This window comes from Helianthus annuus, chromosome 11, assembly GCF_002127325.2.
Source record: "Helianthus annuus cultivar XRQ/B chromosome 11, HanXRQr2.0-SUNRISE, whole genome shotgun sequence".
NCBI classification, from domain to species: domain Eukaryota; kingdom Viridiplantae; phylum Streptophyta; class Magnoliopsida; order Asterales; family Asteraceae; genus Helianthus; species Helianthus annuus.
In genome coordinates, this window is record NC_035443.2 from 181,641,424 (window position 1) to 181,713,512 (window position 72,089).

The 72,089-nt window shown below is 36.0% G+C and overlaps 2 protein-coding genes and 1 long non-coding RNA gene across 3 annotated transcripts; 2 read left to right on the forward strand and 1 right to left on the reverse strand.

Moving 5' to 3' along the window:
* Positions 1–21,056: 21,056 nt before the first annotated feature.
* Positions 21,057–23,600, reverse strand: LOC110891356. The gene is made up of 2 exons (XM_022139053.2): positions 23,363–23,600; positions 21,057–23,044 (listed from the first exon to the last, which is right to left on the reverse strand). The coding sequence occupies exon 2, from the start codon at positions 23,040–23,042 to the stop codon at positions 21,321–21,323; it is 1,722 nt and encodes a 573-aa protein (XP_021994745.1). The 5' UTR covers positions 23,043–23,044; positions 23,363–23,600; the 3' UTR covers positions 21,057–21,320.
* Positions 23,601–38,872: 15,272 nt separating this feature from the next.
* Positions 38,873–40,471, forward strand: LOC110891357 (UPF0481 protein At3g47200). The gene has a single exon (XM_022139054.2). The coding sequence runs from the start codon at positions 38,881–38,883 to the stop codon at positions 40,315–40,317; it is 1,437 nt and encodes a 478-aa protein (XP_021994746.1). The 5' UTR covers positions 38,873–38,880; the 3' UTR covers positions 40,318–40,471.
* Positions 40,472–41,418: 947 nt separating this feature from the next.
* Positions 41,419–42,393, forward strand: LOC110887438. Its single transcript, XR_002563306.2, has 3 exons — positions 41,419–41,785; positions 42,013–42,184; positions 42,258–42,393. It is a non-coding gene; the product is annotated as an uncharacterized LOC110887438 (long non-coding RNA).
* The last annotated feature ends 29,696 nt before the right edge of the window (positions 42,394–72,089 follow it).

A 72,089-nucleotide genomic window follows, 5' to 3' on the forward strand; every position in this document is an offset into this window, starting at 1 on the left:
AGTAAACTCAAAAACCCACCATTTTCAAAACCCACCATCTTCAACTATTTCTTCAATTTCTATCTCAACTAGAATTACGACCCGCCGCAATGCGGCGAGGATTCTTTAGTTATAACTAAGTCGATTTAGGACGCGCACGTTATGTTGAACCTGTCAAACGGGAAAAAATAGACGATGTAAAAACGTTCATCCACACACGCACGTTGCGTCGTGTTAACTCGCAAAATTAGAACGAAAGGTAAAAACGTTAAACCAAAGACGCACGTTGCGATGTGTTAAGTCACAAAATTTAGAACGAAGCATAAAGCGAAAAAATTGCTGAAAATGAAAACTATAAAGGACCAAAGTTGAAAGTATAAAAAGTGGTGAGGATAGATTGCAAAAGATAAAAAGTTTTGTGTTAAAAGTAAAAAAACAAATAGTTTTGGGTTAAAAGTAATTTATGAAATACTTTTTGGTGAAAAGTAAAAAAAACTTTTTTTTTTTGTAAAAACCCCCAAAGCCAAGGTTACAACAAACATATGCATAGCCATTTTTTCTTTGAAAAACCCCAAAAGCCAAGATTACAACATATAAGTAAAGAAAATCAAAATGGTTAAATTGCAAAAGATGAAAACTTTTGAATTAGAAGTGAAAAATCAAATTAATCAAAGGGGTTAAATTGTATAAGATGGAAACTTTTGAATTAGAAGTGAAAGTCGGCTTAGGCGGAAAGTACTCGGGGAATAATTGACCTGAGAGAACAGTACTCGTGCCTCCGCAGTCTACCTTGTAGCGAGTACTCGATGAGTATTCGGAGCCTAGGCGGGACTTTTACAACCATTCCAAACATTAAAACTTTAAATTTAAAATTGTCAAAGATTAAAATTTTAGGGTTAAAAAGGAAACAAAGATTAAAACTTTAAACTTAAATTGTCAAAGATTAAAACTTTAGGGTTAAAAAGGAAAAATCTACTTTTTTTTTGGAAAACTCCCTAAGCTAAATGTACAAGAGCCTTATGCACAATGAAGTTGCTTATTTATATGTAAATAATAATCACTACATTATAGTGCGATTTTCATCACCAATCAATGATTCAGAACCCGATCAACGTGTTCTTCAGCTTTTTTTTGAAGAAAACCCAGTTTAATTTCATAAAAAAAATATCGTTTTTCCGGTGATTTTGGAGATAATCACTCGATTCGTTCGATTCGAGCGTTGATAAGTGTTTCTATCATTCAAATTTCGTCAATTGATGAAGAAATCGGCTTCGATCCATGTAAGAAATTCTTTAATTTCATTTTCACGATCTGGGTTTTTGATTTATTCATTGCGTTTTACGATCTTTGCGGGGGTCCGGGGGCGGCAGCCCCCGGTAGCGGGGTCCTAGGGGCGGCAGCCCCTGGCGGGGTCCAAGGGGCAGAGCCCCTGGCTGGGGTTGATTTTCCAGAAAAATTAATTTTCCAGAAATTGGCTCATTTCGAAGACAGTAAATCGTAGACAATTCAGACAGTTCACAGTGACAGACAGTTTTATGTGTCCATTGCGTTTTAGAAAATAAGATAGTTTTATGAGGTTTCTGGCTATTGCGTTTTAGAAAAACACATTTTTTAAGTGTTTTTAGTCATTGCGTTTTAGGTAAAACACATTTTTTAGGTGTTTTCAGTCCATTGCGTTTTAGAATGAGTCATTTTTAAGTGTTTTCTGGCCATTGCGTTTTACATATAAGACATTTCTTTGTGTTTTTGGTGCATTGCGTTTTAGGTAAAACACTTTTTTATGTGTTTTCTGGCCATTGCGTTTTACAAATAAGACATTTCTGTGTGTTTTCTGGCCATGCGTTTTACAAATAAGTCATTTCTTTGTGTTTTTGGTGCATTGCGTTTTAGGTAAAACACATTTTTATGTGTTTTCTGGCCATTGCGTTTTACAAATAAGACATTTCTGTGTGTTTTCTTGCCATTGCGTTTTACAAATAAGTCATTTCTTTGTGTTTTTGGTGCATTGCGTTTTAGAAAAATGTCATTTTTTAGGTTTTTTTTTTCATTGCGTTTTACGTAACTGGTGGTTTTTCTATTGCGTTTTACGCAACAAGGTTTTAAATTTTTTTTAAATATAGCAATAGTATACTCGTTTTAAAGATTAAAAACGCTCGTTTTTTTGGTGCAATTTTTATAAAAAAATAATGTCGTATGAAAGAGTTATTAACGTTTAAAAAATGGGGGGGAATTGGAGGAGAGAGAAACTATTGGCTTGGATTGACTAGAATGCCCTTGAACAAACTCACGCGCCTCTTTTCTTCTTTTCAATTTCCATGATTTAATCTTAGCTATTGATTAACTTAATGGATGGTCAAGATCACTTCCTATCCTTCCTAGCCAAATAAACTTCCTATTGTATCTCCACCCTTACTTCAAATACCATAACTATTTTACTAAAAAAACTACATATTAGCGAATAGGGATGATAATGACACAAACGCGATGGTAATGCCGAAGTATCTGGGACGAATATTCGAGTATATGACCAGGTATAAAACTAAAATAGAAAATTGCAGATTTATGATCCAATTACCCAAAACGTCTAAACCATGCACCATAAAATTTCATTTTTTACTTTTAGTTTCCCCTTCGACATTCTTCTAGTAATGATTCATTTTATTAGCTTCGCTATATTTTTTTTATGACAAACTAACACCTATACATGCACCTTACATGATTTTATTAGGGTGGACGGTGCACCCGAGGGTACCCCTGTCCAGGTAGACGTCGTTGTACGGTAACACTGTCGTTGGCGCCTCGGGTTTCTTTTGCGAGTAGTGAAATCGGGTGATAGTCACCAATGAGAGAGAGACGTGTTTGTGTGTGGAGAGGATAGAGACATTGTGTAGTCGGATGGCGGTGTTTACAGTTTCCGATGGGTACCTTCAAGACTACAGATGTGGCACCGGATTGTGGTGTTTCAGCCGTGAACGCCACCCCTCCCCCATACACACACATTTCTTCATTATGCTGGCTAAACGTGTCATTTGATATATGTATTTAACGATTCTATTTATATTTTGCATGCTATGAATTGTGAGTTTATTACTTTTTTTGCTAGGATTTATATTATCATAAAATTAAATATTTTAAATTCTCAAATATTTTTTAATGATAGTGATGTTTATTTAATTTATCACAAAGAGTGAATTACAAGTTTTGTCCTTCATCTTTATACCAAATTTCAGGCGGTGTAATTTGTTTTTAAAATTGATGTGTTTTGTACTTTATATTTTAAAATCTTGCACGGTTTGTTCTTTGAGCCTAACCCAACTAACTTTTTATATTAAATTTGGTCATGTGACTTGTATATTAAGACATTTTTGTCATTTCAATTTCCAGGAACTATTGTTTAAAAAACTTAACTCCCCTACCATTTCTCTCTCTCTCTCTCTCTCTCTCTTTCTAAACTCTATCCCTCTCTCAAACATTTTCTATCTCCGTTTCATCTTCCTCTCTTCTACCAACCACACAACATTTCCCAGACGTCACCCGACAAGCGGCGAAACCAAAATCAAAATCACCCAACCCAATCTAAAACCGACGATATCAAAATCACCGTGCACTTTTCGATTGCAAACCAAATGTAACCCTAAAACTGGTGGATCGAACGTAGGCGGCGGAAACTCCCAAACGAACCGGAATTCAAGACTTCAATCACCATCTTCAAGCCTTGTTTACACTGTTTAACATCATTACTTGTGTAATAAATAAAACCGATATGTAAAGAAAGATTACATAATTACCGTCATTATAAAATCCAGTCGGGTTACTTGAATCACGATGGTAAAATCCAATTTCTCAACAATTATCGGTGACTTGTATCTGTAACGAGAGCCTATTTAATTCAAAACAAATTCATAACTATAACGAAAACCTGTTACAGACGGCAGACAAAGGATTTTTTTCTAATAGGGTCCATTTTTTTCGGTGTTCAAAATTATCGTAACAAAACGTTAAAATTTTCGAGTCGGTCCTCCTTCAGGTTGGGTAAGAGTGAGGTTTCAATTAGATTTAAAAAAAGGAAAACGGACTATAGAAGGATTGAACACATGACCTCTTGTTGGTAAAGAGAGCGATTTATGTCACGACCCCCGACCCCATCCTGGACGGAATCGGGAGCCGCGAGCAGCCCAGTGGTACCGGTGGTTAATTTTTGAAAACATTGCAGCGGAATTTTCATCAGGACCGTGAGTTAGGAAAAAATATCAGAGTTTCGAAACACCGGGTTTTATTTAAATAGATGGAATAAATTCCATTTTTACAAAGGTAGCTTTTAATAAAAATAATATTTCTTAATTTGATTTAATTAATAAAATAAGCCACTTCTTGAAGTCTTTCAGTGCCGGATCCAATTTTTACTCCAGTCTACTGTAATTTCCTGAAACGTGTTTTAAAAAGGTTTTGTCAGCGGAAAATACTGAGTGAATCATTCACTTTAACTAAAAAGACACGTTGTTATAATTTACAGTATTAAGGGAGATTACAATGTTTTTATCAACCAATTATCAAGAATAGGTATTTGTCACTCGACCGTATCTGTGACTGTGGTCAAACCACTATTAGGTCCCGTCGCCCCAATTAGTATGCCTATCACTTAAAGTGATCAAAATAGTAATGTGCACAATATCCCACATACCGGCTGTAATTTGGTGATTACATAAACTTAATCCCTGTATTTATAACTTTTGGAAAATAATTTGGAGTATTGTAAAACAGTTGATAAAAAGAGAATGACTCACATTATAAGCATGCAATATTGAATTAACAAGCTTCATGATTCAGATTCTTCTGAGAATTAGCATCTACTTTGATTGTAAGTGTATGGGGTATTGTTTAGTCTACTGATAAGCCTGATAACCTAATTTAAGCGATAACGCACCCGAAACTAGGTAAATAACTAATACAGCATTTACGATAAATTCACGAGACTAAAACCCTCACGACGAATGACAAAGTGCAATCACTTAAACATCCATCGGATTCACAACGAATGACAGAGTATTCCCCGAGTTCGGGTGGTACTCAAACATCCTGTCGGAATCACGACTAATGACAAAGGATAACACTTAAACATCCTGTCGGATAGTTTCAGACGATCGGATATTGAATCGTAGCAGCGATCGAGTTAATACCCTATATCGTAGCAGCGCTTCGTGCTAGTGTGTGTTATGTAGTAAACGGATAATAACTCAACGTAGGAAACGAATTTGAACGTCGAACGAATGCCAGAAATCAAGTCCCAGGCCCCTCTATTTATAGCCTGATTTGGAACCGCCCGCGTGTCGCGACAGGATCCCCGGGATCTGTCGCGTGTCGCGTGGGAATCCAAAGTAGGCTAGGCCTGCTTCGTCACCTACTTAGGCCTGCTGAGTCGACGGAACGATAATTTTCAATTTAGACAGCGAGATATAAGGATAATCGTCAAGTAGGGAATATCCCCCTGAGTTTTTAGGGGCCCTGATCCTGATTCCGATTGTTATGAAAATTTTAGGGTTTGTGCAGAATTACTTGGGTGTCTCAACTAGAGTTTCTATTGGGTAAATAAAATAATAGATACGACTTTTGATGAGATTTGTTTACAAAAAAGAATAATAAATAATAATTTTGGGTAAATCACAAAAAGAGAATAAAATGGTGAGAAAAGAGAATGAACCCACTTTGTAACTTTTAGGGTTCAACTAGAAAGTTTCCTGGTATAAATTTTGGGTATAACTTTTAATATAATGTACTCGTGTTAAGTATAGTACCCCTAATTCAACCTTGTCCCGAAATCCCGCGATAGAATCCCAACGAACTTAGTCGGGCAAAGCCCTGACCTGCGTTATGGGACTCAGATCAATCGAAAAAGGTAGCGGTGATCGAGAGTTAAAACACTTAAAATGGGACATGGCTTTATTATTATTATAGGGTAATAATAAAATATATATTTTGAGAGAGAGTAGTGAGAGACTAAAGGAAGGAAAGTGATGAGAAATGTTTGGAGAGTACCTACTTCTATTTATGCTATACTTCCATTTAATTATAGCTTATAGATCATGAATTTCTTCCTTGGACACGTAACATCCTGATTTTGTTAGATTTCATTTTGGATGTACACGTGCTCCATTTCCTATATTTATATTTAATAAAGGAACAAAGGTTGGGACACTTGTCCCCTCCACATTCTTTTGAGACACATGTCAACCCCTCCTTTCATTTGCTAACGTGTTCGTCATTCACAGTATCCACGCCTCCTTATTCTTGAACCGGGTTTTCTTTTGTTCCATGTATTTTCCTAACCCTAATCACTTCCCCAAAATTTCAGCCGTTTCTCTCATTTGTTCTCATCGATTGTAAAAGATGCTTCTCCTACATCAAAGATCAACTTTTTTTCTACTCTTCAGTCTTCACCAACATCGCAATCTAATAGCTATTTGGAGGTTCGATTTCTGTTGGTTAACTTCAATTTATTTGGGGTAAAATCATTGCAAGCTTGTGTTTCACATTTAAGATATATTCTCTAGGGTTTTCACACAATCGAAAAGCTGACCTGATGTCGCAGACCACCTCTTGATCCTGTTCTTTATGTAAGATTTCTTTCATCTCAGATCTATTAATCTCATTACAAAGGATGATCATTTTGGTGTTGTTGAAGAACTTAATCGCATCAGTTATGATGAATTTCATATGATTTGCTTTATTGATGATGAATTTTGTGGTGTTTTTGAACTTTGAAACGTTTCAGTCAAGGTAAAATCATTGCAAGCTTGTGTTTCACATTTAAGATATATTCTCTAGGGTTTTCACACAATCGAAAAGCTGACCTGATGTCGCAGACCACCTCTTGATCCTGTTCTTTATGTAAGATTTCTTTCATCTCAGATCTATTAATCTCATTACAAAGGATGATCATTTTGGTGTTGTTGAAGAACTTAATCGCATCAGTTATGATGAATTTCATATGATTTGCTTTATTGATGATGAATTTTGTGGTGTTTTTGAACTTTGAAACGTTTCAGTCAATTATCATGCCAGAAGAAGAAGGAGGAGAAGGCAAGTATACTTGCTATTTCATTATTATACTTATAATTTCTTTTATCTGATTCAACAGCTTCAATTATCATGCATCTGAGAGTTGATATAACCTCAAAACAATGCTTAGTTTGTCATGAGGCTTAGTTTGAATCTCTAATTATGCTTTTTGAATCAGCATTTAGAGACTGATCAAAGCTAATGGATGTTATTGTTTTATAAAATGCGCTGTTTTGTTAGAAAGAGCAGCGTTTAATCTAAAACAACTACTTTTAAATATCAAACTAATAATAATTGATGTGGTTGAAAGTGATTGATTGATATAAAACAAGGGTTTATGTTTCAGTCATAAACAACCTTTCTTTTGGTCCCTAATAGATCGATAGCTAAGCGATGTTATTATTATTCTAACTTATTATTTATTTTGATTTGATTGTTCAGTCCGCACATCATCGTTTCCCCTCAGCAGGCGGATGCTTTTAGGGCCATTTAAATTTGGTTATTATTCTCCAAGGACCACACCTAATCGTATACCTTATCGTTTGTATATGCTGGTTAAGGAAGTAGTTGATATCATGAAAATGCACAATGATCCGAAAGATTTGGCAAAGGTTGAGCGCAAAATTTATTTTTTCTGTAACTACTTCCACTCTCATCTGCCATATTACGGTTGGAAATAGTATGTATATATGTCTTTTCTTTTTCTTTCTAAGAAAATCTTCCCTTATCATTAAGTTTTTATAATATAATTCACACACACACACACACACACACATATATATATATATATATATATTTTTTTTTCTTTTTGCAGCAGCCGGGATGACGCCAACACTGTTGTTACCAGATATAGCCTCAAGCATGGGCCCAAATACAATATGGCTGGTTACATCCCTTTCTTTCTCAAAGACCTGAAGGTTTGGGAGTATGAGTTCGATTGGAATACCAATCTTGCGCGACAAGATATGATCGAGGTTATGAGTATTATTCACTCACGGAAGACGCCTACATTTTGGAAATTTAGTGCGGCGACGATAGCATTCTATTGTAAAATATGTTCCTGCTTTGGTATTGACTACCGTCGTTTAGAAGGCGCTTCTAATGATGATGTGTGTTTGATGAAATCGATCAGCATGGAGGACGAGGATGCTATTAAAACCAACCCAGCTGGTTCGCTTTAGTTTTTTATAAACGTACTTTTATCGGTGTGGCTCATATATTTTCTCAAAACTGGCCGAACCGGACCATGTAAACCCCTATTCTCTAGCCGATGCAATGTTCATATAGTTTACTGAGAGTAGCTCATCTAACAGGATGCTATTAAAACTTCTCTCTTGCTCAGGGCTATTGACCGTGAGATTGGAGGGATTGCAATCTGCGGAAAAAGAGGAACGACCAAAACTGTTATGGCATGCGGGTTACATGCAATTCTGCCTCCTATTGAGGTAGTTGTTAGATCGTTTTCAAATGCTGATCCAGCCTGTCCTAAAGAGTAAGGTTACCAAATCTTGACAATGTTTAAATATATCACCGTATATTTCATTTTATAATCAGTTGATACTATACATTCACAAAATCCTTTAGCAATCTTTATGTCTAACCAAAACTTTGTATTATTTATAATTTTTGAAGGTGTGAAGACGGGCTTGCTGAAAAAGTGGAATGACTCTTCTGGTAACATCAAGACTCAAGTAGTCAGATCACCATTTGTGCAGATTCCACTTGGTGTTACAGAAGATCGATTGATTGGATCTATTGACGTTGAAGAATCTATCAAAACCGGAACCACCGTATTCCAGCCATGTCTTTTGGCTGAAGCGCATAGAGGAGTTCTTTATGTTGATGAAATCAACTTACTGGATGAGGGCATAAGTAACTTGCTTCTTAATGTGTTGACTCACGGTGTTAATATTATTGAACAAGAAGGAATCAGCTTTCACCACCCGTGCAAACCGTTGTTAATTGCTACTTATAATCCAGAAGAGGGTGTTGTGCGTGAACGTTTACTGGACCGTATCGCCGTTAATTTGATGTAGACTTCTTATGCGAGCTTACATAAAAAATTACATAACTAAAACTTGTGTTCATAAAATAGAAAATGGAAAATGGAACTGACGTTATTATTTTAAATTGTTATTTTGATTTTTTTTAAATCATACATCATTATTATTATTTATTAATATGTTTTAAATTTAACTTTTATATTTATTAATATGTTTTAAATTTAACTTTTTTAAATCCGTGTGTCACACGGGATATAAGCTAGTGAATGTATATATATAGTTTTTCTATTTTAATATTATTATATTTCGTTCTCGTTGTTTCAGACACATATTAAAACCTATATAAAGAAGTAACTTTTTCATGCATATAGAGTTGTAACATGTGCTTTGGGGATTTTTCAAAAAAAAAAAACTTGATTTTTTAGTTTTAACCCAAAGGTTTTACCTTTTGCAATTTTAACCCTATAAAATTTGTTTTTTTAACTTTAACTCAAAACTTTTCATTATTTGCAATTTAACTTCACAACTTTTGTCAATTATACTTCTCGTCTTTGGTTTAACGTTTTTACGTTTCGTTGCGTATAGTTCTAAATTTTTCGAGTTCATAGGACGCAACGTACGAGTGTGGTTCAACTTTTTATGCTTTGTTTCAAATTTTGAAAGTTAACATGGCGCAACGTGCATATGTGGTTCAACGTTTTTACCTCTATTTTTTCATGTTTGACAGGTTCGTCGCAACACGCAGATCCTAGGTCGACTCAGTGTTGGTGGTCGATCACGGTTGTGTGACATTAATACTATTTGAAGCCGTTTTACGCCCCGCCGCAAAGCGGGTTGTGCTTTGGGGGTTTTCTAAAGAAAAAATGGTTATGCATATGGTTGTCGTAACCTTGGCTTTAGAGGTTTTTCAAAAAAAATTGATTTTTTTTTTACTTTTCACCCAAAAGTATTTCATAAATTACTTTTAACCCAAAACTATTTGTTTTTTTTTTTTTTGCTTTTAACCCAAAACTTTTTATCTTTTGCAATCTATCCTCATAACTTTTTTTACTTTCAACTTTGATCCTTTATAGTTTTCATTTTCCGCAAATTTTCCGCTTTATGCTTGGTTCTAAATTTTGTGACTTAACACATCGCAACGTGCTTCTTTGGTTTAACTTTTTTTACGTTTCGTTCTAAATTTTGCGAGTTAACACGACGCAACGTGCGTGTATGGGTGAATGTTTTTACATCGTTTTTTTTTTCGTTTGACAGGTTTAACATAACGTGCGGGTCTTAAGTCAACTTAGTTATAATTAAAGAATCCCCGCCGCATTGCGGCGGGTCTCAATTCTAGTTCATATAAAATTTCCATTTCAATTTAATGGAATTTCTAAGTCTTTTCATTTAAAGCCACGTACATACTTATGAATTCATGAGTGTTGAATTTGAGGACACCTATTTATTCTCATCTATGTAGAGATGCACTTTATTATTTATATTTTATTTTATTTCATATGTAATTCTTAAGTTTTGATTTTTATTATATTATTATAAATTTAACTACTTCATTCTTTTGACGTGTATAACTTATAAAATATGATATTTATATTTATATTTATTTATATAATAACAAATCTTGAAAGCTCTTAGGAACAGTAATCAATCCTGGACGTTCTTTTTGGATCCAACGGGGTCAACTCTTTTCTTTTACTCGCCTGTCTACTCTCTCATTAGAGAGAGAAAATGGAGGTTCTGTGTTTGTTTCTCTCTCTAAAATCCCCATCGCCTCCTCCCTCTCTCTAGAACCACCGTCGTTTCCGATGGTGTCTACCGGCTGACTGATTTTGGTTTGGTTGTTTACCGAAGAGACGGGGCATGTCCGGCGTCTGCTTCGCCGTTGATGCCGGTTCTTCTCGACTGCTTCGCTGTTGACGCCGGTTCTTCCCGATGGTTCAAACGTCGTAGTTGACGGTTGTTTGAGATGATGTTCATTATCTTTATTTCTGGTTTGACCCTTTGAACAGTACTTTGGGAATTTTTGGTATTTTTCGTTGGCTCTGTAGGTATTTTGGGTGTGTGATGTTTTGCCGTTTGTTCTCGGCAGTTCAAACGCCGTTGGCGACGGCCGTTTGAGATGGTGTGCACTATCTGTTTCTGGTTTGATTTGTTTTTTTAACCCTTTAGGGTTTGGTTGATTGGTGGTGGCGTTAGTTGTTGGTGGCCTCTGACTACCTTCACCTTTACTTTGTTCATGCCATTTAACTGTAGGTTATTACAGTTACTTCTAAATCTACTCGGTTTTCTTTGCTGGCTGTGATGAGTTCAAATTCTTTTCGAAAAAAATGATGAAGATGGCGTGGCAAGGACGGTGGATGGTGGGTTTTGGACCTGCAACCCGCCTTGCAGCCATGTTTTGTCGGGAAGTTTGAGCCACAGAGTAACCACAACCTTATCCTTTGTTATTATATAAAATCGCATCATTTGATCCATCAATCTTTTTTGTCCTTTTAATACAAATTTTTATCTGGATTTGCTGTTCTTGATTAGGGTTTGTGTTTTCTTTGATGGGTTGCATGTAAAGGATTGATCTTGATTGTTTTCATTTGGGTTTTATTTTGTTTTGTAAGTGAATTGGGAGTTTTTTTGGATTTGATGAAAAGGGGTTTTGCTAATTTTGTGTAAAGATTATTAATTAATATATAACAAAGAACGTAGCTTCTTAGTTACAGTAGTACATCTGAACCGTTCATCTTTTGATCTACGGTATGCTTCACAAAGAAGCCCTAATGTTAATTACAGAAATGCCATTTCCTTGCTTTCGTTTTCATTTTCCACCACACACGAGAAAGCCACGGGCAAAGGAAGAAGCTGACCTCCAGTGACCAGGCCTCTGTCGGCAACGACAGTGGAAGACGGCCGTGATATGGTCATTGACAATGGCGTGTGATGCTAATGGCTCCAGGCGGCCATCGGCGACGACACTGGAAGACGGCGTCAAGATAGTCGTTTACGACAGAGTGTTACGCTAATGGCTCCAGCGGGAGTAAAACTCTCAGTTCTTTCGGATTTTATATGTTCGTTAATGGGGATTTATTGTGGCTACGGTGATTAATTTCTATGTTCCTTAATGGGGGTTGGTTGTGGCTGTGGCTTTAATCTTCAAAATTGAACTATAGAAATTGAATTCATCATGTCAAACATCATAGTAAGTTCTTTCTTCTATGATTAATTTTCCGAGAGGTCGTAATTACTTGGAGGCGTTGCAAGCGATGTTTAATTTTTGTTTGCTTTTGATGGAACCATTGTGCAAGTGACCGTATTCGTTCACGTGCAAATGATACCTGTTTCTGAATGTTCAGAATTTATGTTTTTGCTTGATATTTCATTCTTTATTTGTGTTTTTGTTGGATATTTTGTTTTCAATTCGGGTTTTCTGCAAGTCGTAGAAGTTTTAGTTGTCATAGAAATTGATTACGCATGAATGTTATTTGTTTTCTAGCAATTTCATTTATAACAACACTAATAATAACCTTAGTTAGCGGGCGTCTTCTTCGAACAGCCTTACTACATATGAGTTTTGATTACCTTTTACAATAAGATTTGTCGATAGTTTTAAACTGATGGCTTTCGACTATGAAATTCGTTTGGCAATGTATATATGTGCTATTATGTCTGCATTTCTAACAGTATGAAACATGTTTTGTAGATTTTGTTGCTGCTATAAGGTCGCTTGCTTCACTTAGGGTTGCTTCTGTTGATCATTTCGTTGGCCATTTGAGGTATGTAAATATGTAATTGGCTGGGCTAAAGTTTTTGCTTTGAATCAGTCATAATTGATTCAACAAAGAAGTCCTTTTTGCAACAAAGTTGTATTTCAATAGATTAATTTATAATAACCTACACTGAAATGGCTTATAGTTATAAATATAATAGCCCATATATGGAAACGTTAAGCTTTATTATTCCTCAATGTTCTTAAAGTAACAAGCTACACTAGCTAATAACTAGAATTTGTTGCAAAGTTAACTTCTGTAAATCCACAATCAGTCACTTTTAATTGTGTGTGAAACTGTGAATTCGTTATTTGTTTCTATCATGCTTAAATAATATATAGTGTTAATGTTAATTTTGTAGGATGTTGAGAACAGTTGGAGCACCTTACTGTAGAAAGAACACCCGGAGTATAAATTCACATTTTTGTTTTATGATTTTTCTCGGTTTTAGTCCTTTAGGCTTCTATGTTTTATTTGTTTTATTTTTGGCTCTGAAGTTTTGTCTTTTTTAACTTAAAGATTTCTCGCTATAAATTTGATGTTTTCTGCTTTTTACGGTAGCTAAAGGTATAAGTTTGCGTTTTTTTTTGTCTGCACAAATTTGGGTTTTTGATTTACGATTTTTCTGGTTTGATCATTGTTTGCTTACCACTTAGCACAATTTTACGACCTATGCCCCGTAACACAGGGGTTAAAAACTAGCCTACATACATAGACATTTGCATTTAGCTTGCATTATGTTATTTCTACTACACATTAAATTTCATTGTTTTCTAATACTTATTAATAACTAGGTATATCACGACTTTGTTTTTCAGGTTTTCTCTTTCAGTTGTCATTACGTTACGAACCGAAGCGTTGCCGACCGAATGTCCGCCGCGAAGCGCGGGGGATTCTACTAGTTTTACAAAATAACGAATATGCCTTTAGCACAAGAATATTTTTGTCTATATTTTGAACCAAGTTTCATTAAAAATAGAGTAGGTTCAAAATACAATGTATTTTTATAATTTGATTATTATACGGTCCCTAGGCCCGTCTAGGTACTTTATATTTCTAACATTCAACTTACCCGTAATTTACCCGTCTAATAATATAAGTTTTTATATACTTTTACTTTATTTAGAAAGGTCACCTATATACAGGCCAATTAAATAATATTTCAACCAACTATATAAAATAGTGTTTAAAACTATTTGGGTTGAATATTTATATTAAAAATAAACTAGTTACTAGCTACTAGTGGTTAATAAATTTAACCAAACCTATAATTCTTATATAGAAATAGGAATGTTACATCCTCCCCACCTTGTTTTAAATCTCGTCCTCGAGATTTGGATTACGATATTTCTTTTAGACCTATGTCATATTTTAGTTAATAAAAGTAACATTAAGGTAGATGACACAGAATTAAAATATCAAATTTTGTGATTATGAGTTGTACAATAAGTAGGATTTAATGGTTCAACTGAATTAGTTCAAGAAATCGATGACAAATGAATGAAATGAAATGATATAATTTCTAAGGTGATTAGGTTCAAACCAAAAGATATATATTCAATAGATATCTAAATTGAATGTGAAGGACTTTTAGAATTAATAAAAATTCTTTGTCAAAAGAGAGCTTACTTTGATTGGAAATTGAGGAAGACTTAGAATTGAAAGGTTCCAAATGAAATAAAAGCATGAAAAAATGATTTGTCAAACATTTATGATATGAGAAAATTAAAGTGTTGAGATGAGTGAATTGCACAAATACACCAAAAGAGAATAGAGTTAGTGTATTATTGTTTAGAGTTCCAAGTTGTTTTGGCATGACCAACCATTATAGTATTTTTGTAAAGTAAATGTAATACATATTATTTGTTATGCATATTTTTACTATATGTAAATGGGTACTACTTTTAAAAAAATATTATTTTAGTATTTTACTATACTATATAAAATAACTTATATTTATTATGTAATACACATTACAAAATACTGTAATGAAGTTATTACATTACAAAATATTTTAGTATTATGATTTTGTAAAAGAACCACTATTATTTATAATGTTAAATGAAAGTTTGTAAATAAAAGTGTAAAAATATTTATTGTACAAAAGTATTTGTAAAATATTTTGTAAATATATAGCACTTAATGTGTCGATTCTATGTGATTACTTATTTTTATTTTGAAATCATATAACGTTGTGAAATGTATTTACAAATGTTGTAAATAGGTAAAAACGTGGACTATTCTTTATATATTACAATGTTCTCCTAACCCAACGTAGTCGCTGACTACTATATTATTCTTTTATGGTTATTTTCTTGCTAGAGTGTTATAGTACATAGTTACCACAAAATATGTGATACATAATTATTTATATAATTTTATTCGTTGCTCTAATTCTTGTATTGTTTTATGAAAATATGTTTTCTCTTTACAGTACAAAGTATATGTATATATATTTGTATATAATTAAAATTTACTAAATAAGTATGATGACTTACTTTATATACATTAAATAGTTATTATCATCGTTGGATATGGGTTAGTGCTGCCTTGTTTAAGCATAGGTGGTCAGTCCATGCTTAACTAAGGCTAGGTTATTCAATACATGCCCCTGACAATAACCCTAGTATTTTAAAATAATACTAACATTATTACTTATTAATATTTTATTACTAATAATAAAACTAATATTAATTACCAATAATAAATAACTGAATATAAATTTAAATGAGAGTATACCTCAAATATATGTAAAAATATAATTTCTTTTACCTTAATGGTTTTAACAAGAATTTTAAGTATAGGAATACTATATTGTAAATAAGATAATTACTTATGTAAGTTTCCATATATAATCAATAAAATTTACATTTTTAAACTTATATAATGTTTTTCGGTCAATGATGATAAAGCAATAATTATTATGAAAGGCTCGATTAATGCTGTAAGAACTATTAAGAGATACACGGAAATAGGACATGAAATTGTGGATCATTATCTTAGCACATAATTGTGTTAAGATTGCTTTTATAAAATAAATCAATAAAGCGGATTCAATATAAATAAATAAATAATTAAATAATTAAATCCGAGATTAGCGCAAGCTTCAGATTTTGTGAAGTCGAAGGCCAAGAAAGCATGTTATAGTTCAAGAGAATCGAAGTGCTTGTTGGGATTATTTCGAATATGATAGCTGCAATCCATCATATGGGATCTTGAATTGAATACATACCGCAAGCAAGTTAACTGGGTTTGAATAAAACGAGTTTTAATAAGGAAGTTCGAACATGATCACAACTGAAACCATGTATACCCTTTAAAAGAAAATCGAGTTTTTCAAGAAATTTATTGATTCGATATTAAAGAGTCATTGCTTTGTAAAAACGTGGTTTACAATGCAAAGATCAAGTATAGCGAAACGAGATTTGAACTTTTGAGAAAAATACAAATTGGAATGAAGCCCTCCTATGGTTTTTCATAACCCAAATGAACCACATGCGCAACAAACAATGCATGTGTAACGTGTGGATTTACCAAGAAATGGATTAATATTTGCTACTATGAAAGAAATCCTCATGGTATGATGACCATTTAGGGGAAGTGGAAACGCGAAAGTTAACTTATTTTATAGGCAGAAGTCGGAATTGCAACGAAAGAAATATAAGAACTTCTTATCTGGAATTTCGTGTGATAACTGTTGTTAAGCGACATTACCAGGAAATGTCGAATAAAATGAAATAGGGGATTTGCAAAGGTATATGACTTCTTTTGTAGTGCTAATAATTATGACTCTGATTAGACTGTGCACCGATGGTTGTGAAATATTGTTCCAACGTACCTCAGCAAGATTTTGATTGTTTGTAAGATCATGTGGCATAGTGCCGCTTTTTTATTAGTACTTTTTCTATTGACAAGATTAGTATTGGTGTCATCGTGCCTAACTATATTTTTCAAAGGTCTTGCCTTGAAAGTCGCGTGTGACATACTTTAACGTCTATGGACGTATAATTTTAAGTTTCATGTGTATTCTTGTGCACTAGCTGATGTGTGGTAAAATATACATATTTTCCCCGTGTAAATTGTATAATATTTGTATAGTTTTTATTTGTTTTTATAGTTTTTAGCATTATATTATATTATTTTGTGTTGGGTCAGGTCCTGGTGCAAATGAAGCGAAAAAGAGTACTAAGTAAATAACCAGCCAGTTGGGCAGAGTGGGACGCCAATGACTGAATTAAAGTTGCCACATAAAGTTTGGACTACTAAAATACACATCACACACGGAAAAAAAAGGCTACTGTCAATATATAGGGGGGCGACACAGAGATCAAAAGAAAGAATAGTTATTTGAAGCCAAGGATAGGCATATTATTAAAAGAGATCCATCATCATCAGGCGACAATTTGAAAGAAATCCTAATGAGCCATGAAACATCTTCAGCCCAATATGTTACGTGAATTTTGACTTTGGGCCATGTGAATCATTAATTAAACATTGATGAATATATTTAACCCTCATGATCCCTAGTCCACAATATAAATATAAAAATATTACTTGGACAAATGAGGGAGAGTGGACGGCAGAAGATATACTTCGAAGGGGGGCTCAAATTCACAGACGCAAATTAGAGGAGAAAAGGAGGCTGCCATTGTGGGAGACCACGTCTTTTTAGCTAGATTTGAGTCAAAAAAATCAAAAAAAAAAAAAAATGAAAAAATCGAAAAAAAAGTGAGATCATAGCGAGTACCCTCCCTATGTTTGGGCGTTCGTGGAATCATGTCAAATATTTGCTCAGATAACGACAACAGCACAGGACCAAGGAGATCCGAGGTTTCCCGAAATGTTCACCATTCTTGAGCGAATGATCGAGACACTGAGCCAAATGATTAAGGAAAGCATGAACCAGCATGTGGATCTAAGGTGTCAACACTGTGGTGGACCACACTGGTATGAAGATTGTCCTGTTTACGTGAATCAAAAGATTTATCAAAGTACAATACCGTCTACATGGGATGATTACTATGATAATGATATTGGCTATGAGAGCTATGGGGGAGAAGAAGAACTAGTAGATATAAAAGGGGTTGAAGAGGAGCTTCCCAATAATCTAGAGTTGTCTGATATAGGACTGGAGACGACAACGGACGATTCAGTCCCACCTCCGGTTAAACAGGACGTGACGCCTAATTGGTATTCCACGCCATGGTATTGCGGTCCTGAACCCATTGATGATGACTTTTGGAGAGACGATGATGAGAGAGAAGAAGCTAAAGAAGAGCCACTTGCCAAGATGGATGATGAGGAAATTGAAGAACATATACCATCTTGGGAGGAAGAGTTTGGTGATGAGTTGGTTGGTTTACCAACACTTGTAGATGAAAAATTTGACCCGGTTGGTGATCTTGCATATCTAGAGACATTACTTGAAGAGAAGCCAACCATGGAGATCAAACAAATACCAAACGTAGAAGAAGAGAAAGTGGCTGAAGAGTTGGATAGCCGGCCCGTAGAGAAGTTAGCAGTTGGATTGCCACACACACCAACAAGAACACGGGAAAAGGCGCAAAGAAATTGCTTGGATCAACACATTGTGAGGGTCAGAAGATGGTATGAAAAGAAGCAAAAGGAGAAACTGAAGTGCAGAGACAACCATCTTCCTCGTTACATGCATCGTATTAGATTTGATCCATGTTAATTTAAATTTTCGTGGGTTAACCCGTTTGAACGTCTTAAAATATTTTCTAGTTTCATCGTTGGTTTTTTAATAAATAACGATGAACAATTAAAATTTAACGGGTTAGACCGAGGTTGGATAAAAGAGAAACCTCCTGATTAAATTCAAGTGTGGGGAGGTTTCATAGAGTTTGTATAGAGTCGTAGTTTTTGTATATTAAGTCTAAGTTAGTATCGTTTGAGTCGTTTTATTTATGTGTCGAGTCGATATTATGCTTGGGTTTGCTTTGTTTTATTTGTGCAGGTTTGGAGGATACCGCCTGACGTGATGTCGTGGTCACGCAAATTTAATCCCAAAAACAACTATGTAAATAGTGGTAAGCGGGTATCGAACACAGGGAGTTTGTGGAAAATGTGTTATTTGAAAGTTGTCTAAGTTAACTAAAATTAAACTAATTGCAAGAAAAATAAAATTCACGAGTTGTTTTGATTTGATTGGTTTTAAAAACTAAAATTAATTAACTAATTTGCGAAATGAAACTTGAAGTTGTAAACAATTGAGAAATAAACAACTATCTTGTGTATCCGGTTTGCTTCAACTTTTGTGTTAATCATTTAACTAGAAAGAACTACATAGACATAGTTCATGCATAAACAATTGCAGTGATGAAAGGGGACGAAGTACTCAGATTCCAAGAACGTGAGGTTATCACCCGATGATCAATCAACCCTTACCCAAACCTAACTATACCCATGATATCCCGATTGCCAACGGCACCAAGAACGTATGGTTTCTAATTAGTTTAAAATAAGAATCAACCTGTTACTAACAATCGATTACACACCATAACAATCAATTTAAATGAAAAGAGATTGATATTCTAGAAATGCAAATAAGAACACAAAAGTCTAAACAAACCTTCACCACAAGATAGTCATTAAAGTACCTAGCCACTCATGGCTTTAACACACATCATGACAAAATAGAAATAAAACCAAAGTTCACAAGTTCCACCAACAAAGACAAGAATATAATGCAAAGATTGTTTCCCAATGATTCTAGTGAAAAGATTATGCAAAAAAAGATGTTTTTCCAAGCCTTCAAGACTCTAATTTATGCTCCCAAGTCGTGTTCCATTCAGGTGTAACCGAAGACCCATGATGAGGACCCTTAAAGCTCCATAAAACGGCCATTTAATGCAGGAGTTACCCATTTAGAACAATCGGCGCCGTAAGCTACGGCGCCTGCCGTAGCTTACGCCACCCAGCGAACCATTCACCCTCCATCAACACCGTAAGGTACGGCAGGAGGCCGTAGCTTTCGGTGAGCATTGAACCTTTACGCCGCTTTGCTCCTGTCTTACGGCGGACATTTCTTGTAGGTTATAGGGGCCGTAAGCTACGGCCTGGTGGCGTAGCTTACGGCTCTGAGTGATCTTTTGCTTCCGATTTCTTCATTTTCCTTTGTTTTCACACATTTTGATCACGCCAGCCTCTAACATCCTTCAAGCCCTCTAAAAGCTGCATCTTGTACACTTTAACACCTGCACCACCATTAACTTGTGATTACCTAATTCACGCAAATAACCGGATAAAATGTAGAATGTGCGTTAAGTTAAAGCCTTTTAAGGGTTGTCCTACGGACCACCCGTCACATCCCCACACTTACCCGTTGCTTGTCCCAAGCAACCACTTCAAAAACTGTTTTTAACCATAAGCGACCAATCATGCAAACCAAACCAAAGTGCCATCCTTTTACTAGCTTTTTATCAATCCACAAGACACACCCCTCTCAAACTCTCGGTGACAAGAAAAATTAGCAACTTATGCTAAACCACTCAATGCGTATATGTGTGTGTGCGACAATAAGCTTGTATGAAAATCAAGTTGCCTCCTAACCAATGTCTAGCATGCTTTTGAATCAAGGAAACTTACGGGTTGTAATGGGGCTAGGTGCAAGGGTAGGAAAAGGAATATATATGTAGTAGCGAAGGATTTAACCCGGTCTTTTATTACACAATGAAATAAACGAACAACTATCAAACTTAACTACTATATACAAGACAACTAAGCATCACCTTTTTTCATATTTTCATTGCTTTTTCTCTTTTTTTTTTTTTTTTTTTTTTTTTTTAGAACACAACTAAATCACAAACTACTAAACAACCACTAATATTATAAGACCGGGTCAAATCGGGTAAATTTTTAGGTAACTAACTAGGGGGTAACAAATGATAGGCTTTTAGGCACAAAATGGGCAACTAAATGTCCAAACCCCCGCCCCTCTCGCAACCATGCTCATATATATAATTAATGAGGTCCAACCCCCCAAATCCCACACTCGCACTCATCTAGACGAGGCATCCTAGAAGTCCCCTATCATCTTCAAAAGCATGTTGACTCTAGGATTTAACAAGTATTCACACACAAGTTCTATTAACACACAACACACAACGCTACTCAAACAAGAAAATATCACTAACAATCATGCGTGGCTCAATTCTCACCAAGAAAAGATTTGAAATGGGTGTCGGTGTGTCAAATGGAACAATATCAAGTTTTCAAATGCTTGGATTTGCAAAATTTTTGAATTTCTCAAAAATTTCCCCCATCCCCACACTTGGGATACATTGTCCCAATGTATGGTTTTGAGGGAAAGATCGCTTTCAACAAAAACATCCCCAATTGCTTATATTCTCAAACCCTTTTTTTTTTTTTTTTTTTATTGACACCACCAACGCTCACAACCCACAAACATATTAACACAAACACCACCCAACCTCCCAACCGCAACATAAACATAAACACATAAACATATATACAAAAATGTACAAAGGAACGAAATACGACCTGGCTAGTAATACTTCGGCTGTGGAGGCCCAAAGATGGATGTCATCACATCCGTCCATTCACCAAAACCAAATGCTCCACCGCCACTACTACTTCCTTGATCACTACTTGGATTTGCTTGTTGGTAACTCATAGCATGCGGATCCACCCATTGAGAGTGGTGCAATGGTGGGGTGGGGTATGACACACTACCATCATATGGTGGAAGTGTGGTGTAGTCCACAACGGGTGGATCTCCCACAACCGGTTGCCCCGCATGCCATTGATCGTGCATGCTCCTTTGTCGATCATCCAAGTAACGGTTATTCATCTCTTCTTCATGGGCATATCTATGAGCGCGGTTCAATTGCTCATTCCTATCATAGCTTCTTTTGATAGCCCTTTCCGCACTAGCACCCAAAAAAGTTTGATGATCAAATAACACTTGGTTTGGTTCACTCCAATTGCCGAATGTGGGTGGCCGCCTTTGTTGAATGATTTGACCCATATCCCCCGAGTGGGCCCAATACGGGTCGTAAGCTTGTTGTGCATAGTCAAATGCACTTCCCACATAGCCAGATTGTACGCCGGCTCCTTGAACCCCCGCTTGACCAACACCTCTAACTTGAGCATCTACCGTGAATGTGTCTTCGCGGTAATCATCATCCCCGCTCACTTCATCATCCGTTGACTCGGGCTCCTCTTCCTCCCCCGGTCGTAACGGTCTCGCGTCTACTTTTAACGCTCTCCACCTTCTACCATCCGTTTTCAACTTATGAAACCTATCCGATTCGGTGTACGTCCAATCCGACCCAAGATTCTTAAGGTCGAATGGTCTAAACCTCTTGTAAGAACCTCTTTCATCTCCTTTGATTGCCCCATACTTCTTGAGTAATGCCGTAATCAACCGGCAATGGGGTATAATCTTCCTTTCCCCGCTAATCTTGCTCAACCAGATGTTGTTTAGTACCAAAAATCGGAAAGGAACCTTTGGTGACCCATTCATCAACATATACAAAACTGGTACTTCTTGAAACCGCACCTCCATCTTGTCACCCCGCCTAGGCATGACATTGTACATGCACAACGTCAATAACAACTTTGCTTCCATCCTTAAATTTCTTCTATATAATTTCCCATGTGTTGTGCCCGGAAGAAAGAGGTAATCAAGCATGGCTTGCCATTGTTCATGTTTCGCGGGCTCATGATAAAGATCCCTAAGACTCGGGTAGATATATTCATTGGCCGGCCCATCATCAAACTTTGCCACCCGGCGCAAAGAATCATATGACATTTCCACTTTTACACCATTACACTTCCCAACTAATCGCATCTTGTTCAGAGCCTTGAATGGGGGACATTCGAGTGATGCCACCCACTCTTGAATTTGCTTGTCATACATTTTCTTCGTCTCACCATCATAGCATTTTGTGGCCGCTCCCCAACCCAACGCATTAAACTTGGCGATGATCCCAAACGGGGCAAAATCCGCCTCCCGGATTTCTTTTTCACAAATAAATGCTTCTCCCCTTTGTTTTAACTTGTTCATTTGATCGTGAAAAAGTTCCTCTCTCCATTCCGCGGGTTGGTCTAACAATGAACCGGTTGTCCAATCCGGCTTTGGCCCCCTTGGCGGTGCATCCTCCTCCGAATCCGGGTCACCAATCCGAGCCAATTTCCTCCTTTTCTGTTGTGCCGCATCCCCTTGGGAAGAACTTGCAATTCCCTTTCCTTTCCTAGATGCCATACCTACACACATTCACAACCAAACAAACAATTCAAGTTAGTTATCTTTATCCCAACATCCCCACACTTGCTTCATGTTATAGGTATAAATGTGCAAAAACCCAAAAATTTTTATTTTTTCAAACAAAATTTTGGCATGATGTCCCCAAAATCAGAATTTTTCCAACAAAGTTTCATAAAACATCAACACATTTATACCAACAACAATCAATGGTTCACAAAGTTCTATCATCTATCTCATACAAGCAAGTGTGTAAGTAAAAACATGATGAAAACTTACAAACCTCAATGTACTTCAAAGAATGAACAAAAATTGCATACCTTGGTGTTGTAGAAGATGAGAATCACTAAAGCTTGAAGTTCACACAAAAACCCACAAAAAGACCCAAATTTTCGGCACCTAGGGTTTGAAATTCGACCCAGAAAACTAAGGAATCTTCAATATTCAATACTAAATCTGAATTCCTTGTGAAATTCCACCCAAAATAGACCCAAGAATCACCGAAATCGGACTTGTTTTGAGAAAGTTATGAAAATGTAAAGGTTTGTGGTTATGGAGTTAGGGTTCTTGATAGAGAGAAGTAGGAGAAGGAAAGAAGATGTGGTTGGGGATTAATGGGAGAAGTGTATGGTTGGGGTTTTCTATTAGATAATTGTTTTATTATTATTATTAATAAATTTTCGGAATTTTTTTTTTTTTTTTTTATATACATAAACGACGACAAACAAGACCCACAAAACTGCTCGGCGCCGTAAGCTACGGCTCTGTGCCGTAGCTTACGGTGACATCTGGGTAAATATGTTTCGCCGTAAGACAGGGGACACTTGGCGTATGGCTCTAATTATTGAATGGCCGCCGTAAGCTACGCCCCCCCACCGTAGCTTACGGCGGGTACTGGGCATAGGGGGGCCAACGCAAGCTTGCAAAAATTTTTTTTTTTTTTTTTTATGAGTTTTTATAATTTTTAAGAAAAACATAAATTTTACCCTACCCCCCGTTAAAAACCCGTGTTGTCCTCAACACTATGTTCGGGAAATTCGTGAAAATTTCCCCACACTTGTTTCGAACACCGGTTTGAACGAGACTTATTTGAAATAAAATAAACTATCCTAATATTTACAAATACCAAACCTGGGCCTCTTTCACGTTTCCTCATCATCCACTGGGCGTAAAATGTAACCCACTTTATCTAGCTCAAGGTTGTTGATATCATTCCCTTCCAAGTACGGTTTGAGGCGATGCCCGTTAACCGTTTGTTGCTTGTTTGTTCGTTCGTCTTGAATATCAACATCTCCGAACCTTCCCACTCTTCGGACAACGTAAGGACCCATCCACTTGCTTTTCAGTTTCCCCGCAAACAATTTCAACCTTGAATTATACAACCACACTTTCTGACCCACTTCAAAGTTCTTTTTCTTTATCTTCGCATCATGAACTTTTTTAAGTTTGTCTTTGTACGCGGATGCACATTCATAGGCTTGATCTCTTATTTCCTCTATTTCATTTAATTGAAGCTTTCTCGCCCGACCCGCTTCATCATAGTTTGCGTTCACTGTTTTAATTGCCCAATACGCCCGGTGTGCCAACTCCATAGGCAAGTGACATCCTTTCCCATAAACCATCCGATAAGGAGTGGTATCAAGTGGAGTTTTGTAAGCCGTTCGATAGGCCCACAACGCATCGTCAAGCTTGCTTGACCAATCCTTCCGATCCGTTCTCACCGTCTTCATTAAAATCTCTTTAATTTGCCGGTTAGAAACTTCGACTTGACCACTCGTTTGCGGGTGGTATGGTGTAGCAACGCGGTGGTTCACATTGTATCTCTTGAGTAACTTCCCAAAATTGAAATTCTTGAAATGCGACCCGCCATCACTTATTATCACCCTAGGCACACCAAAACGAGCAAAAATATTAGATTGCACAAACTTACATACAACGGAGTGATCATTGGTCCTTGTGGCAATAGCTTCAATCCATTTCGACACGTAATCGACCGCCACCAAAATGTATAAGAACCCATTTGAGTTTGGGAAAGGACCCATGAAGTCAATTCCCCAAACATCAAATACTTCTACTACCAAAATCGGGTTTAACGGCATTTCATCACGTTTCGAAATACTTCCCATTCTTTGACAATTGATGCAATTCCGAGCATACTCACAAGAATCCTTGAAAATCGTGGGCCAATAAAACCCACTAGATAACACCCGATAACCCGTCTTGTTCCCACTAAAATGCCCACCACACGCCGATGAATGAGCATGAATCAAAATCTCTAGAACTTCCGTTTCGGGAACACATCTTCGTATCACTTGATCGGCTCCGATTTTGAACAAGTCGGGTTCGTCCCATATGTATTGCTTCACTTGACTAAGAAATTGTTGTCGTCTCTTCCTAGTCCAATGATTTGGCATTGCACCCTTAGCCAAATAATTAACGTAATGGGCATACCAAGGTGCAACATAAGTAGAGACGGCCAACAAGTGCTCATCGGGAAACCGTTCATTGATTTCACTTGGGTCATCAACACCTTCCAACGGGATTCGGGACAAATGATCCGCAACAACATTTTCACATCCCTTTTTGTCCCGAATCTCAAGATCGAATTCTTATAGTAAAAGCACCCAACGAATCAACCGGGGCTTTGCATCCTTCTTTTCCATCAAATATCGGACCGCGCTATGATCCGAATACACTATCACCTTGCTCCCCCAAATGTAAGATCTAAACTTGTCCAAGGCATACACCACCGCTAATAATTCTTTCTCGGTTGTGGTGTAGTTAAGTTGCGCCTCGGACAATGTTTTGCTTGCATAGTATATCACCACCGGCTTTTTATCTACCCTTTGCCCCAAAACCGCTCCAATAGTTGTATCACTAGCATCACACATAATCTCGAACGGCTTTGACCAATCCGGTGGTTGCAAAATGGGAGCCTTCACCAACTGTTCCTTCAACACATGAAACGCTTGCAAACATTCATCAGTAAAATCAAAGGGAACATCTTTTAATAATAAGTTACATAAAGGTTTTGTGATCACACTAAAGCCTTTAATAAACCTTCGGTAAAACCCCGCATGTCCCAAAAAAGATCTCACCCCCTTTACATTCTTTGGTGGGGGTAAAGATGAAATTACCCGAATCTTTGCTTTGTCTACCTCCATCCCCCGGTCCGAAATGACATGCCCCAAAACAATACCCTCTTGAACCATAAAATGGCTCTTTTCCCAACTTAGTACCAAGTTTGTCTCAACACACCTTTTTAAAACTTTTTCTAATTCATTAAGACAAGAGTCAAAACTTGGACCAAAAATGGAAAAATCGTCCATAAACACTTCAAGAGACTCCCCGACCATGTCCGAAAATATACTCATCATACATCTTTGGAACGTGGCGGGGGCGTTACATAATCCAAATGGCATTCGCCGAAAAGCAAATGTACCATATGGACATGTAAACGTGGTTTTGTGTTGGTCGTCCGGGTGAATAGCAATTTGGTTATATCCCGAATACCCATCCAAAAAGCAATAATATTTTTGACCGGAAAGTTTTTCAATTATTTGGTCAATGAAGGGTAACGGGAAATGGTCTTTTGAGGTAGCCGCGTTTAATTTGCGATAATCAATACACACTCGCCACCCGGTTACCGGGCGGGTGGCGATTTGCTCACCTTGTTCATCTTTCACTACTTGGATGCCGGATTTTTTAGGCACTACCTGTGTCGGACTTACCCATGCACTATCCGAAATGGGGTAAATGATCCCCGCATCCAACCACTTGATGACTTCTTTCTTCACCACCTCTCTCAAATTCGGATTTAACCTTCTTTGTGTTTCACGGGTCGGCTTTGCATCCTCGCTTGTAATAATCTTGTGCATCACAATGGATGGACTAATACCCTTTAAATCGGCTATCGTCCACCCAATCGCCGCCTTATGAGCCTTCAACACCCGCATCAATTCTTCCTCTTGAGCTACCTCCAAGTTGGAAGCAATGATTACCGGTAAGGTATCATTCTCCCCCAAGAATGCGTACTTTAGGTGCTTTGGTAGCTCCTTCAACTCTACACTTGGTGGACTTTCCAAAGAAGGCTTGGTGCCCGAATCGATTTCCACCGGTAATGTATCCGTTTGGTAAGTCCATGGTGGACTTCCTTCCTTCACCGCGAGAGCTTCTTGCTCCTTCTCTTCAACCTCTAACTCGCATGTATGAACCTGCAAAGACATATCACAAACACAAGAACCCAAAATTTCTTCTTCGAACACCTTCGGGTCATAGCCATCTATAAAATCTGCCAAGAAACACTCATCACCATACACATTAGTACCGTTAGTAAAAACATTCAACCTCATTTTTCTATTACCGAATGTCATGTCAACTGTGCCATAACGACAATCAATAATAGCATGTGCGGTGTTCAAAAATGGCCGACCCAAAATAACATTTTGTTGTTGAATTGGATCCGCGGATGAGTAATCTAGCACAAGGAAATCAACGGGATAATAGAATTCATCAACTTTAACTATAACATCCCGTACGATACCCCGGGGAAGTTTATGAGACAAGTCGGCTAATACAACCGTTGTCTCAACCCGCTTCAATGGACCAAAATCGAATTGGTCATATAACCCCCCCGGTAGGATACTTACTCCGTTGCTAGCCCCTTATATTTCGGCAAACTATGTAACGAATTGGTTCTTACTTCAAAAGTTCTCCCTTGGTTGTTGTGAGGAATAACCACCGGTGAAGGATTGTGCGTTATCACCGGTCTAAAATGTGCTTCAATTCCCCTTGCATTTTCCCTAAGATGCCTCCTTGGCACACCAAATCGACCTCTTGGACGAACTTGACCCATTGGCCTTTGCATGGGCCCTTGTGGTACGATTGGTTGTTGAATTGGCCTTTGAATTTGCGGTTGCACCTGTTGTGGTCGAACTTGTTGCAAAGGAACCGGGCGTTGCATTTGCGGCCCTTGTGGCCTTGGCCTAATATGTTGAGGTATGAGTTGTTGTTGAACCCCACCAACATTTGGAATCACTTGTACTTGGCCTTGCGTATAACCGTACTCCCCTTGCTCTCCATCACCCCCATAACCGTATCCTTCTTCATCAAAACCTTCAAATTCCTCATAACCTTCATCATACCCATCTCCTTGAATCCCCGATGATTGCCCAAATGGAATAGTCGAGTATTGGAAACCCGATTGATTTGGTGGTCGATACGGTGTAGCATGGACAATAGACGAAATTGGTGCCATAGTATGGCTCGAATATGATGGACCCGCACCCGGGAAAAAATGGGATAATGGTGGTATAGTAGTGGAAGGGTTAAAGGTGACGGTTGGCTCTTCTTGGGTAGTAATGGGCTGTGTGGTGTTGGTTGGTGTGACATGTTGAGGTATGGTGGGTTCGGTAGTATTTGGTGGAATGGTAGTGTTAGGTGAAGGTTGAGTGGATGTTGGTATGAATGATGAGGTAAATTCACCCGTAGTGGGTAGTGGTGGTGGTGGATCCATGTATCGAATTGGTGTAACTGGTGTTGTTGGTGAACTATTGATTGTATTTTCCCTTAGCAAAATTCTGTTTGCTCGCAAAGTTCGCTCGATTTCCGGATCAAACGCCAATGGTGATAGCTTGTGAGAGCTCCTAGTACGCATGCACCTGTAAATACCTGCACACTAACACACCTCGCGTAAACCAGAAAATAACAAACTTAAAGCAAAAACAAAAATAACACACGTTGCGCACTACTCCCCGGCAACGGCGCCAAAATTTGACGTGATGTCGTGGTCACGCAAATTTAATCCCAAAAACAACTATGTAAATAGTGGTAAGCGGGTATCGAACACAGGGAGTTTGTGGAAAATGTGTTATTTGAAAGTTGTCTAAGTTAACTAAAATTAAACTAATTGCAAGAAAAATAAAATTCACGAGTTGTTTTGATTTGATTGGTTTTAAAAACTAAAATTAATTAACTAATTTGCGAAATGAAACTTGAAGTTGTAAACAATTGAGAAATAAACAACTATCTTGTGTATCCGGTTTGCTTCAACTTTTGTGTTAATCATTTAACTAGAAAGAACTACATAGACATAGTTCATGCATAAACAATTGCAGTGATGAAAGGGGACGAAGTACTCAGATTCCAAGAACGTGAGGTTATCACCCGATGATCAATCAACCCTTACCCAAACCTAACTATACCCATGATATCCCGATTGCCAACGGCACCAAGAACGTATGGTTTCTAATTAGTTTAAAATAAGAATCAACCTGTTACTAACAATCGATTACACACCATAACAATCAATTTAAATGAAAAGAGATTGATATTCTAGAAATGCAAATAAGAACACAAAAGTCTAAACAAACCTTCACCACAAGATAGTCATTAAAGTACCTAGCCACTCATGGCTTTAACACACATCATGACAAAATAGAAATAAAACCAAAGTTCACAAGTTCCACCAACAAAGACAAGAATATAATGCAAAGATTGTTTCCCAATGATTCTAGTGAAAAGATTATGCAAAAAAAGATGTTTTTCCAAGCCTTCAAGACTCTAATTTATGCTCCCAAGTCGTGTTCCATTCAGGTGTAACCGAAGACCCATGATGAGGACCCTTAAAGCTCCATAAAACGGCCATTTAATGCAGGAGTTACCCATTTAGAACAATCGGCGCCGTAAGCTACGGCGCCTGCCGTAGCTTACGCCACCCAGCGAACCATTCACCCTCCATCAACACCGTAAGGTACGGCAGGAGGCCGTAGCTTTCGGTGAGCATTGAACCTTTACGCCGCTTTGCTCCTGTCTTACGGCGGACATTTCTTGTAGGTTATAGGGGCCGTAAGCTACGGCCTGGTGGCGTAGCTTACGGCTCTGAGTGATCTTTTGCTTCCGATTTCTTCATTTTCCTTTGTTTTCACACATTTTGATCACGCCAGCCTCTAACATCCTTCAAGCCCTCTAAAAGCTGCATCTTGTACACTTTAACACCTGCACCACCATTAACTTGTGATTACCTAATTCACGCAAATAACCGGATAAAATGTAGAATGTGCGTTAAGTTAAAGCCTTTTAAGGGTTGTCCTACGGACCACCCGTCACCGCCCGTACTCAATCTCCATTTTCGAGCTTATACTATATTGTAAAGGGCAGCCCTGGTATATTGGTTGTAGATACGATCGCGAAGGAAATGCTATACGATCGTGTACGAGTTCAGATTGAAGACGCGCGCAACTGGCACTGATTTTTATCCTAACCAGCTAAGTCCTTTCCGATTCGTTGTATTTTTGTATATTATATTAGGATTTTATTTCGTATTTTTTTTTGGTGGTCTTTCATCCTACATTGAGGACAATGTAAATTTTAAGTGTGGGGATGGGAGACCACGTCTTTTTAGCTAGATTTGAGTAAAAAAAAAATCAAAAAAAAAATAAAATGAAAAAATCGAAAAAAAGTGAGATTGTTGCGAGTCCCGATCCTTTAGCGCATAGAAAACAAAAACCTTTTCAAAACGTCGGTCAAAAGCGTGGATAGTAGGTTTAATTGTCGAATTTACGAGTCGAGAGCGCATGTTTCTTTAAGTTGCGGGATAGTAGGTTGACTGAATCGGTTTTTGGGAGTAAAAGGTTTTGGGATGCCTAGGATAGTGGATGGAGCCGGAGAGTTAATTGGTTGTGCATTGTCAATATCGGTAGCCCTTATTTACCACATGATAGTGAGATTTGAGCCTTTATATGTTTCATATATATATGATCACTATTTTCGTTTCATGTGTGTTTACCGACTTTGTTGCATTACTTTAGAACTTGTGCGTTTTGATACAGTTTGAGACCTTCGGTTAGGATTTGGCATGGATATGATAGAGGCATTAGGATCACCTTGTTTATGTAGCCTTTGTGTTTGACCTGCTTCACCACTACCCTTAGATACACCACTTTGAGCCTAGCCATTCGTTTGTTAGCCGTTTGTGATGTGATAACCGGATCGTATTGTGTATTATTATCTTTATCTCGAAAATGAAAAAAAAAAGAAAAAAAAATATGAAAAAAGAGGAAAAAGAAAAAGATGAAAAAAAAATAGAATAAAGTTGTAGGTCAAAATGACCAATATGTTAGTATTTGTTTCGTGCTTATCCGGTTTATCGTGTGATTATGTGTTTAGCCACTTATTTCAAAAAAAAAAAAAAAAAAAAAAAAAAAACCTACCTTTAGCCCTTACCTACCCATTAAAGCCCTCTTGATCCGTGTTGAATTCTAACAGTTAGGTGGAGATCTGATTGGCGTACAAACTTATGACAGTATGTTTCATAGTTTGGTTTTGAGAGTTCACTCAAAATTACATATATATTAGCCGAGAGATGAGTGAAATTGTGAGGGGTGTTGGCAGTGCATAATTGATTGCTTGAAGGTGAGAAAAACTTGATTAGGTAAGCCCGTTTTTATTTAAATATTATGATTCGTCAACCTTTTGAACGTTGTAAGTCTTGCGAAACCGCTGCGTTTGATGATTTCGTAGTTCGCGTTATAACTTGTTCGAGACTTGCGTTATTGTTAAGTGTTTAAGTTGGACATGTTGCTTGGGATTTTGCTTAGGGACAAGCAAAAAGTTAAGTGTGGGGATATTTGATGTGTGGTAAAATATACATATTTTCCCCGTGTAAATTGTATAATATTTGTATAGTTTTTATTTGTTTTTATAGTTTTTAGCATTATATTATATTATTTTGTGTTGGGTCAGGTCCTGATGCAAATGAAGCGAAAAAGAGTACTAAGTAAATAACCAGCCAATTGGGCAGAGTGGGACGCCAGTGACTGAATTAAAGTTGCCACATAAAGTTTGGGCTACTAAAATACACATCACACACGGAAAAAAAAAAAGGCTACTCTCAATATATGGGGGGGTGACACAGAGATCAAAAGAAAGAATAGTTATTTGAAGCCAAGGATAGGCATATTATTAAAAGAGATCCATCATCATCAGGCGACAATTTGAAAGAAATCCTAATGAGCCATGAAACATCTTCAGCCCAATATGTTACGTGAATTTTGACTTTGGGCCATGTGAATCATTAATTAAACATTGATGAATATATTTAACCCTCATGATCCCTAGTCCACAATATAAATATAAAAATATTACTTGGACAAATGAGGGAGAGTGGACGGCAAAAGATATACTTCGAAGGGGGGCTCAAATTCATAGACGCAAATTAGAGGAGAAAAGGAGGCTGCCATTGTTGGAGTTGACGTCGATCAAAGAGGAGAAAAAAAGTGATTGGTTCGAGGGTTCAAGCCACGATCAAAAATCGGGTCGGGTTCACAAATAGTTAGTGTTCAGTTTTAATTACTTTGTGTTTTTAGACTTATGAACATGACTTATTTGTTATTTCAGCCTTGTTTATTATTGTTCTTGACTATGATTCTTGGCTAATTAGTTTATCTACCCGGGTTTGTGATGATTATTCATGTCAATCGGTAATATCTCGGTTTTGGTAATTTAATTGATGGTTTAATATTAAAGTAAAAGACCTAATTATATTTGATTAGATGTGTGTGCGTGCTTTACTCCAATTTATTATCGTTCAATCGTTCCTCGTGTGTCTTTGTGAATGCCTTTCATGTATAGATGCATGTTAGGTTACCTACTGTGTGTTTGTAACTAGTTTATGGTTTTCCTAGCTAGAATTTCATAGGAACATTGTTTGATAATTTAGAGGAGTTTAGTGTTCTACCTATTCTTGAGACCGGGAGGAGATAAATAGTTAGGATTGTCTTTGGTGCTAGATATTTAGGTGCAGTGAGTCCGGGAGGAGATCTGTCTAAGTGGCCTAGTATTATTTGTTTTCCTAAGTCTTGTCAAGTGTTTTTAGGTTACCCCGTACACTCTAGGGTGTATTGTGATTAGTGAGACCGAGAGGAGATCTAGTCTTTGGGTACTTTAGTATTGTTGGAGAGACCGGGAGGTGATCCAACCCATACCAGTGAGCTTTATTTGATCTTTAGGACCTTAGGAGAAGTCGATGAGACCGGGAGGAGATTCAACCTATCTTTACTCGTAGAGTGTCGTATTATTAGAACCTGGTTCCATCATAGTTACCATTGCCGAGAGAAAACCGATAGTCACGAATAGGATTCCAAACCTGGGTAGTACTTTCTCATCCTTGATTTCACCTTAGTAGCCTTCAGCCTGCGTTTTGGTAGTTTAGTTATCTTAGATTAATTTAGGACATTAGTTAATTAATTAATTAGTTAAAACCTCAAATTAAAACCAAATAAACCAGTTAAGTAATTAGGTGAGTCAGAGTCTAGTTAGCGTCGCTAGTGTCTCGTGGGTTCGATACTCGGACTTCATTAGGCTTTACTACGTACGATAGGTACACTTGCCTGTCAGTGGTCTAGCAGTTAGAGAGTCTTAGTTTATAAATTTAAAACTAGGGTGTCTAGATTTGGTTAGTTTTTTTTTATTAGACCATAATTTGCACATCACTAGCACAACTTTACTTGCTTCTTTATTTGCGTTAATAATTTATGGTAACGCATTGGTAATTCTTATATTTTTTATGGTGTCCCAACTTAATGGGTTTCCAGTATTATTTTGTCGCATGAGTTACGAAATAGATGATCAAACGAAATAATGTTTGATATCGGAATTATAGATATATGCAAGAGATTCCTGATAAAGAAATCTAGACACATATGCTGGTGCTTTATTCCTATTTGGCTTTTGGAATTTCTTATAGATATACATATCTATATAATTATATATTCCACATGCTGTAATATACATACCCTCTATAAAGTCAATGTATTTAGCAGATTCATATTTCCAGAACAAGTCAGATATCTGGTCATGATATTATTTAGGGAAATCTTGTCATTGGTTTGACATATTATTTACCCCGTCTTATCCGGTTCGCACCGGAGAGGTAACCTCAGTATATCCGGACAAGCTGGAGAGTCTGCTACACCATACCCAGTCTTGCCAGAGAAAATTTTCTATTTCCCATAAATAGTATCTTTTCAAGATTTTAAAAGTGCCTCTTTTATTAGGGCTTTTATCCAGAATCAAGAAAATTTTTATTTCCATAACATATCTTTATTCAAGACAAAGTAATATCAATAAACAAGAATAAATAGCAATTAAGTGTTATTGCTTATTTATCGTACCTTGCATTGTTCTAATTACCATTATGGCATACCAATATTCATTACATTATACTTATATAAGTAATTTATCTTGGAACTTATATTAAGGCAAAATTCTTAAGTTCAAGTCTAAATATCATCCTGAGTGCTATCAGATAATATTAAGTTCCTAACTCTTCGTTTAAATTTAGGTATTATTACAACATCTAATTGCTTAAACAAGTGGCTTAGCTTATACTAAGGCATCTTTTCTTATGTTCAAGTATAAATGCTATCAGATGTGCTACCAGTTAATAGCAATTTCCTAGCTCTTTTATTTAAGCTTAAGTATTATTATCACAACACTTATAGGCTTAAAGCAGTGGCTCTGATACCACCTTTTACTGTCACGACCCCCGACCCCATCCTGGACGGAATCGGGAGCCGCGAGCAGCCCAGTGGTACCGGTGGTTAATTTTTGAAAACATTGCAGCAGAATTTTCATCAGGACCGTGAGTTAGGAAAAAATATCAGAGTTTCGAAACACCGGGTTTTATTTAAATAGATGGAATAAATTCCATTTTTACAAAGGTAGCTTTTAATAAAAATAATATTTCTTAATTTGATTTAATTAATAAAATAAGCCACTTCTTGAAGTCTTTCAGTGCCGGATCCAATTTTTACTCCAGTCTACTGTAATTTCCTGAAACGTGTTTTAAAAAGGTTTTGTCAGCGGAAAATACTGAGTGAATCATTCAGTTTAACTAAAAAGACACGTTGTTATAATTTACAGTATTAAGGGAGATTACAATGTTTTTATCAACCAATTATCAAGAATAGGTATTTGTCACTCGACCGTATCTGTGACTGTGGTCAAACCACTATTGGGTCCCGTCGCCCCAATTAGTGATTCCTATCACTTAAAGTGATCAAAATAGTAATGTGCACAATACCCCACATACCGGCTGTAATTTGGTGATTACATAAACTTAATCCCTGTATTTATAACTTTTAGAAAATAATTTGGAGTATTGTAAAACAGTTGATAAAAAGAGAATGACTCACATTATAAGCATGCAGTATTGAATTAACAAGCTTCATGATTCAGATTCTTCTGAGAATTAGCATCTACTTTGATTGTAAGTGTATGGGGTATTGTTTAGTCTACTGATAAGCCTGATAACCTAATTTAAGCGATAACGCACCCGAAACTAGGTAAATAACTAATACAGCATTTACGATAAATTCACGAGATTAAAACCCTCACGACGAATGACAAAGTGCAATCACTTAAACATCCATCGGATTCACAACGAATGACAGAGTATTCCCCGAGTTCGGGTGGTACTCAAACATCCTATCGGAATCACGACTAATGACAAAGGATAACACTTAAACATCCTGTCGGATAGTTTCAGTCGATCGGATATTGAATCGTAGCAGCGATCGAGTTAATACCCTGTATCGTAGCAGCGCTTCGTGCTAGTGTGTGTTATGTAGTAAACGGATAATAACTCAACGTAGGAAACGAATTTGAACGTCGAACGAATGCCAGAAATCAAGTCCCAGGCCCCTCTATTTATAGCCTGATTTGGAACCGCCCGCGTGTCGCGACAGGATCCTCGGGATCTGTCGCGTGTCGCGTGGGAATCCAAAGTAGGCTAGGCCTGCTTCGTCACCTACTTAGGCCTGCTGAGTCGACGGAACGATAATTTTCAATTTAGACAGCGAGATATAAGGATAATCGTCAAGTAGGGAATATCCCCCTGAGTTTTTAGGGGCCCTGATTCTGATTCTGATTGTTATGAAAATTTTAGGGTTTGTGCAGAATTACTTGGGTGTCTCAACTAGAGTTTCCTATTGGGTAAATAAAATAATAGATACGACTTTTGATGAGATTTGTTTACAAAATAAAATAATAAATAATAGTTTTGGGTAAATCACAAAAAGAGAATAAAATGGTGAGAAAAGAGAATGAACCCACTTTGTAACTTTTAGGGTTCAACTAGAAAGTTTCCTGGTATAAATTTTGGGTATAACTTTTAATATAATGTACTCGTGTTAAGTATAGTACCCCTAATTCAACCTTATCCTGAAATCCCGAGATAGAATCCCAACGAACTTAGTCGGGCAGAGCCCTGACCTGCGTTATGGGACTCAGATCAATCGGAAAGGGTAGCGGTGATCGAGAGTTAAAACACTTAAAACAGGACATGGCTTTATTATTATTATAGTGTAATAATAAAATATATATATTTTAAGAGAGAGTAGCGAGAGACTAAAGGAAGGAAAGTGATGAGAAATGTTTTGGAGAGTACTTACTTCTATTTATACTATACTTCCATTTAATTATAGCTTATAGATCATGAATTTCTTCCTTGGACACGTAACATCCTGATTTTGTTGGATTTCATTTTGGATGTACACGTGCTCCATTTCCTATGAATGTATATATATAGTTTTTCTATTTTAATATTATTATATTTCGTTCTCGTTGTTTCAGACACATATTCATATAAAATTTCCATTTCAATTTAATGGAATTTCTAAGTCTTTTCATTTAAAGCCACGTACATACTTATGAATTCATGAGTGTTGAATTTGAGGACACCTATTTATTCTCATCTATCTAGAGATGCACTTTATTATTTATATTTTATTTTATTTCATATGTAATTCTTAAGTTTTGATTTTTATTATATTATTATAAATTTAACTACTTCATTCTTTTGACGTGTATAACTTATAAAATATGATGTTTTACAAAATAACGAATATGCCTTTAGCACAAGAATATTTTTGTCTATATTTTGAACCAAGTTTCATTAAAAATAGAGTAGGTTCAAAATACAATGTATTTTTATAATTTAATTATTATACGGTCCCTAGGCCCGTCTAGGTACTTTATATTTCTAACATTCAACTTACCCGTCTAATAATATAAGTTTTTATATGCTTTTACTTTGTTTAGAAAGGTCACCTATATACAGGCCAATTAAATAATATTTCAACCAACTATATAAAATAGTGTTTAAAACTATTTGGGTTGAATATTTATATTAAAAATAAACTAGTTACTAGCTACTAGTGGTTAATAAATTTAACCAAACCTATAAATCTTATATAAAAATAGGAATGTTACAATTTACCACTACACTAACTTTCCTTTTCTTTCTATGGTGTCCACCAAATTGTATTTATGGGGTACTTATAAAATTTAATATACCAAATCTACTAATTTTTCAAAAAACATAAGGGTCCGGGGACCCCGACCTGCTCTATGTGGGTCCGCCCTTGGATGTGAAGGGTTGGGTTCGATGGTGGTGGTGGCTTGGTGGGTAGGTAAATGAGATGTTAAGGGGCGGTAGCGGTCCGGTGATAGGTGGTGCAGGGTGGATGGTGGTGGGGTGGGTTGCAACGATGACAGGTGGAGGTGGATGATGGTGGTGGTAAGTAGGAGAGGGAGAGAATGAGGTGAAAAAAGAGCGTGAAGTTTCTTTTAGTGGATTATCTATATATACACAAGTTTTTAAATACTTTTCGTTTATTTATTAAGATATTTTGGAATAAAGGACTAAATAGACAAAACTACACTTGTATGATCTGATTTAACAAAAAAAACATATATGAAAATTCTAGCGGATATATTGTTTTTAACAAACAAACAATCTGATATATATCACATGGTGAAAGTTCATTTGAGAAGAAAATTTAATTGAGAAGGAAAAAAAAAAAAAAACAGGATAATTTTGTAAACATTAAATAGTTTTTTTTTCACTCATCTCATTTATTATCATTTTTGACTAATTAATTAATCATAAATACTATTATCCTCCACACTAATTTTTTTTTGCCTACACACATCAAAAGTTGTATCCTACATATTTTAAAATTAATATTACACGTTGAAATTTACCTTACACAACTCGTAATTTATTCTATACAACTCGTAATTTATCATACACTTTAAATTATTTTATTTTTCTGAAAAAATATATATTTTGAAGATAAGTTACAAATTATTTAATATAGTTAGCTATTAAAGAGGAAGACTAAAAATTTAGTGACCTATGTAGATTTACCAATATACCTTTATAATAACATTAAATAATTATATTAAATGAAGTAAAATAAAACATTCTTATCGGTTGAATTTTTTTTCTTCTTATAAAAATTTTCTTCTCATTTGAACTATTCACTATATTACATACTCATAAGATATTTTCAGATGTGAGATACAATATTACAAGCAGGTAAAGTTGAAACTTGAAATTATCAATTTTCATCTAAAATCCATTCCATTGCTACAAGAAAGCTCCATCTCTATATGAAGTCTTTAAAGCATTTAAAGTTGTCATTTTCTTTTCATTTATTTTAATTGGTGAATGGTGAACCTAAACATCTAATAACCATATAAATATAATAAAAAAAACACTTGTCAAATAAATTCTAGTCTCGTTTACTTTTCAATAGATAATTACGTAATTGTATCTATACTTGTACGTTTTCAATTCATTTGTTTATAAAATTACTAAAATATACACGTTAATCTTGTAGTATTTTTATTAAATTATTAATAACTAAACATATAAAGGTTTCATGTTTCAACACATAAATATAAAAAACATAAAAAAAAGAAAAAAAAAAGAGTGGCCAAGAAATGACACGGTGTTCGTTAAATATCTCGTTACACGCTACCAAACTAGATCATGTTAGCATGTTGGTACCCTCTATCCCTACATTCTCACCACACCATTCATATATATAAATTCCAAAGCCAATCAAAACTTTTTCCTTGTAAAGATAGGAACATGGATATCGATACTCGAAGTTGTGTAGAAGAACATAGTGTCACAATTTGGGAGGTCAAGAGGGATCGACTCACGGCGATGCAACACAAACTCTCCGACACACCCAAACTTCTTAGCGTCGCGGCTGGCCGGGCCACTTGCTCCATCTTCAAAGTCCCACAAACGTTAATCAACGTCAATGGTAAATCATACCAACCCACCATCGTCTCCATCGGACCATTCCACCACGGTGAGCCACACCTCGAGATGATCGAGGAGCACAAGTGGCGGTACCTCCGCCAGTTACTAAACCGAATACAAGTTAAAGGGATGGTCCTGGAGGACTTGCTGAGGGCCGTGCAACCGCTTGAGCTCACGACCCGAGAGTGTTACTCCACGACCATCCCTTACAATACCGATGAGTTCATCGAGATGTTGGTGCTCGATGGTTGCTTTATAATTGAGCTTTTTAGAAAGATTGGTGAAGTGGTGGAGGCTGGCGACTCTGACCCACTTTTTAACATGCCGTGGGTCTTTTCATTTTTCTTACGGGATGTGATTCGTCTGGAGAATCAGATCCCATTTTTCGTTATCGAGCGTTTGTTCGAGTTAACGAAAACTCCAAATAGCCCAACGCTGGTAAAACTAGCGTTGGACTTCTTCAATAAGGCCGTACAAAGACCCGATAGCATTTTGGAGAAATACCACTCCAACATCAAACCCAAGCACTTGCTCGACCTTCTTCGGTCAAGTTTTCTTCCACACGATCTCGAACACTCAACAAAACCCGACAACCGCCCACCACCACATATAATTCACAACATCTCAAAGCTCCAACGATCCGGAATCAAGTTAAAGCCAAGTGAAGCCGAAAGCTTCCTCGTGGTTAACTTCAAACACGGTGTAATCCATATGCCGCCTATAACAATCGACGATTTCATGTGCGCGTTTTTATTAAATGCGGTTGCATACGAACAATGTCATAGTGGATGCCCAAAAATATTTACAACTTATGTTACATTGGTAGATTGCTTGATCAACACATCTAAAGACGTGGGGCTATTATGCGATTGGAACATTATCGAAAACTATTTAGGTACCGAGGCCGAAGTTGCAACGTTTTTCAACAATATGGGAAAGGACATTTCGTTTGATATCGATGTGAGTTACTTGGCTCGATTATTCGATAATGTGAACCGCCGTTATCGTAGCCGGAGGCACGTTCAATGGGCAAGTCTTAGATACACGTATTTTAACACACCATGGTCGTTTATATCCGCGTTGGCTGCTTTCCTTTTGTTGATTCTAACCGTTGCGCAAACAGTTTACACGATCCTTGGCTACACTCGTTCTTAATCGGTCACGATCATCAAATGTATAGTCTTTTAATATTTTGTGTTATTAATATGAGGTTGTTGGTAGTTTGCCATAGAGTTGAAGTGTGTATATTTATATTGTTATATGCATTATTGAGGGAGAGCGAAAGCACTTATTTTTTTTAACGGAAACGAATCCTTTAAATGAGCTACTGGCGAAATTCACGATATCGGGATACCCTCGCCTCCGAACCGAGGGAAACCCTCACCAAGGGCTAAAGCCCGTGAACACTCGTCCGAAGGCACGACAGTGCGTTGAGGTAAAACCCGCCCAGTTCAAGGATCGAACTAGCGATCTCCGCCTACTCGCCTAGTCTCCCATCATCACCAGGTGCTGCAGAAAATAATGGGGAGAGTAGGAATCGAACTTGGGTTCCTTAGAACACCAAGTCTCTCCCATACCACTTCACCACCACAGAGCCGTCCCCGTAAACTCTTGAAAAAATTTAGGCCTCGGGCGACGAAAAGAATTGAGCCCAAAATTATGGTTAAGGGTAAATAAATTAAAAAAATAAAAACTTAGGGATAGACCAAAGACTCGACCTTAAGACCTTTACATTATTTTGGGATGGTTTTTGTGACTACAACACCAATACTTTTTTGCATAATTAACGGATAAATATACTAAATATATAATTTAATAAATATATACAAGCTTATAAAAACTTTTCAGGCCCTTTGAAATTTTGAGCCTCGGGCGTCGACACGGGTTTGCTGAGCTCAGAGCCAGCCCTGCACCACCACCTCATTGACAAGCGAAAGCACTTATTGAAGGACAAAAACAATACATCTAAGTTTTTGTTTTGAGGAATTCTAAATTTGGCTTGTATTGTGAGATATTTGTAATTTAAAATTGACTACTAATTAGCGAAATTCAAAACATAAATAAATGTGTAGATTTAGGCAATCAAAGATTTATGTATTTTTACGATCAAAATAAAATAACAAAAATTTGTTAAAAGGAGACTGTTTGGCAACTTCTGAAACCGTGTTCTGCAAGCCAATTATATTAGACTTATGAACTTTGAATAAATGATTAGAAATACTTTGATTTTAAAAAACGATTGATTGATTGATTGATAAAAGGAATACATTCAGACATATATGCCCTCATACATCCATATGTTTCCTCTAATTATCATATAAGTATATCTAGTTATCACTAGTCTTATGAATCTTATTAACTACTCTTCTAATTAGTCTCGTAAACTTTATAAAAACTAAAGTAAATCAAGTAAATGTTCCTTTTAGAGAGAAAAATGTCCGGAGAGTCCCTGTGGTTTGCCCATTTTTCACCTTGTCCCTAAGGTACCTCTTTTATATAAAAATCTTACATGGCACTTTGGTTTCAGGTTGTTAAGGTAGCTGATTTTGGTGTTGCGAGAGTAAAGGCTTAGACTGGTGTCATGACAGCCGAAACGGGGACATATCGATGGATGGCTCCTAAGGTACCTCTTTTATATAAAAAATCCAGAAAAAAGTAATAGTTGTACTAAAATTATGATACGGGCATGTATGCCTGTTTGACCCATTTTACATGCAAGAGAGTAATTGGATCAAATTGCCGCCGACCAACCGTTTAACAAAACTGATTGTATTATGAAGTTCCATTTTTTAAATCAGTGTTTGTCTTTTGTCTTTGATTTTATTTTAATAACTTACTTTTTTTTTGAAGGTTATTGAACACAAACCCTATGATCATAAGGCTGATGTTTTCAGTTTTGGGGTTGTGTTATGGGAGTTACTAACTGGGAAGGTATATATATATTTCGGCTGGATCTAATTATCGTCTTTCAAGCCTAATTCCTACCGCCTTAGGATCCGAGTTCAACTACACAATGGTCGATGTATGTGTGTTTGCTATTTCTAAATTGTTTGAATTTCGTTACTTTTAAATAATAATTTGTTAATTTATTACAGTGTAAGCAACAAAAGGGTGGATGGGAATGCGGCTACATGGTTCTCCAACATATGTTTGACTTTGTCAATTTGTATCAAAACCAATTTCCCGATGAAGTAAGTAAAATATACTTGTTTATCAATTTATTACTTAACTGTTTATTTTTTTTTAAAACTTAGAAGGTTTAGATGTATATAACATGTAAATATATACATAGCTTTATTGCCGATGTTATCGATTTTTCTCTTTGCCTTTAGATTTATTCTATAATATTTATAATAACTCTTTCTATCTAATTTTATTTTAGTGGCACGACACGAGAGAGGCTACGGATAATGATATAGATGTTTTGTTGATGACGTTGATGCCGAAGTTTTTTAACGAGTTAGGTATTTCGTTAGTTTAGCTTATGTGTAATTTGTTATGTATTCACAAATGATTGTAATTTGACGGGTTTATTTCCGAATTGGATGTCTACGGGTTTATTTCCGAATTGGATGTCTACGGGTTTATTTTGGATTTGAATGTGTATTGTTTTGGTTTGATTTGAAAATGTTCCATTGGTGTATATAAGGTTGATGTATTTTTTTTCCAGCAAATGTATTTTTGGAAAATACGTATTCAGTAAATGTATTTTTTTTTCAGCACATTATAAGACGGTGTTAAAATGGTATTAAAAGACGGGGTTCACCTATAAATGTTTTGATATTAAAAGACGGGGTTCACAAAGTTTAAGCCGGCGTTCAAATAGAACACCATCTAATAAGAGTTGATTTTAAACCAGTGTGGTTTAAGACGGTGTCGTCTTAAAACCCATTTCACCCCGTCTAAAGCTCAGTTTTGTAGTAGTGGTTGAACCAGTTAGAAGTCTGAACTATTAAGAGTCAGTGCAATGCTTAACCATTTAGAGGCAAATGTCTGACCAATTCAGATAAGATGTATTAACCATTCAGACTCAGTATAATGCTTAACCATTTAGAGGCAAATATCTGAACCATTTAGACATATGCTCGCAAAACATATAGTCTGAACCATTAAGCACTGAACTAGTAAAAGGTATGAACCATTAAGAGTTGAAACAAACAACCGAATTAGGAAAATCGGTCTAACGGTGAAACCGGGCTAGGTCATATCGCATATGGAATTTGCCACATGATACGGGCCGTCGATGCTTTTTCATCTACCATTTATGGGTCCCATAACTCCAAACGTAACTAAAGTTATGCATTTTTTTGAATGGAATATTTTTGTGTAGTTTCTTTCTATCTAACTGGTTTAAGTATGCGTAGCTAATTCTTGCATGTGGTCTGTATATCATATTATCATAATTCCAGCAAAACCACAATGTACGTAGGATAATGTTGCGTGGTCCATTGATGTATGAGTATATGACTCATGGTTATCATCAAATGAACGTTGGCAAGTTGAGTTTCATGGCGACAAACGAGGAACATACGTTTCATAAACACCAAGATAAATATATTATTTTAAAATAGCATTTAATGACACAATTATATGTGTTTCATGCACTCGTATTTATAATTTCAGTTAAAGAATATTAAATTAAAATCCAGAATAAAACTATAAATAAGTAAAGTTTTTTTTTTTTAACGGCAAGGAACGACGTGTCAACCACCGTGACATCGGAGGCTGTGGCCAAGGTCGACTACGTGACCGCGGCCAGCCCCTTGGCTCTCCCAGATGCGCGGAAACCCGACCTCCACCCGCCCGAAGGCACGCCAGTGGAATAATCAGTAAAACCTCGCCTCCCATCCAAGACGAACCGGCGCCACCCGTATTCGCCCTTCACCTGAATGTCGCATAAAATAATGAGAAAAATGGAAGTCGAACCTGGGTTACAAGGAACACTAAGTCTTTGGTTAACAAAATCTTTGGCTTTCATGCTTTCTACAATAATTATATTATTATTATTATTATTATTATTATTATTATTATTATTATTATTATTATTATTATATTATATTATATTATATTATATTATATTATATTATATTATATTATATTATATTATATTATATTATATATTATATATTATATATTATATATTATATTATATATTATATATTATATATTTTATCTATTGTTGACGAACAACTATGAATAGTAATAGTAATTTTAAATTTATAATAATATATAGCTTTTTAAATTATTTATTATTTTAATATTGTAATACTTAATTATTATATTTGTTCTTAACTTTTTAACATATTTTCGTTGTTTTCCTTTTCTTAAAACACATTTCCTCTATCATTTATTTTTTATTTTTAATAACTATTTTTTCCTTTTTCAGATCATATTTCCTTTTTTAGTTAATTTGATACTTTTTAATAACTTACGTTCGTTAATTTTTTTCCCTTGACATTCCGGTATAAGTTTTGTTAAAAACAAACATGTATTTAAAATAGAGTTTTATTTGGTATCATAAAACGGTACAATTATAAACTGAACTGATTATGACGGTTTGGCTTTCTAAACAACATGTTTGATGCAGGGATATCAGATATTATTTTATATTTATTTGAATTTTAATTTCCTAATATTTTGTTATTTAGTTTCCTATTTGAATTGTAATGCCCAACTATAAAATGGGATCTAGGGTTTATTGTTTACTCAGTTTTGGTTGATTTATAATAGAAAAGAACACTGTTCTTGGAACCTTTGGCTCGATTTATCATCTTTGGTAATCAATTGTTCTTGAGCCATTTGAGTACGCTTCCGATCCGTATCATTTGGTATCAGAGCTTTGGTTTTCAAATGGCTCTACGTGGAAAAGAAGAAACTTTCATTCGTAGATTCACCGCCGGAGACAACGATGGAGTTCCTTTTAATCCGCGAGGATATGGTGATCATTCTCGTAGATTCGCCGCCCGAGGCAACGAGATTGTGGACCATGAAAACTTTCATGAATCATGTGATGGTTATCATCCCCGTAGACTCGCCGCCCGAGGCAACGAGGATCCCGACCTTATCTATGATTCTTCTCCCGTATTTGATGAGTATGAGGATGATGTGTGGTATGCTTGGGCAACCGGTGGTTCATATCGTTGTGGTTTCGATGAAGCCATGAGATTGAATGAGAATTCCTTGAGTCTGAAGATCGCAGCGGTAGAAAACGGTGGTGATGCGGTGAGTATTAGGGGCAAGGGGGCGGCTGGTGGTGGTGAATCCCAAAACGTGGTGGCTATGGGTGAAGAATCGGTGATGACGAAGATTCCAGTAAATGAGCCAATAATCACGGGGAAGTTGCAGACTTTGGGATCTTTTATTAATTTAAAAGTGCAAAAGGAAGTATCAACAAAAGGGAATAGTGGGCCTGTTCGTTCACGAGCTTCAACATTGGGGGCTGCTATTCGTTTCGGGTCCATCCGACTCAAGTTTAGTGAGCCAACTTTTTATTATAAGTCAATGACACGAGTGGACAGGAGACACTCTAATGCTCCATTCGACCCAGGTGGTACAAATTTAAAGTCGGGCGAGATGGTTCGTGAGGTTGAATTTTTTGTGCGGGTCGTGATAATAAAAAATTGGAATCGGGTTGATGTTCCTTTTGACCCAGGTGGGTTTGGTTCGAAGGCAAAACTCAAGGACGAGTTTTTTTCGAAGAGGGAGAGTATGATGCAGGGATATAAGATATTATTTTATATTTATTTGAATTTTAATTTCCTAATATTTTGTTATTTAGTTTCCTATTTGAATTCTAATGCCCAACTATAAAATGGGATCTAGGGTTTATTGTTTACTCAGTTTTGGTTGATTTATAATAGAAAAGAACATTGTTCTTGGAACCTTTGGTTCGATTTATCATCTTTGGTAATCAATTGTTCTTGAGCCATTTGAGTACGCTTCCGATCCGTATCAATGTTTCTTTTCCAAATAACGTTTGTTATACTTTATCATTTGCTCCGTTTCACCGCAACGCGCGACGTCAACAAATCTAGTTAAAGATAAATAAGGGTGGGAGGAGCACCCTTAATTGAGCCCATATAAACTCATAAACCTGACTTATAGAATAATGCTCTCTCATTTAAACCTACTCTAAAAGCATTTCGATCCAAATGGTATGGGGCACCTGTTATGGGTGAAATTCTGAGCCCATATCCTGACTTTGTATCTTGATTTTTTATTAGTTGTATATGATCAGGATACCGGATCAGGATACCGGATCAGGATACCGTATCAGGATACCGGGCCAGGATATTGGTAATATCCTGAGGCAGTATCCTGACTATTACTAACGATTGGCTTGTAAAACGTTGGTTGCAAGGTACCAACGTTAAAAGACTTGATCTACCTGAAGATTCGCTCAAGGTGGTTGAAAAATGGACGTTGATGGTGGAAGAATGGGTCTTGTAACGGTCAGAAAGGCATATTCCGCGAGAATATCGGATGTTGGTCAATGTTATTGACATTGTAACGGTTATATGAGCTAAAGACCCGGTTTTGTAGTCAATAAGCACGTGGAAGACGAGTAGAAGCAGCCCCCAACGTTCAGAATGGAATATTCCAAAGTATCTCGGAATAATAGGATAGTTTGTTGGTTTCTTTTACTATAAATATGGATGGCCAGATCTCGTAGGACACTTCACTTCAACTCACTCCACTTCTAACTCTCGAATTCATACACAATTCACTTGTAATCGCACATTAACACTCATCACTTGCAATCATTGTAACACTTAGTAGAGATCTGAGCTTTATCCTGCACTGTATTCTGGTTATTCAAGCAATAAGAAGAACAAGGCAGCTGCGATTGTCAGCTCCCGAGGTTTTATGCCGGCGATCTAGATTGATCAAGGGCTTTCCTCGTACATCTCGTGTCATTTACTTTACTTTTTTGCTCATTGTTTGATCGTAGATACAGCTCAATATCCTGAGCCGTATCCTGAAACTGTTTTAGCAAATAACTTAACTTGAATATTTTTCACACATATTTCTAGCACACTACCTCACTTAACTAATTTGATCACTTAATTACTTCGGTAATTTTTGACCAAAACAATTTGGCGCCCACCGTGGGGCAAGTGGTGCTATTTCTACTAAAAGCTTTTGTAAAATCGTTAATCGGTTTTCTATTTTCAAAACTTTTTGCTATACTATTTTCAATGGCTTCGAGATCAAACATGAGCTCTTCCACCGTGTCTGCTACAACCTCTACAACAATTGGTTCGATACTCCCACCACCTCCTCCGAGAACGCAAGCCTCTTCACAAGGAACCGAAATTCATGTGGCTCGGGATGTTATTCCCACTCAGAATATTCAGGGATCTAGTCCTGTTTTGGCCTCTAATGAAGAAATTCTAACTTTGTTTGGTAGTGTACATGAACAGATGAGGCAACAATAGGAGACCAACCAAATGCTGATGAGAGAGATACAACTCTTGAAATCTAGCTCAAGAAGGCCCACTGAGGATACTGTCACTCCCTTGCAGCCTAGATCTTTGAACTTCAGTTCGGCAGTATATACTGAGGATAACAGGGGGAATATTATGCCTAGCCATTCCCAGAGTCATATTCCGGAGATACCCTCTTCGGTCAGGGTGTCAACTGTGAGAAATCCAGGATATGCTCCAGGATGCGCTCCAGGATATGACCAGAATCACCAAGCTGGTAACTTGTCCATTAACACCAGTATCCCTGTTACTAATAATCTTGGATCATTGCAGGATGCAGGTGTGACATCAGCGATAACCAGAGAGCTTCAAAAGTTGAAGGATATAATATCAAGTGTGCCTGGGATAGTGCAGCCTATACCGGAAGTATCCCGGGATAGTCACAATATATCCCGCTTTGCTCACCCCATTTGTGATGCAGAAATCCCAAAGAGATTCCAGACTCCTAACATGAAGCTGTATGATGGGACGACGGATCCTGAGGAGCATATTGCCCAGTATAGGGAGAGGATGGAGATTAACCCTATCCCACCAGAACTTAAGGAAGCATGCTTGTGCAAGGGCTTCGGCTCTACTCTAACAGGATCAGCCTTGAAATGGCTTCTAAATGTTCCACCTCATTCAATTACATCATTTTCTCATTTAGTTAATTTGTTTAACAGTCAGTTTTCTTGCAGTAGAAGCTTTGAAAAACTAACAAGTGACCTCTACAGGATAACACAGGGACCTCAAGAATCCCTAAGGGATTATGTGAACAAATTCAGCAGGGAATCCTTGGATATCCCACACCTTGATGTTGCTACAGCAGTCCAAGCATTCAAGATGGGACTACAAAGGGATTCCTAGTTTTATCAGGATCTTGTGATGAATCCTTGCAGGAACTTGGACGAAGCTCGAAACAGAGCTTTGCGATATATCAGGCTTGAAGATGATAAGAAAATGCAAGAGAGGATGAATGCATCCTCAACATATGAATCAACGAACAGGAAATCAGAATCTTCACATAAACCATACCGCTCTAGGCCGTATGATAAAAATGAAAACAAAAGAGTGAACGTTGTCCAAGACGAGGATCCTGAGGAGTATCCTGAGTTGTCAGAATATTGTTTTTCTGTTAATATACCTGAACTGATGTATGCTATGCAGGGTTTAGGAGACAAAGCGAGGTGGCCTAGGAAGAACCAACAGAAAGCTGATTGGAAGGATAAATCCAAATGGTGTGCCTTCCATGAAGATTTTGGACATGTCACAGAGGATTGCATTGCTCTGAGGAAGGAAATAAGCTATCTCCTGAGCAAAGGTTATCTGAAGGATCTTCTGGGAAGAAAGAGGAATAAGGGTCAGGATACTGAGAAGGATCCTAAACGTGCGGCATCACCGCCTGTGGATGCCAAGATAATTAACTTTATTTCAGGAGGATCCGACATTTGTGGAACTTCATACTCTGCTGCAAAAAGACATGCGAAAGAGGCTAAGGCAAAAAGGGGAGATAAGCCAACCAGGATGTCAACCCTCACGACTGATAAAATGATCACGTTCGATAGTGATGACATGGATACTGTCCAAGATCCTCATCATGATGCTCTGGTAATAACTTTATATGTTGCTAATCACTTTGTACGCAGGATACTGGTGGATAATGGCAGCTCAGTCAACATCATCCAATTGGAAACATTGAAGAGGATGAATGTATCTCCGATGGACATTACTTCGAAGTCCACTGTGCTCGTTGGTTTCAGTGGAGAAGCTAGGAATACCGTAGGGGAGATAAAGTTGCCAGTATATGTTGAAGGGGTCAACTCCATACAACGCTTCTGCATGATGGACTCCTTATCCTGCTATAACATCATACTGGAAAGACCATGGATTCACGATATGAAGGTTGTGCCATCAACATATCACCAATGCATCAAGATCCCTACCCCTTGGGGAGTTGTCAAGGTTGAAAGTGATCAGCAGGAAGCGAAAGAACGCTACTCATCCTCAATGAAATCCTCAACTAAGCCTAGTGCAGCATAGCAATTAAAGATGCAGGCCCAGGATATCGTGGAGGATTCGGAGCAGGATGTTAAGAAAATTATCCTGGACCAGAATAATCCAGATATCTCGGTGCTTGTAGGAACCAATATCCCTCAGGATATTGAAAATCAATTAACTAACTTTTTGAAATGCAGAATGTCAACATTCGCATGGAAGCATGAGGATATGACAGGTATTTCTAAGGATATCATAACTCACAAGCTTGGAATTGACAGGTCTTTCAAGCCTGTCCAGCAAAAGAGAAGGAAGTTTGCTCCAGAACGAAACATAATTATTCAAGAAGAGGTTGAAAGACTATTGAAGTCCAAAATGATCAGGGAAGTCAAATTTCCCAAGTGGCTAGCAAATGTGGTCGTGGTTCAAAAAAAGAATGGGAAATGGAGAGTTTGTGTAGATTACACAGACTTGAACAAAGCATGTCCTAAAGACCTTTCCCTCTGCCTCATATAGACTCGATGGTGGATGCCGCTGCCGGTCATGAAATGTTAACCTTCATGGATGCATCCTCAGGATTCCAGCAGATCCAAATGGAACCTTCAGACCAGGAGGATAATGCTTTCATGACACCAACAGGTATTTACTGTTATACTGCTATGCCTTTTGGTTTAAAAAATGCAGGTGCAACGTACCAGAGATTGGTGAACATGATGTTTAAAGACAAACTGGGGGACACCATGGACGTGTACATTGACGATATGGTAGTCAAATCCAAGAAGGCTGAGGATCATCTCTAGGATATTAAAGGAGCATTTGATATCTTGGACCAGTATAATATGAAACTAAATCCTGCCAAGTGCCATTTTGGATTGGGGGCAGGAAAGTTTTTAGGATACATGGTGACTAAAAGGGGGATAGAAGCAAGCCCAGAGCAGATTAAAGCTATCTTGGATATCAAGTCACCTTCAAATATGAAAGATGTTCAAAGATTAACAGGGCGAGTAGCAGCATTAAACAGATTTATATCAAGATCCTCGGAAAAATGCAAGGAATTCTACGATATCCTGAAGAAGAATAAGAGGTTCGAGTGGGGAGAAAAGCATGAAGCAGCCCTACATGAATTAAAGCAATATCTTTCAACCGCACCTCTATTGATGAAGCCCGGGGATGGTGAACCATTATCACTGTATCTTGATTTTTTATTAGTTGTATATGATCAGGATACCGGATCAGGATACCGCATCAGGATACCGGGCCAGGATATTGGTAATATCCTGAGGCAGTATCCTGACTATTACTAACGATTGGCTTGTAAAACGTTGATTGCAAGGTACCAACGTTAAAAGACTTGATCTACCTGAAGATTCGCTCAAGGTGGTTGAAAAATGGACGTTGATGGTGGAAGAATGGGTCTTGTAACGGTCAGAAAGGCATATTCCGCGAGAATATCGGATGTTGGTCAATGTTATTGACATTGTAACGGTTATATGAGCTAAAGACCCGGTTTTGTAGTCAATAAGCACGTGGAAGACGAGTAGAAGCAGCCCCCAACGTTCAGAATGGAATATTCCAAAGTATCCCGGAATAATAGGATAGTTTGTTGGTTTCTTTTACTATAAATATGGATGGCCAGATCTCGTAGGACACTTCACTTCAACTCACTCCACTTCTAACTCTCGAATTCATACACAATTCACTTGTAATCGCACACTAACACTCATCACTTGCAATCATTGTAACACTTAGTAGAGATCTGAGCTTTATCCTGCACTGTATCCTGGTTATTCAAGCAATAAGAAGAACAAGGCAGCTGCGATTGTCAGTTCCCGAGGTTTTATGCCGGCGATCTAGATTGATCAAGGGCTTTCCTCGTACATCTCGTGTCATTTACTTTACTTTTTTGCTCATTGTTTGATCGTAGATACAGCTCAATATCCTGAGCCGTATCCTGAAACTGTTTTAGCAAATAACTTAACTTGAATATTTTTCACAAATATTTCTAGCACACTACATCACTTAACTAATTTGATCACTTAATTACTTCGGTAATTTTTGACCAAAACAGCACCCATGTAGATGAACCCGCTATCCATTTCAACCCACCATTCTTAAATTGTTTCATATCACCATCCAATACATTTTTAATTACAATAAAATGAAAAAAACAAACAAATACGTCCATCTAGCATTGGGTTCACGAACCCCTGACATCCCATCTCTAGGCAATTGCGACAGTGTTCCCGTAGGAAACCATGAAACATGCGTGCTCATCTAGTGAACTCTCCGGCCACCCTAATAATTATAATACACTAGAAACTGACAAATTTCAACAACAAACATATCTCTCAGTAATCCGTAAGTTAAGGCTCTTCCTGTCGATGTTACCATCAGAATTTACCGAGGTGGTATTGTTTTTTTTTTCTAGTAGTGATATCTACCTTTGTTTATAATTAAAGTTATTTTCGATTTCATCTCCGACAGGGGCGGACCTACCTCTTTGGTAGGGGTAACCCCCGCTACCCCTTGGTCGGAAAAAAATTTGGAAAAATTAGTGTAAATTTTGGAAAAATTTGACGTTTTTTCGATTTCGTTACGGCTTATTTATAACACGTTACCCCTTGGTCGGAATCCTAGATCCGCCACTGATCTCCGACTTTTATGTATTTTAACTAGTTGAATCCAAAAATCTGATTTTCTGTGTATCATGCCCTGGTTTGCATTTCTTAAATATTTCCATCCAAATAGCTAACTCAGTTAGTTTTTTTTCCACTAACTTTCTTTAATAAAACCCATCTTTTAAATTAAAACACGAACACCCTTTTATCACCAACTTTGACTTTAGTGATGTAAAGGTCATTTTGGTTGCCTGATGTAATATGACATTGATAATTGAATGAAATTTTGTTTTGACATTAGTAACACATTTTGGGTGCTAAATACCATTATACCTCGATGACACATTTTGATATACTTGTCTCTGTTTCCTGCTAGTTGCCTACTAAATACTATACACAAATTGTTTAAGAGTACATCACATTTTGATCTTCCTGTGTACAAAATAATAAAAGCATTATAGACAAAAAAAAAAAAAAAACCCAATTGACACAAGAGATAATAACATGTGAAACAAAGACATACTAGTGAAATGAGCTCTAGCCCAGTGCTTTGGTGGGCTCAAATTAACTCATAGTATTCCCTCAACAGTCCATACTGAGCTTTGTATTCACCATGTAACTTGTAGCTGGCCATCATCTTAAAACTACATTACCTCTTTTGATGGGTAACATAACTCCTCGAAGATTTGGTCTAACTCATTCACAAAGAATTCATCAGAATCTACATTGCCAATGAGTCCTAGATCAATTGGTTTGGAAGGAGGTAATTCCATGACCTTCCAATATGGAGGTCATGGGTTGGAGTCTCACTTGGTGTAATATGTTTCAGGTGGGGTAGGGTTTTTACCACAGTGAGCCTTCGGACGTTAGGTTTCCCCTGGAATGGTGGGCGGGCCTGGTCACCAGTGTGGTTTGCGTACGCAGGGCGTGGGTGGCCTTTCGCCAATAGGTTTGCCCGGGTGGCCGGGCTTGTATAGTATTTGTTGGTCGTTCAAAAAAAATATACACTGTCAATAAAGTTGACTCTACAGTTTACATACGTCCTATGTGGGAAGTGTCATATCCCGACCCGCATCGAATTAGGTGATCGGGGAATAACGATTGTTCTTAGCTCATGACAACTAATTAAAAGTTAAATATTATTAAAGATCAAATTAAATAAATATCACAAAACAAATAACAATTCAATTAATCTTTCAAAAAGAAAATGTGACATTAAATAATGTGGTTTATTCTCTAAGACATCATCTCTACGGGTGTAAGGCCCTAGTACATATTTGACAAAAGTCGCAGCGGAAATTCGTGTCGTAAAATTTCTTTCATTACACACGTCTTGACTTACTTGAATGTTCATTTTAAAAATATCTGTTTTACAAAACAAAAGCATAACATCCGTTTGCTAATGTACATACTCGATTAATCCCGTACAATCTATCTTGTGACTCGGTCATCGATCTCTACTCCTCGTGGTAATCGTCCGTGTTTTGCACAACCTGCACTCACCACATACAATCATAACATTAGCACACAATACATAAACAAAATTTAGTCCTGTACACTATCCCTTTCATTATCTTTCTAGCTTTAAGCATTTCATCTGCGTATCCGTATCCTGGTGAGGCTTCAATAAGGTACCTGCATTACTTTTCATCCTCGTGGCACACCATTAATAACGTATTACTCAACGCATCTAAATCATGCGTACATACATTCTTTCATGCATACAACCACATCTACATACGCACATGCCTTACTATACCTCTACATATATGCATACACTCATATGCACCTTCATGCATACATACACGCACATCTACATACGTACCTACATTTCTACATCTCTACATACATGCATATACTCCTACGTATCTTCATATATACATAAATACACAACTACATACGTACATATATTCCTATGTCTCTACATACATGCATATACTCATACGTACCTTCATATATACATAAATACACATCTACATGTGTACCTACATTTCTATGTACACGTTCAATATCTTGCATACCTCTTACCTACTCATACATTAATCACATGGGACTTGGACTTAGGTTTATAGCCCATATACATCAAAGGAACGATAAAAATCATGTTTGGGAGGCCCACCGTAGTCCACGGATAATATACCGAAGCCTATGATGCATAAATCACATAAATAACAAAATTTCAGCTTTTAGGACATGGGGAGGGCGTCGGCGACGGCCCTAGGGGGCGTAGGCGACGACCCTTGCATTTACACGTAGCCAAAAACCTCCGTAGACAGCAAAATAACCCGTCAGCAAAACTGACTTTCCAGGGGTCGTAGGCGACGGCCGTTTGGGGCGTAGGCTACGGCCTCTCGAAAATCAGTTTTCCTGCTGTGTTGTTTTTCATCGTTCGTACGCACTAAAACTCGCATAACTTTTAAACCGTTTACCCGTTTAACCTCCCGTTTCTTCCTACATGATTGTAAATTAACATTCTATCATGTGAACTTAAAATCCAACATCCGGGTTAAGGAAATTCTTGACTTATATGTTTTCGGCTTATTATTCATTTACGAATTATTCGACCCGTTTAAATCCATCAAATTACCTTCGACTTAGAAGACTACCCCCGACTAAGCTAATTCAATACTTACCTTAAAACTTTCATCATTACATAACCTTACATAATTTCCCCACAATCATGAACATGAAAATTCTATATTCATACCAAGAAGTGAATCAGAAGTCATTTACCTTGCGCCTCCGTGTTCGTAACCGCTTCCTTGCCTCATCTTGACCCGTTAGCCTCCCATGCTTGGTCCATGCTAGTGTGGTTCCTATCCTTTCATGCCGTCATGCCACGATAATGTTAGTATCCATGCTCATTCATATTAATACGCATTCTCCAACTCTTATCTACATTAACTTTTACTAACACGCACACGACATGAATTGTCAACCGCGTTGCTCAATATTTTCAAAATCCAAACTCGTTATCACACATAGCATGTAATTTATCTAACACATATTCCATGATCTCTCGATTCTTATATTTGTGTCAAAAATGCCTAACCATGCTATAAATTCTCGGTTGACTTTCAGAAAGTCAACCTTCTAACATATAACTTCCAACTATTGAACACGCATTTATGTTGATATGGTAGACCATATTAATAACATCATAATCATTTCATATATAATGTTGTATGACACATACTACTACATGATCACCTAGTCACATACACAATTTACCCATAATTAATTCACACATACTTATGCTTTCATGATTCTACATTTGACAACTACTTTGCTAAGTTAAACAACTTAATCATAACATCATCCTTTACTAGTATGGTCATATGTTATGCATTTAGTACACATTCACTTCCTAATCACCATTAAACAATTAATTAAATCCATGGTGACCGTCACACCATACAAGCATAAGGTACAATCCCCAAATACATGATTTTGATCAAAACCTACATTCAACCCGAATTCTCATATAAATTCCATCTAAAGCACATTATTCATGTTAGTTTAATACTAAACTCATCTTTCTACAATTTATTCATAATTCTCAAGACGTTTCATATAATTCTCATATCATAACATCACTTAGACATTTCATCGAGCACCTTGTGAGCGTACTACAATCTAAACTCAATGTACAAGTATCTTGTGCATAAGCTTACTGTCTCATATCAGAATCATTGATTCAACAATTACCATACAATTTTCATTCTAATTAGGTTCATTCTACAACATCATACAACATCTAACTTCACCCATCAAAATTCTATAGAACATATCACATATAGTCATCATCAACTTCATTCTACTACCACTACAAATGGGTTTTTCCCAAAACATCAACATAATCGAAATTAAGCATGCTATAGCTTCTATATATTCATTTTGTCTAGATTTCCTACTCAATTTCAATAAACATTCACGGATTACACATAACCCACTTAACCAAACATCACAAAAACACTTAATTCGACTTACTTTGTGTTAGAATCACTTAAATGATCAACATTCAGGTTCATGCATCCGAGCTTCCTTGAGATTTCTTCCCAATTTGATGAAATTAGTGAAACTTGGGTTTCACCTTTCCTTTGCCTTTGTTCGATCGACCTAGAGCCAGGCACACACACTGGCTTCTTTTTTTTTTTTTTTTATCAAATATATTACACATTTACACATTAGCCCCCTTGTCTTTTAAAGTATGTTTAGATTTGTTATTTCCATACTAACTTGGTCTCTTTTCTTAGTTTAACTTAGTTACACACATAAATTTAAACTTACTGTCGTTTTCTTACGGTACCATTTTACGGTCACCGTTTTCTGTTATTTAGCATCACGAAAATAATATTATTTTATAACATACAAAATTTGGGGTGTTACAACGTGTCATCATCAACTCTTCAAACTTGTTTACCTATATCATGTGCCAAAATATTTTTGGGTCAGTATAAGTTGGTTTTTCGTTTATTTGTTTAAAACGTTAACATGCGATCCAACGGTAGTTAAATAATAAAAATGAATAATACCAATAATTAAATCAGACACAACCAAACAACCAACATGATGATGTGAAACTGCGGTAAATACAATAAATGCAATAAAGATAATAAAGCGGTAAATGCGAGACTCAAGCTTACCGACGAGCGAATCTAAATGTGATGGTGATACTAGGCTACAAGCCATGGCCGTGGGGAACCTAGTCAGCCGATGGATCTATGGGATTAATGATTGCGATACTGATTAGTGACAATGGTTAGCGATACAAACTATAAACAAATAACAACTACCCACATAATTACACAATTTAACTTAATAATAAAAACTTGAAGTAATGAAATAATGCGTTAATGACACATAATATACCCCAAAACATTTACATTGTAAAAAGGGGAATTAGGAAAGGTCTACTTACGGGTTGCGTTTTATGATTCCTTGAAACAAATACACGAATGAAAGTGAAAAACTCCAAATAACAAAACCACCCTAAATATTAAATACGAGGTACAAAAACACAAATAAAAATATAAACAAAACTAAATCTAAAAATTTGGGGATTTTGTATAAATTAATTAATATTAAATAATTAATTTAACCGATTCATTTTATTTGTAAAGTACGTGTCTTGTGTCACCATGGTGTTCTAGATATTGGATGATCCGGATGATATCAAAGATCAACATCACTTGGAAGGTTAAGAGATTTCCCGATGAGATACTTTTACAAATAATATAGATCGATTACTTTTTATTGTTAAAACATATGAAAGAAGAACAAACCTAGAACCTACCATAGCAACTGAAATACCATCTGACGAACCAAATAGAGAAAATAATTGCAAGTCTCATAGGCCCTTAACCTCAGCTCAAAGATTTACATCCTCATCAGCCTTCAATGAATTTTCTCCTCATGCATTTGGGAGGGACGCTAAACATTTTACTGAGATTCATGTGCTAAACAGAGATGTAAGTAATGACTTGGTTTTATGTTTTATATTTGAACTTTTTAACTAGACAGGGTGAATTAAAGTTTTCTTTACTTTATTTCCTCTCCGTAGGCTCGTATTGTTCTTGAGGGCGTTGATAAGTTTAGCAAGTTGATTGGTTCTATGTATTACCCCGTTGTATAAAAATCTTCATTATTATCATTATCATTATGGCCTGTTTAAATAGTAGATTGTTGCCAAAGTAATTTTCTTGTCCATCCTGTGATTTGGAAAATGATCAATTTTAGGCCATTTTGATAACCCCGACGCAACGTGTCGGTTCAAAACTTGCCGTTAGCTAAAACATTTATAACTAGCAGTTACCCAACTGAATTTTATCTTTTTTATACGCACTAATGCCAAAAAAAGAGAAAACTAATTTTGTTAAATGAAAAAAAAAACTGAAGTTAAATATTTTAAAATATTTTGATTGATGATAATAAACCTGGATAGATCACCGTTTTACACGGGTTGAAATTACGATTTTCTTTAAAGTACGATTTTTTTTATATCACGACGTGTTTTCTATCTACATTTTGATGTATAAAGCTGAGCAGCTGCAATGCATGTGGTCATCCACTACTTAAACACATGCTAATTGTTTTGCCACATATGCAGTCCACGTCAATAATAAAACAAACGGTGTTAACTTTTAGTTGGTACGGGAACGCTGAAAAAAATGCGTTCAAATTTGGGATTGTTCGTGAATATTTTCTAAGCTAAAATTAATCTTAGCCAGTAAGTAAAAGTTAAAATTATTAAAATTCTATTTATCTAGTGAATACAGCTACTCCTATTGCATGTTATGTAATATTCGAAAGTTTTAAAATATATTAAAGTAAATAAGTAAAGGTTATTATTAGTTTTTTTTCCTACACTAATCTATATCTTTTAAATCTAATAAAAGCCATACCTAGGGGACGCATATCCCCCATCTAGAGTCTCTAAACCTCATTTTCCCGCCATTTTACAATTCCCGATTTCCCTTGAGTGAACCCGAACGCGGGATCAGAATACCTAATACGGGTCTCCATTCCATATATAAAACAAACAGGTTTCATCTTCTTGAACACACTTCATTCGCGACCTAGGGTTTCTACAACTTGAATATTATTTCTGCCTCTCCTTCATCATTCATCATTGCATCTCTGAGGATCTCAAATCGTCCTCTTCTCACCTAGGGTTTGTTCGATAGTTGTCGTTCTTCCATCCGTCTGCCTCATTGATTCGATTTAGTATTCTTCATTCAAAAGGTTTTTTTAGGGTTACTAATGTTCTGGATTTCGATTAAGGTTTCTTTAGGGTTTTTTTCTCTAATTCTCTATTTTTTTTTTTGCCTTACAATCATTTTTGTTCTTTGATTTATGTTTTGGATCTGTTTCTTGATTGAGAATCATGTGTTATCCCTAATTTATTTTATGGGTCTGCAAACTATGCAATATTCTGATCATACATATTGTTGAATGCTGATTATCTTTTTTTTAGTGTTTTGCATTCGTTCGTAATCTAGGGTTTCTCCATCTTCAATCATACATATGTTCTGATAATCAAATGTCTTCATCACAAAGGTACGAATCCCTTCCATATCTATAAACATTTTTTATTATTGATTATATTTATTTTTCTTTGGCTTTCAAACATAGTACCAGATCTGCAGATCCGCCATTGTTTCTTAACTAGCCATCAGTAAGTTAAAGGAAAACTCTAAATCTCGATACTTTGAAGCAAAATTTGTGTCTGAATATTTTTGAAAAATCACCCCGGTTAAATAACTTTTCTGATTGTTGTTGTTCTATTCTTTAATTTTGTCATATCCTTTATAAGATTCTGAGTAATTCTGATAATTGCTTCGGATTTGTGATTCCTAGGCATGTTGTTCTTCCTCGGGAAGTTGTGAAGGTATTTATAAAGACTCGACTTCTATCCTAAGTATATTGTAGATTTTCATATGTTATTAAGGTATTATTTGTGAAGGTATTTATAAAGAATCCGTTTCTATCTGTGAAGGTATTTATAAATCTTTTATATACAAAGAAATAATATATTTACCTGTGATATCTGATGGGAGAACTACAGCCTTCACTGCATTATGTGACACATATGGTATATTATGTCATTCGTTATCTCTTTTTGCAGGCTATGATCCGTGTGTGAAGATTATGGCTATGATGGCATGTGTGAAGATGATGAAAACATAGATCACATAAAATTCATGTAAGCATACCTCACCAGCAACAATACACCATGCTAAAAGACACATTAAATAACACAATAGCTATCATTCCTTAAAAATAACATACTATGCGCAGGTACTCTGTCAACGCAACAATCACTAGATGTCAAGGGATTGTTTTTGTATGTTTAATTTTAATAACCAATCAAAAATTTTATGATCCGTAATCATCTTTTTGTTAATTAGGTTGTTCTGGTGTGTCACTTTTTTATGTGATTGATGAGGAAGGTTATACAATTTGTCCATTTTATTTCTGAGTGGGGGAATTAGAATCTGTGATGATTCTGGCTCTTTTTTTTTTGTTAAGACGTGCTTTTATGATCTTGAACTGGGTTTGTTGTTTACTAAAAAAGATAGAACTTTAGTAAATATTTATCATCTTTCAATGTTGAAAAGGCATGTGAGAGTGAGTTGTTAGTGTTTACTGAATGTCGTTGATTGTTGACATGTTATATTATATTAATATGGTTAAATTTAAAATAAATTTGGACATCGGTTTTATCTGACTACTGATACGGTCTTTGTTTTTTGTGTTTTTTTCACATCCCTAAACATGAGAAAAGCTACTTTCTTCATTTTAACTTGAAAGGTAGATTTTAAACTAACTTATGTGATTTTTTTGACAGGTGTGTTGTTCTAGGCGTGCATCAAAGTGTGCTATTAATTTGTTATTGGAATTAGAATTTGCTTTTGATTTTGATTTTGATTTTGATGTTCGTTTGTGACTTAATTTGATTTTTTTTTATGTAGGATTAGATTGAGACACTCGACATCGGCGAAACAGCCACTGCCAAATCGAAAGGTCATAACTTTATCTTATTCGTAAACGACAACCCGGGGTATGATTTTTTTTTGAGACTAGGCCTCCAACAGGTTCAAATAACTCATTTTGTAGAATTTGGACTTCGGTTTTATCTGACTACTGATACGGTCTTTGTTTTTTGTGTTTTTTTTCACATCCCTAAACATGAGAAAAGCTACTTTCTTCATTTTAACTTGAAAGTTAGATTTTAAACTAACTTATGTGATTTTTTGACAGGTGTGTTGTTCCAGGCATTCATCAAAGTGTGCTATTAATTTGTTATTGGATTTAGAATTTGCTTTTGATTTTGATTTTGATGTTCGTTTGTGACTTAATTTGATTTTTTTTTATGTAGGATTGCATTGAGACACTCGCCATCGGCGAAACAGCCACTGCAAATCGAAAGGTCATAACTTTATCTTATTCGTAAACGACAACCCGGGGTATGATTTTTTTTGAGACTAGGCCTCCAACAGGTTCAAATAACTCATTTTGTAGAATTTGGACTTCGGTTTTATCTGACTACTGATACGGTCTTTGTTTTTTGTGTTGTTTTTTCACATCCCTAAACATGAGAAAAGCTACTTTCTTCATTTTAACTTGAAAGTTAGATTTTAAACTAACTTATGTGATTTTTTTTGACAGGTGTGTTGTTCCAGGCATTCATCAAAGTGTGCTATTAATTTGTTATTGGATTTAGAATTTGCTTTTGATTTTGATTTTGATGTTCGTTTGTAACTTAATTTGATTTTGTTTATGTAGGATTGCATTGAGACACTCGACATCGGCGAAACAGCCACTGCCAAATCGAAAGGTCATAACTTTATCTTATTCGTAAACGACAACCCGGGGTATGATTTTTTTTTTTTTTTTGAGACTAGGCCTCCAACAGGTTCAAATAATTCATTTTGTAGAATTAGTGATTTAACTGCTGGTGGGAATGGTGGTTTCGATGTTTTTTTATTACGATGTTCTGTCATATTTTTTTTTTGTTTTATTCGATTAGTTGTCTTTTTGTTAATGAATTTAGATGCAATTTAGATATAACTCTTTATATGTCTTCCTTTTTAAAAAAGCTATCATCCATGACTCTCTAAATAAACTAAGATTATGTGTTGGGGGGGGGGATAAGGGTGTTAGTGCACTACATCTGTTGATTCCGTCTAGGTATCTAGAATCGTGTCTTATACCATATTGTATAGCATAGGGCTCGAAATACGAGAAAACAGGAGTCTGTATAGGTTTTAGATTGTCGGGTCGCTTTTAGGGTCTTGATATGGTCGGGTCGCTCATTTGTCACCTTGGGTCGCTTATATGTACATGTATGGACCACTCATGTGTCACTTGACCACATGAGCGGCTCCAGAACTCTATAAATAGGTCCATGAGCGATTCCAGTTAGAGAGGTCTTGATTTCCACGCCGAAGCTCTGCCGGTGTGACGTTTGAGCTGTAAAACGTTTATATTCAATACAAAAGAGAGTTAGAAGGAAAATCGTGCTATTTCTACTTGCTTTTCTTATAATTCCGCATCTGAAACGCAAGAGCAAATCTCTGAACGACTCGGTTGGGTCAGCACACGATCCTACAAAGGGTGCTAAAGAGATGTCACCTAGGACCACAAGATGCGGGACAATGCCATCTTAGGGCGCGAAGGGGGGGGGGTGGAGTTTAATTATTTATGTATTTTTTGTGTTCGTCACTAAACTCTAACACACCTTTAGTTATATTATTTTTATACTATTTTTTCAGCCTTGTTTATATAATAACTTCATTTGCTTGCACTCATTTGAATGCACTTTTTAACCATTTTCCATCTAAACTTTTTTTTTTTGCACTTACTTTAGAAACTAGGAAAGAGGTAACAACTGTTGAAGATTCATTTGATGCGCCCACTTACAATATACCAGAGAAGCTAATGACATTTATAGAATGAGCTTCATATAGTGTTGTCATCCTGGCTGGACTTGGAATTGTTGCTGCCGCTATAGTGGTTAAAGAACTTATCTTTGAACCAAACGAGTAAGACTTGGTGGTAGTTACATAATTTTTATATTTTTTTTAGTTGTCCATTTTTGTTATTTAATGGATTTTTATAATTTTTTTAATCAGGTAAAAGGTTTTTAGCAAAGCTTTGCAGTTTACACATGATTCAAGACGACAATCAGTTTTTTCATTCGCTGAGGTCTGTATTAGATTTGTGTTTCATACATTGTCACTTTTGTAATATTATTCTTGGGTACCAGCTTTGTGTCACGATCGACTCACCGATTACTCGATACGGTCAAGAAAACAGAAATCGAGCAGCCCGCCAACGGATTCCCATTAGAGTTTGGAAAGATGATAATGATGGTGTTGAGCATGTTGAGGTTAGTCTTAATAATTTCTAACTTCCATATAAATCATGTTTTAAGGGGCCTAAACCAACAACGAAATCATTAGAGCAAATTTATAATATTTTTTATTGGCACCTTGTGAAGAAGATCAGGAAACTTGCCAATCTTATTCGATGATGTGAAACAAGGAGAGAAAACACTATCTTACGTTTCAGGTTTGCGTTTAATCTATATTCTTAAAAATAGGTTATTTTTCCAAGATTGTTACTTCCATTTGTTAAGTTTTTTTTTTCAATTCTCGGAATGGGGTGACGGATCCTCCGTTTATAATACCTCTAAGAACAAGTTTTGAAGTTAGCGGTGGTTCAATGGTTTTAGGGTACATAAGCATCAATTTTAAAAAGAAATAACCATTTGTTCAAATATGAAAGCGGGTGTGTGAAAATTGATTTGTTGGAACAAGTAAAACCAACGTTATTTACAGGTACAACACACTTGACTTTGATTTTGACTTTATAAGTCATTATTATAAGCTATGTTTTTTTTTTTCTATTGAGAAGGTGCTAGGAAGAGACCGGTTAAGCATCTGGGATTAGAAGGGTCGTATATTCCACAACCACGTTCTAAGGGTATGTGAAGGCGGTTCTATATAACACGTTTGTAAACCTCATATATTCTTTATCATTGATTGATGTTGCAAAACCACACTTTGCTACATGATTTTTGTTACTATTCTCCCTAATTGTTCATGAACATTACACTTTGGTTGATTCTGCCTATGGCAATTGCAAATTACATGTTTTCCTTTGTAGAATATGGGTTGAATTTTGCATACATGATTGCTAACTGCAATCCTTGCAGTTTAATCTTTAGTGTTTCTATTTCCTTCGTCGACAGGTTTTAGGTTTATGGTATTTTGTAGGTTAATCTTCATAATTACGTGTGACTAAATGTATGATCATGCGTACAGATTGCTAATGTTTTATCGGCATTTGTTTTTTTGTTTAGACATTCACGGTCTTTATGATCATGCGTACAGATTCTTTATGATTAACAATGTATTTTGTTTTTAAAAATAACAAACATATCATTTTTCAACACCTCGAAATTCGCGGGTATTATCATCTTTTAAATCTAATAAAAGCCATACCTAGGGGACACATGTCCCCCATCTAGAGCCTCTAAACCTCATTTTCCCGCCATTTTACAATTCCTGATTTCCCTTGAGTGAACCTGAACGCGGGATCCGAATACCTAATACGGGTCTCCATTCCATATATAAAACAAACAGGTTTCATCTTCTTGAACACACTTCATTCGCGACCTAGGGTTTCTACAACTTGAATCTTATTTCTGCCTCTCCTTCATCATTCATCATTGCATCTCTGAGGATCTCAAATCGTCATTAACAAGGTATGACTTCCTGTTCTCACCTAGGGTTTGTTCGATAGTTATCGTTCTTCCATCCGTCTGCCTCATTGATTCGATTTAGTATTCTTCATTCAAAAGGTTTTTTAGGGTTACTAATGTTATGGATTTCGATTAAGGTTTCTTTAGGTTTTTTTTTTCTCTAATTCTCTAATTTTTTTTGCCATACAATCATTTTTGTTCTTTGATTTGTGTTTTGGATCTGTTTTTTGATTGAGAATCATGTGTTATCCCTAATTTATTTTATGGGTCTGCAAACTATGCAATATTCTAATCATACATATTGTTGAATGCTGATTATCTTTTTTTTTAGTGTTTTGCATTCGTTCGTAATCTAGGGTTTCTCCATCTTCAATCATACATATGTTCTGATAATCAAATGTCTTCATCACAAAGGTACGAATCCCTTCCATATCTATAAACATTTTTTATTATTGATTATATTTATTTTTCTTTGGCTTTCAAACATAGTACCAGATCTGCAGATCCGCCATTGTTTCTTAACTAGCCATCACTAAGTTAAAGGAAAACTCTAAATCTCGATACTTTGAAGCAAAATTTGCGTCTGAATATTTTTGAAAAATCACCCCGGTTAAATAACTTTTCTGATTGTTGTTGTTCTATTCTTTAATTTTGTCATATCCTTTATAAGATTCTGAGTAATTTCTGATAATTGCTTCGGATTTGTGATTCCTAGGCATGTTGTTCTTCCTCGGGAAGTTGTGAAGCTATTTATAAAGACTCGGCTTCTATCCTAAGTATATTGTAGATTTTCATATGTTATTAAGGTATTTTTTGTGAAGGTATATATAAAGAATCCGCTTCTATCTGTGAAGGTATTTATAAATCTTTTATATACAAAGAAATAATATATTTACCTGTGATATCTGATGGGAGAACTACAACCTTCACTGCATTATGTGACACATATGGTATATTATGTCATTCGTTATCTCTTTTTGCAGGCTATGATCCGTGTGTGAAGATTATGGCTATGATGGCATGTGTGAAGATGATGAAAACATAGATCACATAAAATTCATGTAAGCATACCTCACCAGCAACAATACACCATGCTAAAAGACACATTAAATAACACAATAGCTATCATTCCTTAAAAATAACATACTATGCGCAGGTACTCTGTCAACGCAACAATCACTAGATGTCAAGGGATTGTTTTTGTATATTTAATTTTAATAACCAATCAAAAATTTTATGATTCGTAATCATCTTTTTGTTAATTAGGTTGTTCTGGTGTGTCACTTTTTTTATGTGATTGATGAGGAAGGTTATACAATTTGTCCATTTTATTTCTGAGTGGGGGAATTTGAATCTGTGATGATTCTGGCTCTTTTTTTTTTGTTAAGACGTGCTTTTATGATCTTGAACTGGGTTTGTTGTTTACTAAAAAAGATAGAACTTTAGTAAATATTTATCATCTTTCAATGTTGAAAAGGCATGTGAGAGTGAGTTGTTAGTGTTTACTGAATGTCGTTGATTGTTGACATGTTATATTATATTAATATGGTTAAATTTAAAATAAATTTGGACTTCGGTTTTATCTGACTACTGATACGGTCTTTGTTTTTTGTGTTTTTTTTTCACATCCCTAAACATGAGAAAAGCTACTTTCTTCATTTTAACTTGAAAGGTAGATTTTAAACTAACTTATGTGATTTTTTTGACAGGTGTGCTGTTCCAGGCATTCATCAAAGTGTGCTACTAATTTGTTATTGGATTTAGAATTTGCTTTTGATTTTGATTTTGATGTTCGTTTGTGACTTAATTTGATTTTTTTTATGTAGGATTGCATTGAGACACTCGACATCGGCGAAACAACCACTGCCAAATCGAAAGGTCATAACTTTATCTTATTCGTAAACGACAACCCGGGGTATGATTTTTTTTTTTGAGACTAGGCCTCCAACAGGTTCAAATAACTCATTTTTGTAGAATTTGGACTTCGGTTTTATCTGACTACTGATACGGTCTTTGTTTTTTTGTGTTTTTTTCACATCCCTAAACATGAGAAAAGCTACTTTCTTCATTTTAACTTGAAAGTTAGATTTTAAACTAACTTATGTGATTTTTTTGACTGGTGTGTTGTTCCAGGCGTTCATCAAAGTGTGCTATTAATTTGTTATTGGATTTAGAATTTGCTTTTGATTTTGATTTTGATGTTCGTTTGTAACTTAATTTGATTTTGTTTATGTAGGATTGCATTGAGACACTCGACATCGGCGAAACAGCCACTGCCAAATCGAAAGGTCATAACTTTATCTTATTCGTAAACGACAACCCGGGGTATGATTTTTTTTTGAGACAAGGCCTCCAACAGGTTCAAATAATTCGTTTTGTAGAATTAGTGATTTAACTGCTGGTGGGAATGGTGATTCCGACGTTTTTTATTACGATGTTCTTTCATATTTTTTTTGGTTTTATTTGATTAGTTGTCTTTCTATTAATGAATTTAGATGCAATTTACATATAACTCTTTATATGTCTTCCTTTTTAAAAAAGCTATCATCCATGACTCTCTAAATAACCTAAGATTATGTGTTTGGGGGGGGGATAACGGTGCGAAAGAGATGTCACCTGGGACCACAAGATGCGGGACAATGCCATCTTAGGGCGCGAAGGGGGGGGGTGGAGTTTAATTATTTAGGTATTTTTTGTGTTCGTCACTAAACTCTAACACACCTTTAGTTATATTATTTTGTATATTATTTTTTTAGCCCTGTTTATATAATAACTCATTTGCTTGCACTCATTTGAATGCACTTTTTAATCATTTTCCATCTAAACTTTTTTTTTTGAACTTACTTTACAAACTAGGAAAGAGGTAACAACTGTTGAAGATCCATTTGATGCGCCCACTTACAATATACCAGAGAAGCTAATGACATTTATAGAATGAGCTTCATATAGTGTTGTAATCCTGGCTGGACTTGGAATTGTTGCTGCCGCTATAGGGGTTAAAGAACTTATCTTTGAACCAAATGAGTAAGACTTGGTGGCAGTTACATAATTTTTATATTTTTTTAGTTGTCCATTTTTATTATTTAATGGGTTTTTATAATTTTTTTAAACGGGTAAAAGGTTTTTAGCAAAGCTTTGCAGTTTGCACATGATTCAAGACGACAATCAGTTTTTTCATTCGTTGTGGTCTGTATTAGATTTGTGTTTCATACATTGTCACTTTTGTAATATTATTCTTGGGTACCAGCTTTGTGTCACGATCGACTCACCGATTACTCGATATGGTCAAGAAAACAGAAATCGAGCAGCCCGCCAACGGATTCCCATTAGAGTTTGGAAAGATGATAATGATGGTGTTGAGCATGTTGAGGTTAGTCTTAATAATTTCTAACTTCCATATAAATCATGTTTTAAGGGGCTTGAACCAACAACGAAATCATTAGAGCAAATTTATAATATTTTTTATTGGCACCTTGTGAAGAAGATCAGGAAACTTGCCAATCTTATTTGATGATGTGAAACAAGGAGAGAAAACACAATCTTACGTTTCAGGTTTGCGTTTAATCTATATTCTTAAAAATTGGTTATTTTTCCAAGATTGTTACTTCCATTTGTTAAGTTTTTTTTTTCAATTCTAGGAATGGGGTTATGGATCCTCCGTTTATAATACCTCTAAGAACAAGTTTTGAAGTTAGCGGTGGTTCAATGGTTTTAGGGTACATAAGCATCAATTTTAAAAAGAAATAACCAATTGTTCAAATATGAAAGCGGGTGTGTGAAAATTGATTTGTTGGAACAAGTAAAACCAACGTTATTTACAGGTACAACACACTTGACTTTGATTTTGACTTTATAAGTCATTATTATAAGCTATGTTTTTTTTTTCTATTGAGAAGGTGCTAGGAAGAGACCGGTTAAGCATCTGGGATTAGAAGGGTCGTATATTCCACAACCACGTTCTAAGGGTATGTGAGGGTGGTTCTATATAACACGTTTGTAAACCTTATACATTTTTATCATTGATTGATGTTGCAAAACCACACTTTGCTACATGATTTTTGTTACTGTTCTCCCTAATTGTTCATGAACATTACACTTTGGTTGATTCTACCTATGGCAATTGCAAATTACATGTTTTCCTTTGTAGAACATGGGTTGAATTTTGCATACATGATTGCTAACTGCAATCCTTGCAGTTTAATCTTTAGTGTTTCTATTTCCTTCGTCGACAGGTTTTAGGTTTATAGTATTTTGTAGGTTAATCTTCATAATTACGTGTGACTAAATGTATGATCATGCGTACAGATTGCTAATGTTTTATCGGCATTTGTTTTTTTGTTTAGACATTCACGGTCTTTATGATCATGCGTACAGATTCTTTATGATTAACAACGTATTTTATTTTTAAAAGTAACAAACATATCATTTTTCAACACCGCGAAATTCGTGGGTATTATCACTAGTATCTAATAAAGCAAACCATTGGGGGACACATGTCACCCAATGGTTGATGCCAAGTAATCAGCCATGTCATGATCCACTTGGCACATATCATAGTTGAGGATTGAACAAGGCTTCTCATGTACTCTTCAATTATACTCTCTCTCTCATTAATCGTTCCTCATCTACACGAAAACCTTAATTTCTCTCTGGCGAATAAGAATCCTCTGCCTCTCTCTCTCAGTACCATCAGCGACAACCTTCAATCGGATCTTTAAATCATCTTTCTATCGAAATTGACAGATATTTCGTTGAGATTAAGGGTGTTCAAGGTGATTTTTAGGGTTTCAATTAGCATTTTCGTATAATTTATGGTTCGATTTCGTATGATTTCATATTATACCATGTGTTTAGGGTTCGATTTCATATAATGCGGATTCAATTTCATACGATTTCATCTTAAACATTTGTTTAGGATCCAACTGGTAAGATTTTCGTCTTTTGTTTTTCGATTTTTAAATTTGAATCATACATAGCCTTGAATCTTCTTCGATTTCATCAGGAAATTAAATTTCATCTCTGTTGAATGAGGCAGGCGGTGGTGGATAATACCCCATAGGAGCAACAAGCTTATATGATTTATCAGTTTTCCTAGCCGCCGCCTCCAGCTATGAAGGCTAGGGTTCCGACAACTTGATCCTGAGCCGGTTCAGTTTTAATGGTAAGTTTTTGAGTTTTCTTTAGCTTATTTGTTGTTCATCTTCTATGTTACTTAATACGGTCTCAAATCGCTATGTTAGTATGTCAGTCTGCATTGTATAGATATGCGAATTCGAAATTCAAGAGGTTAGTATTTTTTGGTTCAAAAGTTTTAAATTTCAATACAGATTCATACGACATTCTACGTTTACTTAATTTGGACTTTGCCTCTTTACATGGAGGTTAAGTTATTGTTCTTTGTTGAACAAAGGTTTTTGTTGATTTTTGTTCCAAACAAAATCAAGTTTTTGATTTTTATTGATTTCTGTAGCTCCGACCATATTTATCGCAGTTAGTGATTTTTCTTGATTTTTTTTCATGTGAATCCCTAACTCCGTCATAACGAGCGGAATCCCACAATTCGTCAAGCAACAGAGGCTAGTTAAATTTTATACTTTTTTTTTTTTATCTTTTTTAAGTTTATCATATATAATTTTATGCTTTCTGATCAGTTTTTTTAATTAATAATATATTCTGAATGTTTTATGTGTTATGTTTTTTTAATTAATAATATATTTAATTGAATTTAATTGATATTGTTTGTTTTTTGACATATATAGTCTACCTTATGCCTTATTCTTATTAAATTAACAATGTTTTGAAGATAGTATAATTTGATTTTTCAGTTATCATTTTTTCAATTTTGCTTTAAAGATATCTTTAATTTCTTTTTAAAAAGGTTTTTTTTTCTATAAACAGAGTGATGTTTTTATGCTTAATTTATGAATTTGAAATTATAAGTATGTTTCTGTAATTAGACATTGTTTCTATAATTAGGTTGTCGTTATATTTTTAAAAAAAATTTACTTACTTCCTTTGTAGTTATGGTTCCAATAACTCTTCAACTTCACTCCAATCTTCTTCCAAGAATACCATCGGTTTCCATATAACAATGAATTTCTTCGGTGGATCTACATATATAGATGGTTTTACATTCTTCACCGTCTTCATCTACATCTACTTTTTCTTGAATCGATTTCTGAATTTCACATATCGCTCTACAAATCTGTAAGTTGTTTTTGTTAAATTCCTTCTTTAATCATTATTCATGTGTTCTTCCTTTTATTTAATGTGTTTGAACTATGTTTATGTTTATTTAACCCTAAATCCCATTGGGATTGCAAAATATGTTCATTTTTGGGTTTTAAGATTATGGTTTTGTTAACGAATATGTTGTTTCTGCAAAACCCTAAAACCGATTTTGATGCAGAATATTTTTTATTTCTAATGTATATTTATTCTATAAAGTTTATACGAAACCCTAGATCCGATTGTTATGAATATCTTTCTTAAATTTTATTTGAATTGATGTAAAATAACTTTTATTTGATTGTGATTGTTAATAAGTTTGTGAATGTCGTTCAAAAGCATAAATTGTCACAGCCCCGATCCCTATTCCCCGGGAACGGGCGGCCGCGAGCCAGTTTCGGTGGTATCACGTTATTAATCAATTTGGCAGCGGAAATTTTCATCAGGACCGTAGTTAGTAAATGTTAAATCAGAGTAAACCACCTCGTTTAATAATATTAAACATATGGGTAAAACCCAAGTTTTCAATACACACGTTTCATAGGAATGAATCCTATTTATTTATTAAAAACATCTCTTTTATTTTTAGGTAACTTTATTGCCACTTTTCCAAGCCTTCAGTGCTGTCCAGCTGGCTTCTACTTGGCTTTCACATATTGTTACCTGAAACGCGTTTTAAAAACATTTTGTCAGTGGGAAATACTGGTGAGTGAATCCCAGTTTAATCAAGTTTAAGTAAAAACCAATTTGCAGTATTGAGGGCATATCCGCAATTACATTTGTATCCAAGACATCACAATTAACATCAGTGGTACGGTCATACTCAACTTATGGGATGTTACCACGCCAGTAACCAATTTTGTATACAAAACCCCAACATACCCACTATAATTGTATTCTTTACAAATACTCAATAACTGCTTTGTATATATTTAATTAAGTGAGGTTTTGTAAAAACAGAAACAAAAAGGTTTACAAAAGTGAATCAACTTACATTGCTGTTTTAGGTTTTTTGTAAGGATTTCTTGGAGATAATCTATAAATTACACAAATGCACATGTGTTAGTATAATAACCCATTTTAACATTAGTAATACTTTCCCCGAGACGGCATTCCAACGACTACGTCGGGCAGAACCACGACAGCCGTTACGGAACCCTAGATCAATCGGGCAGCGTATCTAATACGTCTCCAGGGGTTATAATACTTACATCGTAGCAGAACCTCGCTATTTTAGGGGGTATAATACCCGGGTATAGTAACGCCACTACAGAAAATTAAGAAAGAAAGAAAGAAATGAGCGAACAGACTGAAGGCCCGTTGCCTTCTATTTATAGGGCTGATATCGCG

Coding starts and splice junctions, on each gene's coding strand:
- LOC110891356 (XM_022139053.2), bottom strand. CDS start 23,042: ATGGCATCTAGGAAAGGAAAGGGAATTGCAAGTTCTTCCCAAGGGGAT.
- LOC110891357 (XM_022139054.2), top strand. CDS start 38,881: ATGTTAGCATGTTGGTACCCTCTATCCCTACATTCTCACCACACCATT.